At 40.0% G+C, this 72089-nt stretch overlaps 1 protein-coding gene across 1 annotated transcript; it reads right to left on the reverse strand.

Moving 5' to 3' along the window:
- Nucleotides 1-29787: 29787 nt before the first annotated feature.
- Nucleotides 29788-41237, reverse strand: LOC147376485 (uncharacterized). Its single transcript, XM_086394068.1, has 6 exons — nt 41084-41237; nt 39797-40125; nt 38504-39505; nt 38305-38452; nt 34710-36570; nt 29788-29795 (listed from the first exon to the last, which is right to left on the reverse strand). Exons 1-6 carry the CDS (start codon nt 41219-41221, stop codon nt 29788-29790), a joined length of 3486 nt encoding a protein of 1161 aa, XP_086250194.1. The 5' UTR covers nt 41222-41237.
- Between the last annotated feature and the right edge of the window lie 30852 nt (nt 41238-72089).

Genomic DNA, 72089 nt, shown 5'->3' on the forward strand with positions numbered 1-72089 from the left:
GAAGAGCTAAGGAGCCTGTTGATGAAAGTGAAAGAGGAGAGTGAAAAAGTTGGCTTAAAATTCAACATTCAGAAAACAATGATCATGGCATCTGGTCCCATCACTTCATAGCAAATAGATGGGGAAACAGTGGAAACAGTTACAGACTTTATTTTTGGGGCTCCAAAATCATTGTAGATGGTGACTGCAGCCATGAAATTAAAAGACGCTTACTCCTTGGAAGAAAAGTTATGACCAACCTAGACAGCATATTAAAAAGAAGAAATATTAGTTGCCAACAAAGGTCCATCTAGTCAAAGTTATGGTTTTTCAGTAGTTATGTATGGATGTGAGAGATGGACTATAAAGAAAGCCGAGCACTGAAGAATTGATGCTTTTGAACTGTGGTGTTGGGGAAGACTCTTGAGAGTCCCTTGAACTGCAAGGAGATCCAACCAGTCCATCCTAAAGGAAATCAGTGCTGAATATTCATTGGAAGGACTGATGTTGAAGCTGAAACTTCAATATTTTGGCCACCTGATGCAAAGAACTGATTGATTTGAAAAGACCCTGATGCTGGGAAAGATTGAAGGCGGGAGGAGAAGGGGATGACAGAGGATGAGATGGTTGGATGGCATCACCGACTCAATGGACATGAGTTTGGGTAAACTCTGGGAGTTGGTGATGGACAGGGAGGCTTGGTGTGCTGCAGTCCATTGGGTCACAAAGAGTCCGACATGACAGTTCTCATAAACTGAACTGAACGTAATAATTCCTAGGTACTCACTGACAGTTTTATTTAGGTATGGGGAAAAGTTGAAATGGCCTCAGTGTTGGAAATTGAGAATAGAATTGAAAGAACATGGGACAGACATGTGGTTTTGAGGGTGTGTGTGTGTGTATGTGTAACATGTTATTTCAGCTACTGCAGATGCAAGAGTCACACACACACACACACTCCAGATGAGAATGAAAGAGAGATTCAGAGAAAACAAAAATTAAAAGACATGTCTTTTGAACAGTGGGGAAGTATTTCCAGAAGTATTTTTACCAATTCAGTTCAGTTCAGTTCAGTCGCTCAGTCATGTCCGACTCTTTGCGACTCCATGAACCACAGCACTCCAGGCCTCCTTGTCCATCACCAACTCCCAAAGATTACCCAAACTCATGTCCATTGGGTTGGTGATGCCATCCAACCATCTCATCCTCTGTCATCCCCTTCTCCTCCTGCCCCCAATCTTTCCTAGCATCAGGGTCTTTTCAAATGAGTCAGCTCTTCACATCAGGTGGCCAAAGTATTGCTGTTTCAGCTTCAACATCAGTCCCTCCAATGAACACCCAGGACTGATCTCCTTTAGGATGGACTGATTGGATCTCCTTGCAGTCCAAGGGACTCTCAAGAGTCTTCTCCAACACCACAGTTCAAAAGCATCAATTCTTTGGCGCTCAGATTTCCTTATGGTCCAACTCTCACATCCATACATGACCACTGGAAAAACCATAGCCTTGACTAGATGGACCTTTGTTGGCAAAGTAATGTCTCTGCTTTTTTAATCTGCGGTCTAGGTTGGTCGTAACTTTCCTTCCAAGGAGTAAGCGTCTTTTAATTTCATGGCTGCAATCACTATCTGCAGTGATTTTGGAACCCCCAAAAATAAAGTCTGTCACTGTTTCCATTGTTTCCCCATTTTTTTGCCATGAAGTGATGGGACCGGATGCCATGATCTTCGTTTTCTGGATGTTGAGTTTTAAGCCAACTTTTTCACTCTCCTCTTTCACTTTCATCAAGAGGCTCTTTAGTTCTTCTTCACTTTCTTTCATAAGAGTGATGTCATTTGTATATCTGAGGTTATTGATATTTCTCCCAGCAATCTTGATTCCAGCTTGTGCTTCCTCCAGCCCAAAGGTGTTATTTTTCTAAAAACCATGGTGGTTTATTAAACCCCTCAAGCACAACTGAAAAGATGGCCAGAGGCTTTCTAGGATGAGAAGGGAATGGCATCTATGCAGTACTGTGTTTTTTGAAAGTTTTTTCTAACAATTAGAAACAAAAGTAAGAAGAGAAAAAATAATAGAAGGGATGATAGAAATGTAACTGATCACCTCATTGTAGTTAAGGGAAAGCCTTCATGACTTAACTTTCAAATGGTTATGAACAGAGGGATTATGAGATCTTTAAAGTGGCCACATTGGCAATGACCAGTACCAGCACTAAAGTATTAACCAGTCTCCATTTTGTGTTCCACGGAAACAGTGAGTTTTGGTGACAGAGTGGTGCAGCATTAGGAAACTGGAAAAGAAGGATCTAGGAGCAAGCTAGGACAGAGACTTTATAGCCATTATGACCAGACTGCACCAGTGTCACTTATTCAGACAGGGACTAGCATACGCCATTGATTACAGGAGACTGTGGAAGATTAGGAAGGGCTAGAACTTGGAATAAACTCCTACTTCCTTTCCTACCTGCTCCATTTGTATGTAAGGATATTATAGACAGAAGATAGAATGTATTCTGGAGGGACTTTTTTGCAGGTGTCAGAGTGAGGTTCAGATGAAGAACAGGTCACAGTATTCAGGGATCATTCATTCATTCAACAAACATCAGTTACTAGCTGACTACTCATCACTCATCATGCCTACCATAGGGCCATCAATGAAGAAGTTATGCTCCCTGTCCTCAAAGCGTTCATAATATAATGAAGAAAACAGACATATAAACAATGTGATATATGTTAGTATGCTGCTGCTGCTAAGTCGCTTCAGTCATGTCCGACTCTGTGTGACCCCATAGACGGCAGCTTACCAGGCTCCCCTGTCCCTGGGATTCTCCAGGCAAGAACACTGGAGTGGGTTGCCATTTCCTTCTCCAATGCATGAGAGTGAAAAGTGAAATTGAAGTCGCTCAGTTGTGTCTGACTCTTAGTGACCCCATGGACTGCAGCCCACCAGGCCCCTCCATCCATGGGATTTTCCAGGCAAGAGTACTGGAGTGGGGTGCCATTGCCTTCTCTGATATGTTAGTATAGATATTTATAAATCATTATGAAAAGACAGATGAAGGAGTAACTTATTTTCTTCCACTTACTAACTTTCCCCAAACTTTATTGAGGAATAATTGGTAAATATACTTGTATATATTCAGTATGCAATGTGTTGATCTGATGTAAATATGTACTGTGGAATGAATACCAAGATCAAGATAATCAACTCATGTATCCCTTAACATTGCTGGGAGAAATATCAATAACCTCAGATATGCAGATGACACCACCATTGTGGCAGAAAGCAAAGAAGAACTAAAGAGCCTCTTGATGAAAGTGAAAGAGGAGAGTGAAAAAGTTGGTTTAAAACTCAACATTCAGAAAACTAACATCATGGCATCCAGTCCACTTCATGGCAAAAAATGGGGAAACAATAGAAACAGTGACAGACTTTATTTTTTTGGGTTCCAAAATCACTGCAGATGGTGACTGCAGCCATGAAATTAAAAGACGCTTGCTCCTTGGAAGAAAAGTTATGACTAACCTAGGAAGCATATTAAAAAGCAGAAACTACTTTGCCAACAAAGGTCCATCAGTCAAAGGTATGGTTTTTCCAGTAGTCATGCATGGATGTGAGAGTTGGACCATAAATAAAGCCGAGCACTGAAGAATTGATGCTTTTGAACTGTGGTGTTGGAGAAAACTCTTGAGAGTCCCTTGGACTGCAAGGAGATCCAACCAGTCCATCCTAAAGGAAATCAGTCCTGAATATTCATTGGAAGGACTGATGCTGAAACTGAAACTCCAATCCTTTGGCCACCTGATGTGAAGAGCTGGCTTATTAGAAAAGACACTGATGCTGGGAAAGATTGAAGGTGGGAGGAGAAGGGGACAACAGAGGATGAGATGGTTGGATGGCATCACCGACTCGATGGACATGAGTTTGAGCTAGCTCCAGGAGTTGGTGAAGGACAGGGAGGCCTGGCGTACTGCACTCCATGGGGTTGCAAAGAGTCGAACACGAGTGTGCAACTGAGCCAGCTAATTAATATGTAATATGTAAGACATAAAGTTTTCTTTATCCATTCACATGTTGAAGAAAATTTAAATTATTTTTATATCTTGATATTGTGAATTATCCTGCAATGAATACGGGACTATCTTTTTGAGATACTGATACTTTAACTAAATACTCAGGAGTGGGATTGCTGGATTATATGGTAGTTGATAGTTCTATTTTCAGTCTTTTGAGGAACTTCCGTACTGTTTTTCACAATGGCGCCATCAGTTTTTAATCCCTAGCAACTGGTGTATAAGGGTTTCCTTTTCTACATTCTCGAAATTTATCTCTTGTTTTTTTCATAGCAGCCATCCTAACCGGTGTGAGGTGGTATCTTATCATGGTTTTGCTTTGCATTTCTCTGATTAGCTTTCATTTCTCTGAGTAGTTCTGATTAGAGTCTCTGTTTAGTGATGCTGAGTACCTTTTCGTATACCTATTGGATATTTGTATGTCTTTGGGGGAAAATATCTATTCAGATCTTTTGATCATTTTTATAATAACTTGGATTATTTGCTTTTTGGCTATTGAGTTTTATGAGTTCTTTATATATTTTTATCTTCACCCATTATCAGATATTTGGTTTATAAATATTTTCTCCCTACTTGTAGGTTGCCTTTCCAATGTTTTATTTGAAGCTCTAGTTTAATATAGTCCCTCTTGTTTATTTTAGCTTATTCTCTTTTAGAGAGTTGAAAAGATTATATTTGAGCTGAACTTTAAAGAATGCATTAATTGCATTTCATGGGACAGAACATGCAAAGATTGACCTGAAAGGGTATATTGAAAGTTTTCAAAAACCATGCTAAGTCATATAATGTTATCTTATTTACATTGGAGACCAACTGAAGAATTTTTAAGTGGAAAAGTGACAGGATCAGATTTTTATTTAGTAAAAATACCTCTACTAAGAGTATGGATGGTAAATTGAGTTTGATACAGGCAAGGATGCAGGCAATTTGGGAAAAGGGAGGCAATAATGAGGTTTCAAAATAAGATGTTGCACTAGGATCGAAGGGAAGAGACATTTCAGAGCTAGAGCTTAACAATGCATTGGAAATGGTGGTTGAGGGAGGAAAAACAACAAGAGGCAATAGGTTAGAGTTTTGGCAATAGCTGGTGTAGGCAGACAGGTTAGGGAGGGGCAGTCTCAGTAGTGTCTGAGAGGTGGACAGAACTCAGTGATAGAGAAACCAGGAATAGGAGATTTACTAGGTGATGGGGAGTTAGTATCAGCAACATCATTAGCGGGTAGCAGGATTGGGGGGGCTCATCTTTCAGGCTAGAATTTTAATTTTGGAAGCAGGAAAGGCAGAAAGACAAAGAAGAGCTCCTAACATGGGACATTCAAAGACCAGGAACAAGGCAGAGATCTAGTTATCACCACTGAGAGGATCAAAACTGGACCAGCAGAACAGGTGACCTGATGCTGATTCCTGAACTTTGGGGACCTTCTGTTCTTAAATTTCTCCTGCTGAAGGTCAATACTTGTTCTGGGTGATAAAGGGTCTCACTGAACTTCCAGTATGTGAAGACCCCTTTATCTACTCTGTACCCACTTTTTACCAACTTGGACTTTAGACCCCCCTTGCAAATCTCCAAGACTTCCCTGGTGGCTCAGAGGGTAAAGCGTCTGTCTACAATGTGGGAGACCCAGGTTCGATCCCTGGGTTGGAAAGATCCACTAGAGAAGGAAATGCCAATCCACTCCAGTACTATTGCCGGGAAAATCCCATGGACAGAGGAGCCTGGTAGTTTACAGTCCATGAGGTCGCAAAGAGTCAGACATGACTGAGGGACTTCACTTGCAAATCTCCTAATTACTCATCCATCTTAATTCACCACCTACACCCTGTAGATAAGGCAGATGTTTGGCTGATAATCTCCATGATTATTACTGTCAAGTAGCTCCAGTACTGACTACACCACACCCCTCTCACCAGGTGTAGGTGGGGGAGGGTCCAGAATAGTGTATGTGGCTTACTATGGGGTCAGAAGCTTTGCATAGTCTAATAGTCTGGGGAGTGATGGGTTTAGAAGGTGAACCATTCTGGCATATTGTTTATAATTTCTGCTTATAGCAAAAACTAAAAACAGTTATTTAGGACTCTAAACTACCATAGGTCCAAAAGAATCACTGAGACAGAAGGCTGCAAAGTCCTTAAAGTGTGACTTCATTAGGTGAATAATGCATTTTTAACCTCATAGATTTCTTCATCAATGATGATCTTTTTTAAAAAAAATTTTATTATTATTTTTTTTACTTTACAATATTGTATTGGTTTTGCATCTTGTTGAAATTGAGGTAGATTCTTGGCTCAACAGCATTTCTACTTGTTTTACCAGTGTTGCCTAAAGTATTACCAGATTTTCTCAACTTCTAAAAGCATTCATTTCAAGGGATTTATCTTATTTTAGGATATCCCAACAACTTGGGGCAGAGTCCCCCAGGGCTGGATGAGACATCTTTTATTGACGTCCAGGCCATTAGTTACACTTGCAAAGTATATTCTGGCAGCATTGCATATCTATCTGTGCTTAAAGCAGTCTATAGACAACTATTTGCAGTTTTTTTTTATAGTATAGATTTAGTAATCCTCAACTAATTATTTCATTTCCTCATGAAATTCCTAATTATTAGAAATTTTCAGATGAGGCACATGAAACGATTGAATTGAAATTATACTGTGGTCACAATATTGGTGCCTAATCGGTGCCCAGATCCCAGAGTTCTTGGTTTAGGGTTGAGAGCCCAGTCTCGTAAGTCCTACTGATTGCCTTTGACCATTGGCTCCTCCAGTTACCAGCTCTCTTTGAGATTTCTTTACCTCTCTGACTGTTTCCTCATCTTTAAAGTAGGGATAATAATACATAATTTGCATGCTTGTTGAGGGTGCTAAATGAATTATACATCAATGGTCTGCACTTTGGCTGACGTTATAGCAGGTGTTCAATAAATGGCAGTTATTAGTATTATGTTTTCCTGGCGGCTCAGACAGTAAAGAACCTGCCTGCAGTGTGGGATACCTGGTTTCAATCCCTGAGTTGGGAAGATCCCCTGGAGAAGGGAACAGCTACCCACTCCGGTATTCTGGCCTGGAGAATTCCATGGACTGTATATATTCCATTGGGTCCTAGAGTCAGACATGACTGAGTGACCTTCACTTCACTTCAGTATTATGTTATTATGAAATCTTAACAGAATTGTTAACTAACTGTGACACATTCTTATTTTGATTCAATTTTATATGTGTTTTCATCAAGAGAAAAGAGCAAGATATATATATATATATATTTTTTTTCTTCAATATTTGATCCCCTTTCCCTGAGAATGTGGAGGTTATTGAAGGGTGTAGGGTGATATGTTGGATTCCTTTAGTAACTCTGGGAGATCAGAGAGAAGATTTTCACCTACTTTAGGAAAATAGTAAGTTTAAGAGAAAAGTGAATGATAAATGAAAATACTAAAAGAAAAAACAGTGAAAATTACTTTAGGTACATTCATTGTTTGTCTCCCTTCTGTATAGTCTACCTTTTGCAAGAGTCCCATGTGGGAATTCATCTATTCCCATTCTTATTCCATGTGATTAGGGGGGTGCGGTAAAAGGTCTAGCTTTGACTCTGAGGTGAAGAATGTCTCTGAATAGAGCTGTCAGCAAGAGGTGGGTATGTAACCTGGGCTGATTCAGGAAGAATCTCAGGACGCTTGTGGGAACCACCAGTAAAGAGACATCATTTCATGCTCCTCCGACTGCCACACCTTGAGATTTGAACTTGGAAGCATGTGTGCTGAGCTACTGCAGCCACTCTGAAACTGTATGTCAGCATACAGTTGAAAATGAAGCCTGCGGAGAGGAAAGCAGAGTTAGTAATTAAGAAACTCCCTCAATCCTGATTACACCCTTTGAGCCTTGGATTGAGTGCTGTCTGCAGGACCCATGCAGAACTTTTTGATTACATGAACCAATAAATTCCCCTTTTTATTTAATAAAGTTTGAGTTGAGTTTTTCTGTTACTTCAAGTAGAAATAGAACTAACTACTGTAATTGCTATTTGCTTTTTACTATGTTCTGCCTTTATAATAAATATAAAAACATAGCAAGTTAACCAGGGCATGTTAAGGAAGAATGATAGTAGAGGAAGGGAAAGAAGAGGAAAAACAAGTTCTCCCTGCAAATTCTTTCATGGCTTCCCTTTCCCTCCAAACCAAAGACTGAACCAACATTTGTCACATTATACATTTTTTGAAAGAATACATTCTTTTGTGAACAAGAGTAGAGGCTGGCCTGAAACCTCTACATAAAGAGGAGTGCATCTGTGGCTTCTGCCCTGTTCAACACTGGAAGCCACCTAGCAGTCTAAGCCTGGTTCCTATTTTAAAAATGATTTAATTTTCCCTTTTCTAACTTTCTTTTTATCTTCTGAAGTCAGAAATGCAGAAACCACTTTTTTCCTTAGGTCTTCTGTTCTTTCTTGTGCCTTCACTCTTCTCAAGATGTTTCCTGTTCTCATAGACAGTTTCGTGATCTTCTATTACTCTTCATAGACTTCTCCAGACTTTTTGCTGACTTGAGATTATCAACACCCAGGATACCAAGCATTATATTTTTTAAATTCCAATTGTAGAGAGCTGAGTTAATCATGTTCCTCACTTCATGGCATATTATCCTTATTGGTCTATGCACATTTTATTGGAATGGTTGATTGATTAACTTATATCCCCATTCTTCACTCCCATCTCTCTGTCCCTCACCCACTAGAAAATTGTTCGAATGAGTTTACACTGTATTTTTTAATTTGTATATGTTCTTTAAAATATGCATCATTATTTTTGTGTGCATGTAGTTTTCTTTTATGTAAGTGCTATTATGTGGTAGATCTCATTCTGTTTCTTACCTTTTTCACTTAGCATGCATCCTGCTTCATGTATTTAATATATCTAGCTCATTGCTTGCAACTGTGCCACTGTTGTGCACCCACTCTGTGTACCTATGTGCTTCCCCAGGAATGGACATTCAGATTGCTTGCAATTCTCCAGCATGAAAAACAATGACCATCCTTTTACATCCACTAGGGATGTATGAGAAGTGTTTTTTGGAGGGTCTAAACACAGAATTAGAGTTGCCTGGTGGTAGGGTATGTGTATGCTTGATTTGACAAAATACTGAGATTGCTCTTTGGAACAGCTGTACTACTATACTTCACTTTTCTACCTGAAGTATTTCCTAAACCCACATCCATCCCAACCAATGCCTAGCTATCTAGTCTATTTCACTGTTATTTCTGTTTGTGTTTCCCTAACTAATGAGTTTGAACATCTTTGTGTATGTTTCTAAGTTATATTGATTATCTCTTCCATAATTGCCTGTTCAAATACATTTCCCATTTTTCTGCTAATTTTTTGGAAATAGTTCCTTGTATATTCCTATATTAGTCCACTGATGGATATAGACCATGCAAATAATTTCTCCCAGTCTGTTATTTGTCAGTTAACTTTGTCATGACATCTTTCACTGAATAGAAACCTTTATGCTGTCATAAAAGAAAAATCACAATAAAAAATATGTATATAAAGTTCTATCAACAGTGTCCTTTCCTACTCTGAGATTACAAAATTATTTTCTTTTATTTATTTTATTATTTTATGTTTATCATTTAGATCATTATTGCAGTTGCAGTCTACCTTTGATGTAGTTTTAGGTAAAGATCCAATTTTATTTTAATCTATAGCATGAGCTAAGTTTGTAGCTTCATTTATTAAGTAGTTAGTCATTCTCTCCTTAATATGTGGTAACCATTTGTATATTAAATTCTCATATAAGCAAGGTTATATTTCTAAGCTCTCCATTATTTCACTAATTTATTTGTTGTTGCAGTAATATCACACTTTTTTGTTATTATGATGATATGGTGATATTTCTTAATACCTATTAGATATTCTTTCTTTTTCCTCTTTTTTTTTGAAATGTCAACTTACTTATACATGGGTCTTTATTCTTCCATGAAAATTTTAGATAAAGTTATCACTTTTCTCAAAAGAATTAAAAAAATATTTGAGGTATTTGTGATTGTATTAAATTTATAGATTAATATGGGATAAACTGATATATTTATAATATTATCATTGCAGCAAACTGCGGAAAATTCTTAAAGAGACTGGAATACCAGACCACCTTACCTTCCTCCTGAGAAATCTGTATGCAGGTTAAGAAGCAACAGGTTAGAACTGGACATGAAACAATTGGTTCAGAATCAGGAAAGGAGTTTGTCAAGGCTGTATATTGTCACCCTGCTTATTTAACTTTTATGCAGAGTACATCATGCAAAATGCCTGGCTGGATGAATCACAAGCTGGAATCAAGATTTCTGGGAGAAATACAAATCTAGACAGCATATTAAAATGCAGAGACATCATTTTGCCAACAAAGGTCTGTATAGTCAAAGCTATGGTTTTTCCAGTAGTCATTTATGGATGTGAGAGTTGGACCATAAAAATGGCTGATTGCCAAAGAATTGATACTTTCAAAACTGTAGTGCTGGAAAAGACTCCTGAGAGTCCCTTGGACTGCAAGGAGATCAAACCAGTCAATTCTAAAGGAAGTCAATGCTAAATATTCATTGGAAAGACTGATGCTGAAGCTGAAGCTCCTATACTTTGTCCTCCTGATGCAAAGAGCCAACTCTGGAAAATACCCTGATTCTGGGAAAGTTGAGTGCAAGATGAGAAGGTGGTGACAGAAGGTGAGATGATTGGATGGCATCACTGATTCAATAAACATGAGTTTGAGCAAGCTCTGGGAGATAGTGGAGGACAGGGAAGCCTGGCATGCTGCAGTCCATGGGGTTGCAAAGAGTCAGACACAACTTAGTGACTGAATAACAACAAAGGGCCAACACCAAACCACGACCAAAACAAAGCAAATAAAACTCTTAAGTTATTTGAATATGGAGAAGAATGAAAACTTTTGTTTTTAGGAAAAAGGATTTTCTTGACTATGTCCCCAAAAGCTGAATTCATAAAGAAAAATTTATATATGTTTGACTGCATAAAAATTCCAAATTTTTATTTGACAAAAGGCACTATATATTAAAAGAAAACTTTGAATTGGAAGAAAATACCAACAACATAGTTGACAAGCAATGTGTTTTCATTCAAACTACATTAAGAGATACCCTAGATAAGATAAAGTGAAAGTGAAGTCACTCAGTCTTGTCCAACTCTTTGCAACCCCATGGACTGTAGCCTATCAGGCTCTTCCTCCGTCCATGGGATTTTCCAGGCAAGAGTGCTGGAGTGGATTGCCATTTCCTTCTTCCTGACCCAGGAACTGAACCCGGGTCTCCCGCATTGCCGGCAGACGCTTTACCATCTGAGCCACCAGGGAAGCCCTTGAAGATGAGATAATATAATAGTAAAAGGATCAGTATTAAAATAAATATTTCATATAAAACCCTTTTGACATCTTTTTTATCTCGTGTGTCCTTTAGCTAATACTGTAATTATGGTTATTTTTACTACTTTTGTCTTTTAACTTTCATACTAGCCTTATAGATGGTTAATCAGCCATATTTACTATATATTTACCTTTTCAGTGAGGTTTATCTTTGTACATGTTTTATTATTAGTAATTGGTGCTCTTCTTTTCAGTTTAAAAAAATCTCTTTTAACATTTTTATAAGGCAGTTTAGTGGCAATGAGCTATTTTAATGTTTACTTGTCTGGAAAACTCTTTGTCTCTTCAGTTCAGTTCAGTTCAGTCGCTCAGTCGTGTCCAACTCTTTGCGACCCCATGAATTGCAGCATGCCAGGCCTCCCTGTCCATCACCATCTCCCGGAGTTCACTCAAACTCACATCCATCGAGTCGGTGATGCCATCCAGCCATCTCATCCTCTGTCGTCCCCTTCTCCTCCTGCCCCCAATCCCTCCCAGCATCAGAGTCTTTTCCAATGAGTCAACTCTTTGCATGAGGTGGCCAAAGTACTGGAGTTTCAGCTTTAGCATCATTCCTTCCAAAGAACACCCAGGGCTGATCTCCTTTAGAAAGGACTGGTTGGATCTCCTTGCAGTCCAAGGGACTCTCAAGAGTCTTCTCCAACACCACAGTTCAAAAGCATCAATTCTTCAGTGCTCAGCCTTCTTCACAGTCCAACTCTCACATCCATACATGACCACTGGAAAAACCATAGCCTTGACTCTTATATAGTTCTAAATGATCAGTTTGCTGCATAGACTATTCTTGGTTGAAAGTTTTTTTTTTCTTTCAGCATTTTGAATATATCATGCCAGTCCCTTCTGGCTTGCAAAGTTTCTGCTGAAAAAAAATCTTCTAATTGTTTTATGGAGATTCCCTTGTATATTAGAAGTTGTTTTTTCTGTTGACACTTTTATGATTCTCTCTTCATCTTTAACTTTCAACATTTTAATTATAATATGTGTGGATCTTTTTGGATTCCTCTTAGTGGAACTCTCTGGGATTACTGGATTGAGATGTTTGTTTCCTTCCCCAGGTTAGGAAAATTTTTAGCCATTATTTTTTCAAATAAAATTTCTTCCTCTTTAAAGATGTAAAGTGTGACATCAGAAACAAAATATGGGGGAAGGGAGAGTAAAAATGTTTAGCTTTAAGATAGGATGAAGAATAAGTTGTTATCAACTTAAAATAGACTGTTAGAGACACAGGTTGTCATGTGTAAGCCTCATGGTAAAAACAAAGCAAAAACCTATAGTAAATATACAAAAGATAAAGAAATATAAACATATCACCTAAGAAATAATCAAACCACAAAGGAAGAGAGCAAAGAAGAAGAAAGGAACAGAGAGGATGTACAAAAACATTCAGAAAACTATTAACAAAATGGAAATAAGTAAATACTTATCAATAATTAGTGGGCTTCCCTGGTGGCTCAGATGGTAAAGAGTCTGCTTGCAGTGTGGGAGACCCAAGTTTGACCCCTGGTTCAGGAAGATCCCCTGGAGAAGGAAATGGCAACCCATTCCAGTATTCTTGCCTGGAAAATCCCATGACTGGAGGAGCCTGGCAGGCTACAGTCCATTGGGTTGCAAAGAGTTGGACACGACTGAGCAACTTTACTATCAATAATTACTCATATGTAAATGGATTGTATTTTCTAATCAAAAGACATAGAGTAGTTTAATAGATAGAAACAGGACCCAAACAAAGAGACCATAGCAAAAATCAACAAAGCTAAAAGCTGGTTCTTTGAGAGGATGAATAAAATTGACAAACCATTAGCCAGACTCATCAAGAAACAAACGGAGAAGAATCAAATCAACAAAATTAGAAATGAAAATGGAGAAATCACAACAGATAACACAGAAATACAAAGGATCATAAGAGACTACTATCAGCAACTATAAGCCAATAAAATGGACAACTTGGAAGAAACGGACAAATTCTTAGAAAAGTATAACTTTCCAAAACTGAACCAGGAAGAAATAGAAGATCTTAACAGACCTATCACAAGCATGAAAATCAAAACTGTAATCAGAAATCTTCCAGCAAACAAAACCCCAGGACCAAATGGCTTCACAGCTGAATTCTATGAAAAATTTAGAGAAGAGTTAACACCTATCTTACTCAAACTCTTCCAGAAAATTGCAGAAGAAGGTAAACTTCCAAACTCATTCTATGAGGCCACCATCACCCTAATACCAAAATCAGGAAAAGATTCCACAAAAAAAAGAAAACTACAAGCCAATATCACTGATGAATATAGATGCAAAAATCCTTAACAAAATTCTAGCAAACAGAATCCAACAACATATTAAAAAGATCATACATCATGACCAAGTGGGCTTTATCCCAGGAATGCAAGGATTCTTTAATATCCATAAATCAATCAATGTAATACACCACATTAACAAATTGAAAGCTAAAAACAATATGATTATCTAAATAGATTGATAAAAAGCCTTTGACAAAGTTCAACATCCATTTATGATAAAAACTCTCTAGAAAGCAGGAATAGAAGGAACATGCCTCAACATAATAAAAGCTATATATGATAAACCCACAGCAAACATTATCCTCAATGGTGAAAAATTGAAAGCATTTCCCCTAAAGTCAGGAACAAGGCAAGGGTGCCCACTCTCACTACTACTATTCAACATAGTTTTGGAAGTTTTGACCACAGCAATCAGAGCATAAAAAGAAATAAAAGGAATCCAGATTGGAAAAGAAGAAGTAAAACTGTTTGCAGATGACATGATCCTCTACATAGAAAACCCTAAAGACTCTACCAGAAAATTACTAGAGCTAATCAATGAATATAGTAAAGTTACTGGATATAAAATTAACACACAGAAACCCCTTGCATTACTATACACTAATAATGAGAAAACAGAAAAAGAAATTAAGGAAACAAGTCCATTCACCATTGCAATGAAAGGAATAAAATACTTAGGAATATATCTACTTAAAGAAACAAAAGACCTATATATAGAAAACTATAAAACACTGATGAAATAAATCTAAGAGGACAGAAATAGATGGAGAAATATACCATGTTCATGGATTGGAAGAATCAATATAGTGAAAATGAGTATACTCCCCAAAGCAATCTATAGATTCAATGCAATCCTGATCAAGCTACCAATGGTATTTTTCACAGAACTAGAACAAATAATTTCACAATTTGTATGGAAATACAAAAAACCTTGAATAGCCAATGTAATCTTGAGAAAGAAGAATGGAACTGGAGGAATCAACCTGCCTGACTTCAGGCTCTACTACAAAGCTACAGTCATCAAGACAGTATGGTACTGGCACAAAGACAGAAATATAGATCAATGGAACAAAATAGAAAGTCCAGAGATAAATCCACATACCTATGGACACCTTGTCTTTGACAAAGGAGGCAAGAATATACAATGGAGAAAAGACAATCCCTTTAACAAGTGGTGCTGGGAAAAGTGGTAAACCACTTGTAAAACAATGAAACTGGAACACTTTCTAACACCATACACAAAAACAAACTCAAAATGGATTAAAGATCTAAACGTAAGACCAGAAACTATAAAACTCCTAGAGGAAAACATAGGCAAAACACTCTCCGACATAAATCACAGCAGGATCCTCTATGACCCACCTCCCAGAGCAATAGAAATAAAAGCAAAAATAAACAAATGTGACCTAATTAAACTTAAAAGCTTTTGCACAATGAAGGAAACTATAAGCAAGGTGAAAAGACAGCCTTCAGAATGGGAGAAAATAATAGCAAATGAAACAACTGACAAAGAATTAATCTCAAAAACATACAAGCAACTCCTGCAGCTCAATTCCAGAAAAATAAATGACCCAATCAAAAAATGGGACAAGGAACTAAACAGGTATTTCTCTAAAGAAGACATACAGATGGCTAACAAACACACGAGAAGATGCTCAACATCACTTATTATCAGAGAAATGCAAATCAAAACCACTATGAGGTACCATCTCATGCTGGACAGAATGGTTGCGATCCAAAAGTCTAGAAACAATAACTCCTGGAGCGGGTGTGGAGAAAAGGGAACCCTCTTACACTGTTGGTGGGAATGCAAACTGGTACAGCCACTATGGAGAACAGTATGAAGATTCCTTGAAAAACTGGAAATAGAACTTCCATATGACCCAGAAATCCCACTGCTGGGCATACACACTGAGGAAACCAGAATTGAAAGAGACACATGTACCCCAATGTTCATCACAGCACTGTTTATAATAGCCAGGACATGGAAGCAACCTAGATGTCCATCAGCATATGAATGGATAAGAAAGCTGTGGTACATATACACAATGGAATATTACTCAGCCACTGAAAAGAATACATTTGAATCCGTTCTAATGAGGTGGATGAAACTGGAGCTTATTACACAGAATGAAGTAAGTCAGAAAGAAAAACACCAATACAGTATACTAATGCATATATATAGAATTTAGAAAGATTGTAACGATGACCCTATATGTGAGATAGACAAAGAGACACAGATGTATAGAACAGTCTTTTGGACTTTGTGGGAGAAGGCGAGGGTGGGATGATTTGAGAGAAAAGCACTGAAACATGTATATTATCATATGTGAAACAGATCACCAGTCCAGGTTTGATGCATGCGACAGGGTGCTCAGGGCTGGTGCACTGGGATCACCCAGAGGGATGGGATGGGGAGGGAGGTGGGAGAGGTGTTCAGGATGGAGAACACATGTACACCCATGGCTGATTCATGCCAATATATGGCAAAAACCACTACAATATTGTAAAGTAATTAGCCTCCAACTAAAATAAGTAAAAAAAAAAAAAAAAAGAAAGAAAGAAACAGGACCCAACTGTATGCAGGCTATAAGAGACTCACTGTAGATGTAAGGAAACAACACAATCTGAAAGTGTAGGGAAGGAAAAATGTATTACATGCAAATGAAAATGAAAAGAAAGCTGGAGTAGCTATATTTATGTCAGAAAAAAGAGACTAAAACAAAGACTATAATAAGAGACAAAAAGGATGTTGCATAATGAAAAAAGGATCAATTCAGCAAGATGATATAACATTTATAAATATTTATGCAACCACCCTGCTGCTGCTGCTAAGTCGCTTCAGTCGTTTCCAACTCTGTGCGACCCCATAGACGGCAGCCCACCAGGCTCCCCCGTCCCTGGGATTCTCCAGGCAAGAACACTGGAGTGGGTTGCCATTTCCTCCTCCGATGCAGGAAAGTGAAAAGTGAGAGTGAAGTCACTCAGTCGTGTCTGACTCTTAGTGACCCCATGGACTGCTGCCTACGAGGCTCCTCCATCCATGGGATTTTCCAGTCAAGAGTACTGGAGTGGGTTGCCATTGCCTTCTCCATGCAACCAGCCCAGGAGTACTTAAATATATAAAACAAATATATAAAGACCTAAAAAGGGAAATGGACAGCAATACAATAACAATCACAGTTTAATACCCCACTTATACCAAACACTATATCATCCAGACAGAAAAATCAATGAAGAAACATTGACTTAAAACAGCACATTTGATCAGGTGAACCTAACTGATATTTACAGAGCATTGCATCCAAAAGCAACCGAATACACATTACTCAGTGGCACATGGAACATTCTCCAGGGTAGATCATACATTAAGCTGCCAAACTAGTCTAAAAAAATTTCAGAGGATTGCAATCATGTCAAGCATTTTTCTGACCACAATGGTATGAAAATAAATGAATTACTTGAGGAAAACTGAAAAATTCACGAGTATGTGGAGATTAAACAACATGCTAAGAGAAATTAAAAAAAATATCTGAGACAAACAGAAATGGAAACGTAACATACCAAAATGTATATGATGCAGTAAAAGCTGTTCTAAGAGGGAAGTTCACATGGTAAATACCTATCTCAAGAAATAAGAAAAGTCTCAAATTAACAACCTAAGGTTGTACCTCAAGAAACTAGAAAAAGAACAAATGAAGCCTAAAACTAGGAGAAGGAGGGAAATAACAAGATTTAAGAAGAATCAAATGAAATAGAAACTTTTAAAAAATGAATGAAACTAAGAAATGGTTCTTTGAAAAAATAAATAATACTGAAAAATCTTTAGTAAGACTCACTGAGGAAAACAAGACTCAAAATCAGAAATGAAAGATACGTTAAAACTGATACTACAGAAGTACCAAAGATTGTAATAGACTGCTTAGAACAGTTATATAGCAGCAAATTGCACAATGTAGAAGAAATGAATAAATTTATAGAAACATATAACCTACCAATATTGAATCATGATGAAACAGAAAAATTTGAACAGGTTGATTACTAGTAAAGATATTCAATCAGTAAAAAAAAAAAAAAAAAAAAATCCAAACACATACAAATCCAGGATCAGAGGGCTTCACTGGTGAATTCTACCAAACATTCAAATAAGAATTAATGCCAATCCCTCTCAAACTCTTCGGAAAAAGTAGAAGAGGAATGAAAATGTTCAAACTCATTTTATGAGGCCAGCAGTATCCTTACACTAAAACCAGACAAAGATGCTTCAAGAAAAGAAAATTACAGGTCAATATCCCTGATGCACATCAATGCAAAAATCCTCAATAAAATATTAGCAAACCAAATTCAACAGTATGTTAAAAGGATCATACACCATGATCAAATGGGTTTTTTTCCAGGTGTACAAGGATGGTTCAACATCCACAGATTAGACCACATGATAAAATAAAGGATAAAAATCACATGATCATCTCCATACATGCAGAAAGGGCATTCGAGAAAATTCAGCATGCTATTATGATTTAAAACAAAGTGAATGTAGAGAAAATGCCCCTCAATATAATAAAGGACACATATGACAAGCCCACATCTAACATCTCACTCAATGGTGGAAAGCTGGAAGCTTTTCCTCTAAGGTCAGAAAAAAATATATGGATGCCCACTCTTGCCAGTTTTATTCAATATAGTACTGGAAGTCCAAGCCAGAGAAATTAGGAAAGAAAAAAAAGTAAAAGGCATCCAAATTGGAATGGAGGAAGTAAAATCATCATTATTTGCAGATGACATGATATTAAACTGTTAGAATTAACAAACAAATTCAGTAACGTTCCAGTATACAATAAAGGACAGGAATGGTAGGGACCTAAGAGAAGCAAAGATATTAAGAAGAGGTGGCAAGAATACACAGAAGAACTGTACAAAAAAGATCTTCACGACCCAGATAATCATGATGGTGTTATCACTCACCTAGAGACAGACATCCTGGAATGTGAAGTCAAGTGGGCCTTAGGAAGCATCACTACGAACAAAGCTAGTGGAGGTGATGGAATTCCAGTTGAGCTATTTCAAATCCTGAAAGATGATGCTGTGAAAGTGCTGCACTCAATATGCCAGCAAGTATGGACAACTCAGCAGTGGCCACAGGACTGGAAAAGGTCAGTTTTCATTCCAATCCCTAAGAAAGGCAATGCCAAAGAATGCTCAAGCTACCGCACAATTGCACTCATCTCATGCTAGTAAGTGAAAGTGAAGTCGCTCAGTCGTGTCCAACTCTTTGCGACCCCATGGACTGTAGCCTACCAGGCTCCTCTGTCCATGGGATTTTCCAGGCAATAGTCCTGGAGAGGATTTCCATTTCCTTCTCCAGGGGATCTTCCCAACCCAGGGATCGAACCTGGGTCTCCCACACTGTCGACAGACACTTGCACTCATCTCACATGCTAGTAAAGTAATGCTCAAAATTCTCCAAGCCAAGCTTCAGCAATACGTGAACTGTGAACTTACAGATGTTCAAGCTAGTATTAGAAAAGGCAGAGGAACCAGAGATCAAATTGCCAACATCTGCTGGATCATGGAAAAAGCAAGAGAGTTCCAGAAAAACATCTATTTCTGCTTTCTTGACTATGCCAAAGCTTTGACTGTGTGGATCACAATAAACTGTGGAAAATTCTGAAAGAGATGGGCATACCAGACCACCTGACATGCCTCTTGAGAAACATATATGCAGGTCAGGAAGCAACAGTTAGAACTGGACATGGAACAACAGACTGGTTCCAAATAGGAAAAGGAGTACGTCAAGGCTGTATATTGTCACCCTGCTTATTTGAGTTATATGCAGAGTATCTCATGAGAAATGCTGGGCTGGAAGAAGCACAAGCTGGAATCAAGATTGCTGGGAGAAATATCAATAACCTCAGATATGCAGATGACACCACCCTTATGGAAGAAAGCGAAGAAGAACTAAAGAGCCTTTTGATAAAAGTGAAAGAGGAGAGTGAAAAAGTTGGCTTAAAGCTCAACATTCAGAAAACGAAGATCATGGCATCCAGACCCATCACTTCATGGCAGATAGATGGGAAAACGGTGAAAACAGTGTTAGACTTTATTTTTCTGGACTCCAAAATCACTGCAGATAGTGATTGCAGCCATGAAATTAAAAGATGCTTACTCCTTGGAAGGAAGGTAGTGACCAACCTAGACAGCATATTAAAAAGCAGAGACATTACTTTGCCAACAAAGATCCATCTAGTCAAGGCTATGGTTTTTCCAGTGGTCATGTATGGATGTGAGAGTTGGACTGTGAAGAAAGCTAAGCACTGAAGAATTGATGCTTTTGAACTGTGGTGTTGGAGCAGACTCTTAAGAGTCCCTTGGACTGCAAGGAGATCCAACCAGTCCATCCTAAAGGAGATCAGTCCTGGATGTTCATTGGAAGGATTGATGTTGAAGCTGAAACTCCAATACTTTGGCCACCTGATGCAAAGAGCTGACTCATTGGAAAGGACCCTGATGCTGGGAAAGACTGAAGGCAAGAGGAGAAGGGGATGACAGAGGATGAGATGGTTGGATGGCATCATCGACTCGATGGACATGGGTTTAGGTGGACTCTGATAGTTGGTGATGGACAGGGAGGCCTGACGTGCTGCAGTTCATGGGGTCACAAAGAGTCAGACACAACTGAGTGACTGAAGTGAACTGAATACAAAATCAATCCACAAAAGTCTCTTGTATTTCTATACATTAACAATGAACTATCAGAAGGAGAAATTAAGAAAATCCCATTTAAAATTGCATCAAAAAGAGTAAAATATCTAGGAATAAATTTAACCAAGAAAAACCTGTATATTGAAAAGTACAAGACATTATGAAAGAATTTAAAGAGACAAATAAATGGAAAGATAATCCATGCTCATGGATTGGAAGAATTAATATTGTTAAAATGTTCATACTACCCAAAACAATCTACAGATTCCGTGCAATCCCTATCAAAATTCCAATAGCATTTTTTCACAGAAACAAAACAAACAATCCTAATATGTGTATAGAACCACAAAGGACCCTGAATTAACCAAAACAATCTTAAGAAAGAAGAGCAAAGCTGGAGATAACCATGATTCAAACTATATTAGAAAGCTTTAGTAATTAAAACAGCCTCATATTGGCATAGAAACAGACATGTGAATCAATGAAACTGAATTGAAAGGTCAGAAATAACCCAGGCATATACAGTCAATTAATTTATGACAAAGGAGCCAAGAATATACAAGGGGGAAAAGACAGTTTATTCAGTGTTTTGGGGAAACTGAACAGTCCCATGCAGGCAGGATGATACCTGACCACTGTCTTACACAATACACAAAAATTAATTCAAAATGAATTAAAAACTTGAACAGAAAAACTGAAACCATAAAACTCCTAGAAGAAAACATAGGCAGTAAGATTATGGCAATGGTTTTTTTGACTCTTACATTAAAAGCAAAATAAACAAAAAATATATAAGTGGGACTACATCAAACTAAAAAATTCTTCACAGTGAAAGAAACCATCAACAAAATAAAAAGGCAACCTACTGAATGGTAGAAAATAATTGCAAATCATTTATCTGAGAAGGGGCTAATTTCCAAAATATATATAAAAACTCATACAACTCAATAGCAAAAAAAAAAAAGGAATCCAGTTAAAAGATGGGCAAAAGGTCTGAACATTTTTCCAGAACCTTTTCTGGAAATAATGTTGAGAATCTCTTCATGTACCAGATGGCCAACAGGTACATGAAGAGATTCTCAACATTATTAATGGTCAGGAAAATGCAAATGAAAACCATGACAAGATGTCACCTCACCTTTTAGAATGGCTATTTTCAAAAACACAAGGAATGACAATTGTTGTCAGGGATGTGAAGAAAAGGGAACCCTTGTCCATTGTTGCTGGGAATATAAATTGGTGCAGCTACTATGGAAAACAGTACGGAAGTTTCTTAAAAACTTAAGAATAGTACTACCATGTGATCCTGCAATTCCACTTCGGAGTAAACCAGAAGACAGAAACCAAAAACACTTAACTTGGAAAGATACATGTAATTGCAGCATTAATCACAATACTCAAGATATGGAAACAACCTTAGCAATACATGAATTAATGAATAAAGAAATTGTGATATATATATACATACATATGTGTATGTATGTATATATATATACACACACACACACCCAATGTAATATTTTCAGGGAAAAAAAAAAAAAGAAAATGACACTAACGACAACATGGATGGACTTCGAGGGCATTGTACCAAGTGAAATGTCAAATGTGTGCTCAGTCACGTCTGACTGTTTGTGACCCCACGATCTGTAGCCTCCCAGGCTCCTCTGTCCATGGGATTTTCTAGGCAAGAATACTGGAGTGGACAAATACAGTATGATTTCTTTTACATGTCATATCTAAACCATCATCATCATCAACAACAACAACACACACAGGCACAAAACAAGCTCACAGATTCAAAGAACAGATTGGTGTTTCCCAGAGGTAGAGGCAGTTGGGATGTGGGTGGGACAAATGGATGAAAGGGGTCAAAAATAAAAAAGTTAAAAAAAATTTTATCTGTGCTCAAATGAAGTGAATAGTAACTGTTCATTACTACCCTGTGTTTGGAATGACTTGCTTCCCTTATTTACACTCAAGATTGGATGGTAATGGCAAAAAATAAAAAAATAAAGAAAAATAAAAGAAAACCCAACAAAGAATACAATTTAGAGAAAACACTTAACTTGCTGGTATTCAGGAAGAGACATTAAAATGATGATAGATGCTATCATTTACCTGTAAAATTAACAAAACTTCTAAAGTTGGTAATACTAACTTTTGGCCCAGTGTTGGGGGAAGGGAACTTTCATATACTAATCATAGGAGAGTAATTTGATACAATTACTTTTGAGGATACTTTGGGAATATCTGTTAAATTAAAAATTGCACATAACCTATCTGCCAGTAATTCCATTCTAGGTATCTGCCCTAGAAAAACATATATGTGAACAAGAAGACAAGTGAAAGATACTAACCGCAGCATTGTTTACAATACTGAAAAACTGAAAGCAACCTAAATACCCACCAATAGATGGGTGGCTAAATAAAATTCAGTGTATCTATACCACAGAATTCTATAGCAAAAAGAATGAACTAGATTTATATAAATCAACATCTCCAAACATTATTCAGTGAAGAATGAGTAATGAGAAAAATAAGTGCAATATGACATCTTTTCAGTTCAGTTCAGTTCAGTCACTCAGTCGTGTCCAACTCTTTGTGACCCCATGAATCGCAGCAGGCCAGGCCTCACTGTCCATCACAAACTCCTGGAGATCACCCAGACTCATGTCCATTGAGTCAGTGATGCCATCCAGCCATCTCATCCTCTGCCGTCCCCTTCTCCTCCTGCCCCCAATCCCTCCCAGCATCAGAGTCTTTTCCAATGAGTCAACCCTTTGCATGAGGTGGCCAAAGTACTGGAGTTTCAGCTTTAGTATCATTCTTTCCAAAGAAATCCCAGGGCTGATCTCCTTCAGAATGGACTGGTTGGATCTCCTTGCAGTCCAAGGGACTCTCAAGAGTCTTCTCCAACACCACAGTTCAAAAGCATCAATTCTTCAGTGCTCAGCCTTCTTCACAGTCCAACACTCACATCCATACATGACCACAGGAAAAACCATAGCCTTGACTAGACGGACCTTTGTTGGCAAAGGAATGTCTCTGCTTTTCAATATGCTATCTACGTTGGTCATAACTTTCCTTCCAAGGAGTAAGCGTCTTTTAATTTCATGGCTGCAGTCACCATCTGTAGTGATTGTGGAGCCCAAAAAAATAAAGTCTGACACTGTTTCCACTGTTTCCACTCTTTCCCCATCTATTTCCCATGAAGTGATGGGACCGGATGCCATGATCATTGTTTTCTGAATGTTGAACTTTAAGCCAACTTTTTCACTCTCCACTTTCACTTTCATCAAGAGGCTTTTTAGTTCCTCTTCACTTTCTGCCATAAGGGTGGTGTCATCTGCATATCTGAGGTTATTGAGATTTCTCCCAGCAATCTTGATTCCAGCTGTGCTTCTTCCAGTCCAGCTTTTCTTATGATGTACTCTGCATAGAAGTTAAATAAGGAGGGTGACAATATACAGCCTTGACGTACTCCTTTTCCTATTTGGAATCAGTCTGTTGTTCCATGTCCAGTTCTAACTGTTGCTTCCTGACCTGCATATAGGTTTCTCAAGAGGCAGGTCAGGTGGTCTGGTATTCCCATCTCTTTCAGAATTTTCCACAGTTTATTGTGATCCACACAGTCCAAGGCTTTGGCATAGTCAATAAAGCAGAAATAGATATTTTTCTGGAACTCTCTTGCTTTTTCCACGATCCCGTGGATGTTGGCAATTTGATCTCTGGTTCCTCTGCCTTTTCTAAACCCAGCTTGAACCTCAGGAAGTTCATGGTTCATGTATTGCTGAAGCCTTGCTTGGAGAATTTTGAGCATTACTTTACTAGGGTGTGAGATGAGTGCAATTGTGTGGTAGTTTGAGCATTCTTTGGCATTGCGTTTCTTTGGGATTGGAATGAAAACTGACCTTTTCCAGTCCTGTGGCCACTGCTGAGTTGTCCAAATTTGCTGGCATATTGGGTGCAGCACTTTCACAGCATCATCTTTCAGGATTTGAAATAGCTCAACTGGAATTCCATCACCTCCACTAGCTTTGTTCGTAGTGATGCTTCCTAAGGCCCACTTGACTTCACATTCCAGGATGTTTGGCTCTAGGTCAGTGATCACACCATCGTGATTATCTGGGTCATGAAGATCTTTTTTGTACAGTTATTTTGTATATTCTTGCCACCTCTTCTTAATATCTTCTGCTTCTGTTAGGTCCATACCATTTCTGTCCTTTATTGAGCCCATCTTTGCATGAAATGTTCCCTTGGTATCTCTAATTTTCTTGAAGAGATCTCTAGTCTTTCTCATTCTGTTGTTTTCCTCTATTTCTTTGCATTGATCACTGAGGAAGGCTTTCTTATCTCTTCTTGTTATTCTTTGGAACTATGAATTCAGATGCTTATATCTTTCCTTTTCTCCTTTGCTTTTTGCTTCTCTTCTTTTCACAGCTATTTGTAAGGCCTCCCCAGACAGCCATTTTGCTTTTTTGCATTTCTTTTCCATGGGGATGGTCTTGATCCCTGTACAGGAGTACAATGTCACAAACCTCATTCCATAGTTCATCAGGCACTCTATCTATCAGATCTAGGCCCTTAAATCTATTTCTCACTTCCACTGTATAATCATAAGGGATTTGATTTAGGTCATACCTGAGTGGTCCAGTGGTTTTCCCTACTTTCGTCAATTTAAGTCTGAATTTGGCAATAAGTAGTTCATGGTCTGAGCCACAGTCAGCTCCTGTTCTTTTTTTTGCTGACTGTATAGAGCTTCTCCATCTTTGGCTGCAAAGAACATAATCAATCTGATTTCGGTGTTGACCATCTGGTGATGTCCACGTGTAGAGTCTTCTCTTGTGTTGTTGGAAGAGGGTGTTTGCTATGACCGAGGTCAGGGGTGGCAGCCAAGAGGAGCTACCCGGCATCCGAGGTTAGGGGCGACAGCCGAGAGGAGCTACCCCATGTCCGAGGTCAGGGGCGGCGGCCGGGAGGAGCTACCCCACACCAGAGGCCAGGGGTAGCGGCTGGGAGGAGCTACTTCACGCTCGAAGCCAGGGGTGGCAGCCGGGAGGGCCAACCCCACGTCCAAGGAGCCACAGCTGCGTGGGCACAGGAGGGCCTAGAGGAGCTATGCCACGTTGAAGGTCAGAAGGGCGGCGGTGAGGAGATACCCCTCGTCCAAGGTAAGGAGCAGTGGCTGCACTTTGCTGTAGCAGCTGTGAAGAGATACCCCATGCCCAAGGTAAGAAAAACCCAAGTAAGACGGTAAGTGTTGCAGAGGGCATCAGAGGGCAGACACACTGAAACCATACTCACAGGAAACTAGTCAATCTAATCACACTAGGACCACAGCCTTGTCTAACTCAGTGAAACTAAGCCATGCTTTTGGGGCAACCCAAGACGGGAGGGTCATGGTGGAGACATCTGACAGAATGTGGTCCACTGGCCAAGGGAATGGCAAACCACTTCAGTATTCTTGCCTTGAGAACCCCATGAATAGTATGAAAAGGCAAAATGATAGGATACTGAAAGAGAAACTCCCTGGGTCAGTAGGTGCCCAATACGCTACCGGAAATCAGTGGAGAACTAACTCCAGAAAGAATGAAGGGATGGAGCCAAAGCAAAAAGAATACCCAGCTGTGGATGTGACTGGTGATAGAAGCAAGGTCCAATGCTGTAAAGAGCAATATTGCATAGGAACCTGGAATGTCAGGTCCATGAATCAAGGCAAATTGGAAGTGGTCAAACAAGAGATGGCAAGAGTGAATGTTGACATTCTAGGAATCAGCAAACTCAAATGGACTGGAATGGGTGAATTTAACTCAGATGACCATTATATCTACTACTGCAGACAGAAAGCTCTCAGAAGAAATGGAGTAGCCATCATGGTCAACAAAAAAGTCCGTAATGCAGTACTTGGATGCAATCTCAAAAACGACAGAATGATCTGTGTTCGTTTCCAAGGCAAACCGTTCAATATCACAATAATCCAAGTCTATGCCCCAACCAGTAATGCTGAAGAAGCTGAAGTTGAACGGTTCTATGAAGACCTACAAGACCTTTAGAACTAACACCCCAAAAAGATGTCCTTTTCATTATAGGGGACTGGAATGCAAAAATAGGAAGTCAAGAAACACCTGGAGCTGGATCATTAGAGGGGGCTAATTTACCTATACTGGAATCTAAGTTGTTGAGTCCTTAAGTCTTGTCCCCCCAACCCCCTCAGCAGACCATCTCATTTGTATATTTCAAATTCTCTCTCTGTTTCCTCTTCTCTAGTAGCCTCACTATGGGAAACTGCTTCACTTACCCTTCATGTCTATGTTCTAATGAAGGATTGAAGACCAGTAAACCTTTGAAACTTTAATCCTAGAAAAAGTTGGTAAAGCCAGAAACACATCTAAGTGTTTGGAAACAGAGAGTGATTCTCCATTTCATCTTTTTTTCCAATTACTTTATTGTAGTCATTAGGAAATCATAAGATTTTCATCAGTGATCATCATGGAAAAATGAACAAAATAGGTAATATAAGAGAAAATTTAATGTATCTAAATAATTTTTAAAAAACGAACAAATGCCTTGCAAATTCTATACTTCCTTGTGTCAAATAGCTTCATAATACAAATAGAGTATTTATAAATGTCTACTGGTACCTTCTGAAAGAGATGGGAATACCAGACCACCTGATCTGCCTCTTGAGAAATCTGTATGCAGGTCAGGAAGCAATAGTTAGAACTGGACATGGAACAACAGACTGGTTCCAAATAGGAAAAGGAGTACGTCAAGGCTGTATATTGTCACCCTGCTTATTTAACTTCTATGCAGAGTACATCATGAGAAACGTTGGACTGGAAGAAATACAAGCTGGAATCAAGATTGCTGGGAGAAATATCAATAACCTCAGATATGCAGATGACACCACCCTTATGGCAGAAAGTGAAGAGGAACTAAAAAGCCTCTTGATGGAAGTGAAAGTGGAGAGTGAAAAAGTTGGCTTAAAGCTCAACATTCAGAAAACGAAGATCATGGCATCCGGTCCCAGCACTTCATGGGAAATAAATGGGGAAACAGAAGAAACAGTGTCAGACTTTATTTTTTGGGGCTCCAAAATCACTACAGATGGTGACTGCAGCCATGAAATTAAAAGACACTTACTCCTTGGAAGGAAAGTTATGACCAACCTAGACAGCATATTCAAAAGCAGAGACATGCCTTTGCCAACAAAGTTTTGTCTAGTCAAGGCTATGGTTTTTCCTGTGGTCACGTATGGATGTGAGTGTTGGACTGTGAAGAAGGCTGAGCGCCAAAGAATTTAATGCTTTTGATCTGTGGTGTTGGAGAAGACTCTTGAGAGTCCCTTGGACTGCAAGGAGATCCAACCAGTCCATTCTGAAGGAGATCAGCCCTGGGATTTCTTTGAAAGGAATGATGCTGAAGCTGAAACTCCAGTACTTTGGCCACCTCATGTGAAGAGTTGACTCATTGGAAAAGACTCTGATGCTGGGAGGGATTGGGGGCAAGAGGAGAAGGGGACGACAGAGGAGGAGATGGCTGGATGGCATCACTGACTCAATGGACGTGAGTGTGAGTGAACTCCGGGAGTTGGTGATGGACAGGGAGGCCTGGCGTGCTGCGATTCATGGGGTCGCAAAGAGTCAGACACGACTGAGCGACTGAACTGACCTGACTGGTACCTCTATGTATTTAGTAAGTAGAACTTGTCTCACTTTCACTTAATATACTCCCCAAAGCTGGTAAAATGTTGCTTAGAATAGGTGTAAGAGTCTGGGTTAGTGGCCTTTTAATTATGCCAAATGGTTTATTATTAGAGAAGAAGCTGACCTCTGTTTATTGGCTGGATTCATTTCCAGTCAAATCCAACATTGCCTCAGTCATGATCTTTTTCTTGTTCTACATCCTTTTTCTCATTGCTGCCATAGCTTGTATACTCACCTTTATTGCATGTAGCATTTTTATTTATTTTTATTTTATATTTGATTATAGTTGATTTACAAAGTTGCGTTTCAGGTATACAGCAAAGTGATTCAGTTATGCAGATACATATATACATTCTTTTTCAAATTATTTTCCCATTTTTGTTATTGTGGTATATTGAGTAGAGTTCCTTGTGCTATACAGTAGGTCTTTGTTGATCATCTATTTTAAATATAGTAGTTTGGGTAAGTAAATCCCAAACTCCCAGTTTTTCTCTCCCCCTACTTTTTCCTTTGGTAACCACAAGTTTGCTTTCTAAAATCTGTGAGTCTGTTTCTGTTTTGTAAACAATTTATCTGTATCTTTTTAGATTCTACATATAGGTAATATTGTATAATATTTTGTTTTTCTCTGTTTAGCTTATTTAACTTAATATGATAATCTCTAAGTCCATCCATGTTGCTGCAAATGCTATTATTCCATTTTTTTAAATGGCTGAGTAATAGTCCATTGTATATACCACACCTTCTCTATCCATCCATTCATTGGGCAATGGACATTTAAGTTGCTTCTACATCTTGGTTATTGTAAATAGCCCTGCAATGAACGTTGTGGTGCATGTGCCCTTTCAAATCATAGTTTTCTCTGGATATATGCCCAGGGATGGGATTGCTGGATCATATGGCGGTTCTATTTTTAGCTTCTTAAGTAACTTCTGTACTATTCTCCATAGTGGCTATATCAATTTACATTCCTGCCAGCAGTGTAGGAGGACCCCCTTTTCTCCACACCCTCTCCAGTATTTATTGTTTATAGACTTTTTAATAATGGTCATTCTGACTGGTGTGAGGTGATATCTCATTATAGTTTTGATTTGAGTTTCTCTAATAGTTACTGCTACTGAGCATCTTTTTGTGTCTCTCAGCCATCTGTATATGTTCTTTGGAAAAATGCCTATAAAGGCCTTCCACCCATTTTTTGATTGGATTTTTTTTTTTTGATATTGAGATGCATGAATTGTTTGTAAATTTTGGATATTAATCCCTTGTTAGTTGCATTGTTTGTAAATATTTTCTCCCATCCTGTGGGTTCTCTTTTTATTTTATTTATGATTTCCTTTGGTGTGCAAAAGCCTTTGAGTTTCATTAGGTCCCATTTGTTTATTTTTGGTTTTGTTTCCATTACTTTAGGAGATGGGTCAAAAAATATATTGCTATGATTTATGTGAAAGAATGTTCTTCCTATGTTTTCCTCTAAGAGTTTTACAATATTTGGTATTACATTTGGATGTTTAATCCATGTTCTTGGATTGGAAGACTCAATTTTGTCAAAATGATTATGCCACCCAAGGCAATCTACAGATTCAATGAAATTCCTGTCAAATCAACAGTTTTTCACAGAACTAGAACAAAAAAAAAAATTAAATTTGTGTGGAGGCCCAAAAGACCCTGAATGGCCAAAGCAATCTTGAGAAAGAGAAATGAAGCTGGAGGAATCAGGCTCCCTGACTTCAAACTATACTACAAGACTATAATCATCAAAACAGTATGGTACTAGCACGGAAAACAAATATAGATTAATGGGACAGGATAGAAAGCCCAGAAATAAACCCACACATGTATGATTGGTTAATCTATGACAAAGGTTGTTGCTGAGTTGCTCAGTCGTGTCTGATTCTTTGTGAACCCATGGACTGCAGCTCACTAGGCTCCTCTGTCCATGGTATTTCACAGGCAAAAATACTGGACTGGGTTACCATTTCCTACTCCAGGGGATCTTCCTGGCCCAGGAATCAATCTCACATCTCCTGCTAGTCTCCTGCGTTGCACACAGATTCTTTACCACTGAGCCACTGGGGATTTTGACAAAGGAGGCAAGACAATATAATGGAGATAAATGGTGCTGGGAAAACTGGACAGCTATGTGTAAAAGAATGAAATTAAAACATTCTTTAATGCCATACATAAAAATAAACTATGTGTGGTATTATTTTAAAAGGTCCTTTCTGGTTATCTCATAACTCAAAACACAGAAGTCTCTCATAACACAGGACTATGACTTAGCAGTAGTAGTAGTATTAGTCGCTCAGTCATGTCTGACTCTTTTTGACCCCATGGACTATAGCCTGCAAGGCTCCTCTGTCCATGGAATTCTCCAGGTAAGAATACTGGACTAGGTCGCCATTCCCTTCTCCAGGGGATTTTCCTGACCCAGGGATTGAATCCAGGCCTCCTGCATTGCAGGCAGATTCTTTACCATCTAAGCCACCAAGGAAACCCCAGACTATGACTTACACTCCAACAAAACAACCAATATGCATGCAGTATGTCCAGTTTAAACTGACCTTCAGTTTCCCATATCTAAATGTCATCTTTATCTAGAAAGTTTAAGGAAAGAAGAATTTTTTTTTCTTTGGTGCTCCTAATTTGGCCACTCAGAGTTTCTCCTCAATGCCATATGTGCCTCCCTGGCAGTATAGACATGCTTTGAAGAATGCTTTGACTTCACTTAGTATCCTTTGGCACAGAAATGTTTTATCCATAGAATACTGATACACAGGTCGTAGTAGAGGGAAAATCTCTGATTGTACACACCATATGACTCGTTTCTCAACAGAACTGCATCTAATTCAACTCTTCACAAGGGTTCCATATGTATGCACTCCAGTTTCTAACCTTTGACCTTGTAGAGCATACCTGCTGTCTCACTTTTACCTTTCATCTTAGAAGGGGAATATGTAATTCTTTTTGAATTATTTTAGAATACTTTTGGTATAATTTATAATGGGTAATTGCCTTCAATTTGACTAAAGCAAATCATTGATCGTCTTAACAGTCTGGAATATAATTTTTTTCATTATATTTGTACTTCAGATGAGTTTGGTCAAGGAATTATGGGTGTCACTGATAAATATACACTCACAGAGTAAAGGCAAACTAACATTGATTCAAGGAACTGGTAAAGTTTTATACACTTCTAAATTTCATATTTAGAGATTAAAGAGTGGGGAAATTACAAATGAATGGAGTGCAGAGTCCCTGGAAGAATGGAAAGTACTTTGGTTTAAGAATCAGAAACCTATACCCAGATCATAGCAGCACTTCTAATCATCTGCACAACAGGGGCAAGTTAATCCCTTTGAGTCTCATTTACTTAACCTACAATAGATTTTGTTTGGGTGAGATTAAACATGATATTTAAATTTCCAATGATTCTTTGGTAATTAGCATTTATTCAATGATGAAATATAATGGAATTATAATTATATATAAAGCATATATAATGATTGATATAAATTTGCATATATATGCATATAAAGCATATAAATGATGGATATATAGATATAAATTGGTTACCATTTAGAGTTAACTACCATATCAATTCAGTTCAGTTCAGTGTCTCAGTCGTGTCTGACTCTTTGCAACCCCATGGACCACAGGACGCCAGGCTTCCCTGTCCATTACCAACTCCCGGAGCTTGCTCAAACTCTCGTTCATTGAGTTGGTGATGCCATCCAACCATCTCATCCTCTGTTGTCCCCACCTCCTGCCTTCAATCTTTCCCAGCATCAGGGTCTTTTCCAAAAAGTCAGTTCTTCACATCAGGTGGCCAAAGCATTGGAGTTTCAGCTTCAGCATCAGTCTTTTCAATGAATATTCAGGACTGATTTCCTTTAGGATTGATTGGTTTGATCTCTTTGCTGTCCAAGAGAATTTCAAGGGTCTTCTCCAACACCACAGTTCAAAAGCATCAATTATTTGGTGCTCAGCTTTCTTTATGGTCCAACTCTCACATATACTCAGTTATTTGTATGTGTGTCACTACTAGTATAACAATAATTTTATTTTCTTCCACTAATAAAGTAATATGACTAGTGTTCTATTTCTCAAATAGCATGACTTAAAATTTGGATAGTTCTTAAAATAAAATGTTAAAAGCTGGATAGAACATGTTCTAAGTTTAATCAGAGGAATGAGACTATTCTTTTGGTCTTTCATATAATTTCTTTCTCTAATAGTGGCTTGCAATCTTGAACACCCATTGATGAACTGTACTTTAGTTTGAAATCCAAAGGTGAAGGTGGAAAAAAAGAAGCTCGAGTTTCTAGGGGGAGGAGAAGATGATGGAGCATCAGATTCTGATTTAAGGAATTATCACTCATTTTGGTTAGAGTAAATGTGCTTTGCTTTGATTTTTTTCTTTTAATCTGTAAATTATGGGAATGATCTTTAAAGTCTGTACTAGTTTTCACATTGTGAACTTTGCTTTTTGATTTTATATCAATAAACTTTCTACTGAGTTATTATTTTTTGTACCTATTTTTCTACTCCTTGTTATGTCTCTTTCTGTTTATAATAAACTCACATATTTTTCTTGCTAGGGAGGAGTATACTTTTAATTGTTTTTATTTGACTAGAAATTATAGGACCCCATTAGCCTCCATTGCTAAAGGATATTTCAATTAATATCTTTGACAGAGAAAGTCTGTGACTCATCAATATTATTTTCAGAGGTTGTGTGGTCTCAGGAAATAGCCACTTGGGGTCATGTTTAATAATGATTGCTCTGATAATCACAGTTGACTAGAGTATCTGAGATCAACTCCTCAATATAAAACATTTCTTCTTATAAATGCTTTGGACAGTGATTAGACTGAGGAAAAGATAAATGTGATTGAGTTTTGCCTTCTTTGGACTTTGAATAGTATCCAGATATTTTCCTGTCATCTAGGTGTCCAAAGGTAGAAAAGAGAAATATGCATCTGACCCCATAGCAGAAGGCTGTATTTGTTTTTGTGAGGATGAAAGATAAGACAAAATGTAACTTGATGAAACATTTATTGTCAGTTTTTATGCAATACAATTTTCTGGATCCTGTATCCAGGTGGTCATGACAATAAATTAAAAAACAGCAGTAGAGTGTTCCAGTGGTGGTACAAAAGATGCAAATATTCTAAATCTTAAACTACTACATTTTTTTGTTGTTTAGGACACAGAATATGTTACAATGTTATTAGAGAAATTTTGGCTCCTAGACCATGTCTCTGAGTTTCTTGGATAGGTTTATCAACAATCAATTAAATCAACCTGGAATATATAAAATTATTTTTAAATGCTCACTTTATTCCAGAGCATCCAATCACTTTGTCATATAGTTCTAAATATGTCCCAAATGCAATTTACTTCTTCTATCCACTATTTTCTAAGAGCTCAATGATTATGGAGCCTTACAAAAAAGCCTTGTACCAAACAAAAGAAATAGAATACAGTACCACAGTTAAATAGAAAATCAGATATATACCCCCACTACCAAAAGAAAGGATCATGTTAAATATCTTAATTCCATGTTGTGTGTCTCATTTCTCCTTTGGATTATTTCTTATCTTGAGTTAGTTTGTCTTCCTTTGGTTTCAAATTATTATTCAAAGTAATAGCACCTTTGTTCTTTGATATATTCATAGAGTGGGGTGTTGCAAGGAACCTGAATCTGTTCTCTCTCTTCCATGGTAACCTCTGACCTCAGAGTCTCCTGTCTGCTTATCATCAACATCCTGATTGTATTTTCTCATGGTCCCTGACGGACTTGATCCAGACTCTTGCTTTTGCCTTTCCCCACTCCATGTGGTTACACTGCTTGATAAATACCTAAAACTATTTTTCTTCAATTCCCAAAGGGACTTGGCTATCAAGTGAGTGACTGCCACTTGAATGCCCATAGCTGTCCCTTGACTGGCTATGACTATATACTTGTCTTTCGTTGGTGCTGAATCCAGACTGACCCTGGATATGTCCTGATTGTCCATCACTTGATCCCTGTGTTGCTAAATTTGTGCTGGATCTTACCAGATCATGAGAAGATGAATCTCCTAAGTGCTGCTGGTTGGATTCATGTACGTCTATTGTATTGAACTCTGATTGTCTATGCCTCAATTCTAATTGTTCATGAATATTTTCCCCCCAATACTCCTTACTATCACTATGGGATCTTTGACTTCTAGTTGAACTAGAATCTGAATGGCTGTGGGCTGATAAGGGTTTTCCATGGTTAGAGGCAGAGTGGTTACTAAGCTGACTGCTATGAGTAGACCCCAGCCTTCCAGACTGAACATGGATATCTCTTGACTGTGCCTGAGTTGCTACTGAATGTCTATGACTAGATCCCTGTCCTCCAGTTGTACAAAATCCAGAATGATTATGGGAATAAATTGACTTCCCATCACTTATCTCTGATTGTCCAGGACTTGAATCTTGTCTTCCTATTTTTTCAGTTGCTTTTGATCCCATGTAGTCAAAACTAGAAACTGATTGTCCATGACTAGATGCTCGCTTGGTTGCAGCTTGGTCTGTTGACCTAAAAGGACTAGAATTATGACTGCTTGTTCTGCTACCACTAGAAGGTCCATAACCAGACTGCCCATAGTCATATTCGGCACTCCCATAACTGCCATGTCTCCAGGCTTGATCTGATCTATGTCTTTGTCTGCCACTGATCTGTGACGTAGAATGACTTTTACCAAAATGGGCATGAGTGTGACTTGATTGTCTGTTTGACCATGTGGATTGTCCATGACCAGAGTGCACATGTCCGGTGGTGTTTCCTGACTGCCCATGAGCAGTTCTGTGTCTCCCTCTCACTGTAGTTCCTGACTCTCCATGTTGAGATCCAGCCTTCCCATGAGTGGATCCTGAGTGGCTCTGTGAGACTTCTGAATGCCTTTCACTGTCTCGAGTCTCACTGTGACTGGATCCCTGTCTTCCTTCCTGACTGGACCCTGACCATGTAGATTGTCCCTGCCTGGAGTGGCCATGTTGGCTGGTGTCTCCTGACTGCCCATGAGCAGTTCCATGTCTCCCTCTCACTGTAGTTCCTGACTCTCCATGTTGAGATCCAGCCTGCCCATGAGTGGATCCTGAGTGGCTCTCTGAGACATCTGAATGCCTTTCACTGTCGTGAGTCTCACTGTGACTGGATCCCCCTCTTCCTGCCTGACTGGACCCTGACTGTGTAGATTGTCCCTGCCTGGAGTGGCCATATCTGCTGGTGTCTCCTGACTGCCCATGAGCAGTTCGGTGTCTCCCTCTCACTGTAGTTCCTGACTCTCCATGTTGAGATCCAGCCTGCCCATGAGTGGACCCTGAGTGTCTCTCTGAGACCCCTGCATGCCTTTCACTGTCACTAGCCTCACTATGACTGGATCTCTGTCTTCCTGCCTGACTGGACCCTGACTGTGTAGATTGTCCCTGCCTGGAGTGGCCATATCTGCTGGTGTCTCCTGACTGCCCATGAGCAGTTCCATGTCTCCCTCTCACTGTAGTTCCTGACTCTCCATGTTGAGATCCAGCCTGCCCATGAGTGGATCCTGAGTGGCTCTCTGAGACATCTGAATGCCTTTCACTGTCGTGAGTCTCACTGTGACTGGATCCCCCTCTTCCTGCCTGACTGGACCCTGACTGTGTAGATTGTCCCTGCCTGGAGTGGCCATATCTGCTGGTGTCTCCTGACTGCCCATGAGCAGTTCGGTGTCTCCCTCTCACTGTAGTTCCTGACTCTCCATGTTGAGATCCAGCCTGCCCATGAGTGGACCCTGAGTGTCTCTCTGAGACCCCTGCATGCCTTTCACTGTCACTAGCCTCACTATGACTGGATCTCTGTCTTCCTGCCTGACTGGACCCTGACTGTGTAGATTGTCCCTGCCTGGAGTGGCCATATCTGCTGGTGTCTCCTGACTGCCCATGAGCAGTTCCATGTCTCCCTCTCACTGTAGTTCCTGACTCTCCATGTTGAGATCCAGCCTGCCCATGAGTGGATCCTGAGTGGCTCTCTGAGACATCTGAATGCCTTTCACTGTCGTGAGTCTCACTGTGACTGGATCCCTGTCTTCCTTCCTGACTGGACCCTGACCATGTAGATTGTCCCTGCCTGGAGTGGCCATATCTGCTGGTGTCTCCTGACTGCCCATGAGCAGTTCCATGTCTCCCTTTCACTGTAGTTCCTGACTCTCCATGTTGAGATTCAGCCTGCCCATGAGTGGATCCTGAGTGGCTCTCTGAGACATCTGAATGCCTTTCACTGTCGTGAGTCTCACTGTGACTGGATCCCCGTCTTCCCACCTGACTGGACCCTGACCATGTAGATTGTCCCTGCCTGGAGTGGCCATGTCTGCTGGTGTCTCCTGACTGCCCATGAGCAGTTCGGTGTCTCCCTCTCACTGTGGCTCCTGACTCTCCATGTTGAGATCCAGCCTGCCCATGAGTGGACCCTGAGTGTCTCTCTGAGACTCCTGCATGCCTTTCACTGTCGCTAGCCTCACTGTGACTGTACCCCCGTCTTCCTTCCTGACTGGACCCTGATCGTGTAGATTGTCCCTGCCTGGAGTGGCCATGTCTGGTGGTGTCTCCTGACTGCCCATGAGCAGTTCTGTGTCTCCCTCTCACTGTAGTTCCTGACTCTCCATGTTGAGATCCAGCCTGCCCATGAGTGGATCCTGAGTGTCTCTCTGAGACATCTGAATGCCTTTCACTGTCGTGAGTCTCACTGTGACTGGATCCCCGTCTTCCCACCTGACTGGACCCTGACCATGTAGATTGTCCCTGCCTGGAGTGGCCATGTCTGCTGGTGTCTCCTGACTGCCCATGAGCAGTTCGGTGTCTCCCTCTCACTGTGGCTCCTGACTCTCCATGTTGAGATCCAGCCTGCCCATGAGTGGACCCTGAGTGTCTCTCTGAGACTCCTGCATGCCTTTCACTGTTGCTAGCCTCACTGTGACTGTACCCCTGTCTTCCTTCCTGACTGGACCCTGATCGTGTAGATTGTCCCTGCCTGGAGTGGCCATGTCTGGTGGTGTCTCCTGACTGCCCATGAGCAGTTCTGTGTCTCCCTCTCACTGTAGTTCCTGACTCTCCATGTTGAGATTCAGCCTGCCCATGAGTGGATCCTGAGTGGCTCTCTGAGACATCTGAATGCCTTTCACTGTTGTGAGTCTCACTGTGACTGGATCCCCGTCTTCCCACCTGACTGGACCCTGACCATGTAGATTGTCCCTGCCTGGAGTGGCCATGTCTGCTGGTGTCTCCTGACTGCCCATGAGCAGTTCGGTGTCTCCCTCTCACTGTGGCTCCTGACTCTCCATGTTGAGATCCAGCCTGCCCATGAGTGGACCCTGAGTGTCTCTCTGAGACTCCTGCATGCCTTTCACTGTCGCTAGCCTCACTGTGACTGTACCCCTGTCTTCCTTCCTGACTGGACCCTGATCGTGTAGATTGTCCCTGCCTGGAGTGGCCATGTCTGGTGGTGTCTCCTGACTGCCCATGAGCAGTTCTGTGTCTCCCTCTCACTGTAGTTCCTGACTCTCCATGTTGAGATCCAGCCTGCCCATGAGTGGATCCTGAGTGGCTCTGTGAAACATGTGAATGCCTTCCACTGTCAGTGGCCTCACTGTGACTGGATCCCTGTCTTCTCTCCTGACTGGACCCTGACCATGTAGATTGTCCCTGACTGGAGTGGTCATGTCTGCTGGTGTCTCCTGACTGCCCATGAGCAGTTCTGTGTCTCCCTCTCACTGTAGTTCCTGACTCTCCATGTTGAGATCCAGCCTGCCCATGAGTGGATCCTGAGTGGCTCTCTGAGACATCTGAATGCCTTTCACTGTTGTGAGTCTCACTGTGACTGGATCCCCGTCTTCCCACCTGACTGGACCCTGACCGTGTAGATTGTCCCTGCCTGGAGTGGCCATGTCTGCTGGTGTCTCCTGACTGCCCATGAGCAGTTCGGTATCTCCCTCTCACTGTGGCTCCTGACTCTCCATGTTGAGATCCAGCCTGCCCATGAGTGGATCCTGAGTGTCTCTGTGAGACTTCTGAATGCCTTTCACTGTCACTAGCCTCACTGTTACTGGATCCCCGTCTCCCCACCTGTCTGGACCCTGACTGTGTAGATTGTCCCTGCCTGGAGTGGCCATGTTGGCTGGTGTCTCCTAATTGCCCATGACCAGTTCCGTGTCTGCCTCTCACTGTGGTTCCTGACTCTCCATGTTGAGATCCAGCCTGCCCATGAGCGGATCTTGAGTGTCTCTGTGAGACTTCTGAATGCCTTTCACTATCACTAGAGGACTGATCTGAGCCAATCTCATGATGTCCAAAGCCTGAAGACTGACATGAGCCTGATCTATGTTGTCCAAAGCCAGAAGACTGATTTGAAGTTGACCCATGTTGGCCAAAGCCAGATGATTGTCCTGAGCCCAATTCATGATGGCCATAGCCAGACTGCTGTGATCTACGCTCATGGTGTTCAAAGCCAGAAGACTGACCAGAGCTTGAACCAGGTTGGCCAAAGCTCGAGGATTGACCTGAACCAGATCCATGTTGGACACAGGTAGACTGTCCTGATATAGACTTCTGGTGTCCAAAGCCAGAGGACTGAGCTGAGCCTGATCCATATTGTCCTGCACCAGAGTACTGACATGAGCCTGACCCATGTTGACCATAGCAAGACTGTCCTGATGTAGACTCATGGTGTCCAAAGCCAGAGGACTGACCTGAGCCACACCCACAATGTCCAAAGCCAGAGTACTGACCTGAGCCTGACTCATGTTGGCCAAAGCCAGAAGATTGACCTGAGCTGGATCTACGTTGACCACATTTAGAAGTTTCATTTGAACCACACCTCTTTTGATGAGAGTTTGAAGAGTATCCACAGGAACCAGATCCATGTTGACCATAAGTAGAAGACTGACTTACTCCTGACCCATATTGTCCACAACAAGAGGACTGACATGAACCTGTTCCCTGTTGTCCTCCACAATTCTGTGGTTGACCACATGTTCTAGATCCATATCCTTTCTGCCTAGTAGACTGGCTATAGGAGCTAGGCTCATGTTGACCATATCCAGAGGCCCAACCTCCTGAGATACATCTATGACCTTCTCCACTACTTCCTGATTGATAACCTGATTGGGTATAGTTAGATTGGTTTCCTTGCTCTCCAAATCTACCTGCCTGACAAGAACTAGAAGTGTTTTTTTGTCTTCCACACCCACCTGAATTGCTGGAACCACATGCATGACTTTCCCTCCCACCATCTTCTGAACCTTTAGAGCTAGACCCATGTTTTTGTCTTGCATAACTTGCCTGAGTAGAGTTTGATTCATATTCGTATGACAGATGACCATGACCTCTCCCTCTACCACTCTTTGATCCAGAATTGTATTCATACCCAGATACCCTAGAGGGGCTAACATGTGACTTGTTTCTTTTTCCCTCCAGTTCTTCAGAGCTGGAACCATGTCTTTCTTTGCCATTACTCCATGAGTAACCAGAGCTGGACCCATGGTGCCTTTTTCCAGATCTCTTTTGGTTCTCTGAGCTAGATAAACCACCTTGCCTTCTCAGCCTTCTGGAGCCAGACTCGTGTCTGTGTTTTGGAGTTCCCCTAGAGCCCTCAGAACTATAACCATGCTCCTCTCCCTCACTCCAACTTGAATATCTGTAACCTGAGTTTTGTCCTGATGCGTCCTCTTCTTCACCTTCCGTTTCACTTTCTTCCTCCTGGTGTCGGTGACTATGCCTGTGCTTCTTTGACCCTGAAGCTTTGCAGTATTCTTTGCTGAGAACCTTGTTGCAGGCCATAGCCAGTTTGAATACCATCAGAAGAAACTCAGTAAAGTCCAGTCTTCGGTCATGATCTCGGTCCAGTATATGCATGATGACATCCACTGTGTCTGGATCATCCGGGTTCTGTGTACAAGCAGCACACCAAAGAAGACCTGGTCAGTCTAGTCCATATGCTCAGCTAAAATATCTGGGTAAAGCTGTAGAATTGTGGGAGGCTCCCCTTGTGGCTCAGTAAAGAATCCGCCTGCAATGTGGAGACCTGGGTTTGATCCCTGGGATGGAAGATCTCCTGGAGAAGGGAAAGACTACCCACTCAAGGATTCTGGCCTGGAGAATTCCATGGGTTGTATAATCCATGGGATTGCAAAGAGTCAGACACGACTGAGGGAATGTTTGATGTTAGGTATTTTAATCCAATCAAGAAATACTTTAGGCTAAAACAGCCTAACAACACCTAGCAGGTGTGAAGAGGTAATAAAAAAGAATAAAGGCCATTGGGATCCTCAGTGCATACAGTTCAAGGACCTAAGCTGGAGAAGTAGATACTCAGGTATGGTAAATAAGGGGGAGTTGAATAAACCAAATTCAGTACCTGGTGTGTTTAACATACATTTTAAGCCTTGCCTGCTAATATATTCTATGTTATGATCTATAATTTTGAAGCTAATAACTGAGTCCTTCCCAAGTAAATAGAAAAAAATATTCTTGTATTTTGTTTTCAGTTTTTAGTCACCTTGGTTACTTGATCAACACCCCTTATACATGTCCCTCTCTATATCTTTTCTTCCTCATTTGCTAGGGTAATTTATAAATTGATAGTGCAAATTTATCATTTGCTTTTTTAGAAGGAAAAACCTGGGGACATGAAAAAGTCTGATGGTCTATATGGTAGGAGGAAGAAAATGATCACCTCTTTAAAAATAAATGCTGCCTCAACAGACTTTCTGATGTCCCCCAAAAGTACCACTCATAGTGTGAGCTCAAAGACCATGGGGATTGCACACTTTTTAGCTATTCCTTGCTCATAAACAGAGAGTGTACAGGATGCTAGTAGTTTTCAGTCCTGGTACATGGTCCTCACCTTCAGAATTGGACGAAACTCTTTCTCCAGAAGTTCCTTTAGTTCATCCTTGCTCAGTGTACCACATTCCCCATCCTGCTTGGTGTATTTGTAGAAAGTATCAATTACGGTGACAACACTTCTCAAGAGATTGGTCATCTTTTTGCAGGTTTAAGTGAACCTGAAGGGAAAAAAAAAAAAAAAGATCCTATCATTCATTTTATTTTAATGCATAAACAGTTCTGATTTTAATAGTAATCATCCCAAGTTTTCAAATATCTTGTCTCTTTAAACCAAAATACCTTAACAAGTAAGAATAGGTCAGGGGTGATACAATACACATAAATACCGTGAAAGCTAATCTTGTTAACGTTGAGTTACTTTGCTAAGATCGAGCCATACGTGGCATGTTATTGACTGATCTAGGACTAGATTTCAGATCTCCATGCCCTGGATGAATATATTCTCTACACAGCATCTCTACACTTTGTGTACTTTGGTGTTCTGGGTGTTGTCTTGGGGCTTCCAAAATTTCTAGAATTACCGAGATATATTGCTCCAGTCTTTCTGGCTAGTTTCACTGTTTTTGTTTGTTTGTTTTTTAAATCAAACGTACCAGACCGTCTAACATGCATACCTGTCTCCCCTCTGGGTACCAGCAGCTAAATTGGACTGATAAGGGATTTAGCAAATTAACAATGGACAAAGTGGGCTAACTCTATCCTGTTGCTTTAGAAGCATGAGATAGCCCTCATCAAAGCTCTCAAGATATCCGAATCTCTGCTTTAACCAAACTCTGTTTTCTTTCAGTAATCAGGGGAAAAGATTCAGCAATGCAAACTGCAGTTTGACTAGAGGATGATTAAATCTTGGAGCTCTGAAAGTTGCCACTGAACAAGGATGGGTTTCTACAACAGTGCTGGTCTTTTCCCTATTTCAGCTGTACAACCCAGAAAATATAGCACAAAAAATGACTAGGAAGAGAATGTGGAACAGCCTATAAGAAACAAATTTCTACTTACATTATTTTCCATAACAAAGAAAAATTTATTCTAAAAAGACCCTGGAATAAACTAACTGACCAAACAAATAAGCAAACAAAAGAAGAAAAAAGAAAGAAACGAAAAGGAGGGAAGGCAAGAAAACCAAATATATATTAACTCTGTTTTAGCTCATACCCCTGTATTTATACCATGAACAATAGCCAACCAAACATCCACTGATGTAGCTGGATGAGTTTTCTCTCACCTGGTTCACCAAAGGAAAAAGTAGGATAAAGCCTGATGCAGCTTGCAGGGCGACAAAGGATTGAGCTAGTGGCCCTTATATAGCTAACATGTGGGTGCTGCCTTCTGTGGGTTGGACTGGTTCATTTTCAACAATCCTATCTCCTCCTCTGTGTTTATCTTCCTTTATCATCTCTGAGATGATTGCAGAAAGGCTGGTACCAGCCCACCCTCCAATATGAGAACATGTCGTACAACACTTTTCTCAGGGCCATACACTTGTGAAAAGCAGAGATTATGTTTTAGAGGACAAACGTAGTTCAATCCCTTTACTGTCCACCAAAAGTAGCAAAATGTAAGCTACTTGGCAGTGTGTAATCGATGCTTATGTAATTGGAATGAACCTGGGCCACCAGGCTACCTAATTAATGTCTTTTTTGCAATAATAATAGCTACTACTTATTGAGAATTTAGTATGTACTAGATACTGTGCTGAATTCTTTTCACATATCATCTCACTGAATCTCTACAACATTTCTATGAAGTTTGTACTGTATTCCATTTTACAGATGAAGAAACAGGTTCAGAGATCATAAGAGCCCTCTCTGAGGTAACTCAGCTTGTAAGTGGGGGAACTAGGGTTTGAACTGTATCTATCTTATCATAATGCCCTTTCTTTTAACCGTTATACTAGCTTACCTCTACTATATACACCTATTACACAAAAAAGCATGCAGTTTTAGGAAATGTATGAAAGTATATAAAAGGAGTATTATCAGCCAGGAAGAGAAGAAATGTACTCTCTGGAAGGCTTTTTTCTAGGCTATAAAATTATGTTAATGGGCTATACATGAAAGTCATTTTTTTCAGAAGTGTTCAAGGTGAATTTAGAGGGGGCTTTCTTCTAGCATTCTGCCGTTCATTGGTAGTCTGGCAGTTTTGGGCCTAGACCCTTGGGAAAATGTCATTTATGTACATGAAGTATGTACATACATGTACATGAAATGTAATACCTGAGGGAACTGCCTGACATGGCAGTTTTACATGCTTACATATTTATTCTTTGCAATAATCCTGTGAGGTCAGTATTATTGTCATTCTCATTTTACAAATAAGGAAATGAAAGCATAGAGAAATTTAATAATTTGTCCAACATCACATCTCGGAAGCAGCAACACTAGCATAGAAACCCATACTGTCTAATGCTAAAGCCTGCCTCTTAATCACATATATACCACATATTTGGGGTCAGTCAGTTCCTATTTGGGTGCTCCTTCAGGGAAGCCATTTATTTTATTTACCTCACCATCTTAGACAATGCCTAGTACTTAGTTAACAGTTAGAACGTCTGCTCACAAAATGTTAATGGATATACCACTGATACATCCATTGCTTTCCTAGTCAGGGATTCCCTGACCAAAATGACCACACGGAAAGTGATGTCATCCCATGGATATTATGGTCATTTTCAATTGTGTGTATCTTTTGGAATTGTGCTTGTTTTCACTGAGATGACTCTTGTGTCAGGAGGACTTTCAGACCCCCAGACTCCACACTGAAGTACATTTTTAAAGTCATCCTTGCCCTGCAACTTCAGGATTCTAGTTCCATTGTTTGCCCACTCTCAGAACTCTGCCACTCATGCTTGTATTTTTTGTGTTCAGGTCTCTTTTCTGAGTTGCAGATCACACTAGGTAAAAATATTGACTTAGGAGTCAGGAATATCTGAGTTTAAATTTCAGCTCTGTCTCTTATAGGTAGTGTTCCTTGGACAATTATCTGATCCTCTAAGCCTCAGTTTTCCAATTTCAATAATACCTACTTCACTATAGAGATAAGATAACATGTGAAATTGTTTAGTACTTACCTGGCATATAATAAATGCTTAGTAAACTGTAAAATTATTGCAAGATACTTTAAAATATTTTATAGCAACTATCACAGTGTTTTATCCATAGGAGGCACTCAATCATGTTTGATAAAAATAAATCAGGAGCTAACTGTAGGCCTTTAAAAGCAGAAATACTCCTTATCTGTCAAAAGCATTGCTCCAGAAGATGTCATAACTTTTTTAATAACAATTTTATTGAGATGTAATGAACATACCATAAAATTCAACCTTTTAAAGTATATAATTCAGTGGCTTTTAGCATACTCACAGAATTGTGCAGCTAGGTTTTAGTTAGTGTTCTTAAGTTTCTTCACTTATCAATGCTTCCGTTTTCCCTCTGTAATAACTGCAAGGTATTCTTAGTGTCAGGGGAATAAGTGGACACCTGTCAGATCATTTCAGCTACAATTTTGGAGAATAGTTATTATCCTACCAGAGACCTAAGCACTATCTGGAAAGAAAACAAAATAATGTAGGGATCCATTTGATGACACATGCAGAGAATTTTCCTGCCTGGCTTCTGAAAGATTGTTTAGTCCGGTGAAGCAGAGGCCTGGAGTCAGGGGTTAGGGCACAACTCACCTTACCATTTCTCTGTATCTGGACCTTCTTCTTGCAGTATTAACTCATCTCATCAGACTCTTTGATTTTAGGCCCATTTAGTGAAGTTGTGCACTGTTGGCAAAAGGATTGTCTTGAGAGGGAAGTAACACCTTAGAATATTAAAAACAACTTTCATTATACCTGTAAAAGTTCTAGCTTTGGGTTTTTTCACTGAATATCAGCTAAATTTTGTTTCCTATCTCACCATATTCAAGGGGGGCCCTCTTCAAGTTAAATTAGTCTCCGTTAGCTTCCTGTTAAGTTCAAAGGAAATTCTGTAAAGGACGTGCCTTAGGGCCTAAATGATCCTGTCCCTATCATTAAGAACCAAACATTTCCTCTGTGCTGGGACTCTTAGGAGTTTGGGGTTTCTGAACGAACTCGACTTAGAACTGATAACCTCAGAGTTGATCCAGGGACACTGATAGCTATTAAATGTCTTTTCTATAAAAGCAATTTAGGGAACTGTTCTTGGCTCATAATATGATGTAGTAGGAAGAATACTGACTTTGCAGTAAGACAGAGTGTTTTTATATTACAGCTCCAACATTTACTACCTATAATACCTTGGACAAATTTCTAAATCTGAGTCTCTTTCCATTTCTGTGAAATGAGAATAATGTCAGACATGTGAGACAAGATAATATTAGGGTAATGTTGACCACATAAATAAATTTTTAAAAAAGAATTTAATTTCTTTTCTTTCCTTCTTATGTTCAGATTTAATCTGACTGGTAGGGGGTTATCAGTAGATTTTGTTAGTGATGTTTCTTGGAGATGGTTCTTAACTGTTCCCTCCTGGTAATCTCTCTCCCTAAGTGAAATCAGAGGCCAATTGGGTTGAACTGTTGGAATCTAGCCTTCAAAGGAGCTTATATTTTCTGTTATGAGAAGTTTGTTTATGAGAAGTTTGTGGTGAAGATGGAACCATTAGCCACACCATCTGAGAATGTCCCCACACCTAGATCCGTTTCTTGTTTTCTTACATCACTGTTGATATCTCAAGATTCATATACTGGAGCAACAGTCTCACAAAGAGATGTCTACTGACACATCCAGGCTTTTAGTCATAATGGGAGGCTTCAGTGACTCGTTCTGTGCAGATGGAAGTGAGATGCGCCAGCTGGGGCCTCCAGATGCTTGTTAAAATCTACTCAGGGCCATTTCTGAAGGCTGAGTCTCAGAAACTCAAGTGGTTTTTGCAGTCACAGTATCCATCACCTGTGATAACAATATGACAAAGAGGCTGCTCCCTGATGGATATGGAAACTTACTGACTAGATAAACCTGACCAAAGAAGAAGGAACTTGGATTAGCAGTGGAGTTTAGGATTCTCTAGATCATCTAGAATTAGTATTTTGACAATTTGCAACATATGGTTATTAAGTAAGGCAGGGGATTTTTTCCCTTACAACACATATAATCTGTACAATAAAAGGAATTTACCGGAAAGGCTGTATATATATATGCTCAAAATGTTAACAGGAGCTCTTCCTTCAAAGCATTCAGAGCATCACATTCTTTTAAATATCACTTGGTAGGTGAAAATATTGGCTGTTTAAGCATGAATTTGATTTTTTGAATCATTTATAAGCATTTGGAACCACGTTTCATTACAAAGAGAATAACTCATAAGATTTTTTAAAAGGAGGGAGAGTCCATTTTTAAGTATGAATTTAAAGTAACCAAATTAATTTCTTCAGTACAGTGGCTCTGAGCAATTCCTGTTACTTCAGCAAGCATATTTTTGAGGACTTGCTGTGCTCCTATGACCATTTTCTTTGTGTGAATGCACTTCCAGTGGTGAGGCAGTCCAAGATTGTATGAAATAGTATAATGAAGCTAGATTAGGACTGAATATTGGCCTGGAGTTTGGCATCAGAAAAGACTGTTGTTATTCATTTGCTCAGTTGTGTCTGACTCTACGTGACCCCATGGACTGCAGCACGCCAGGCTTCCCTGTCCTTCACCAACTCCCGGAGTTTGCTCAAACTCATGTCCATTGAGTCAGTGATGCCATCCAACCATCTCATCCTCTGTCTTCCCTTCTCCTCCTGTCTTCAATCTTTCCCAGCATCAGGGTCTTTTCCAATGAGTCGACTCTTCACATCAGGTTGCCAAAGTATTAGAGCTTCAGCCTCAGTCCTTCCAATGAATATTCAGGGTTGATTTCCTTTAGGATTGACTGGTTTGATCTCCTTGCTATCCAAGGGGCTCTCAAGAGTCTTCTCCAGCACCACAGTTTGAAAGCATCAGTTCCTCGAGATATAAGCAGAGAGTAACATGGAAATTTACAATACCATATGTAAAATATATATAGCCAATGGGAATTTGCTGTATAACTCAGAAAACTCAAACAGGGGCTCTGTGACAATCTAGAAGGGTGAGATGGGGAGGGAGATGGGCGGGAGGTTTGGGAGGGAGGGGTGTACCTATGTCTGATTCTTATTAATATATGACAGAAAACCACAAAATTCTGTAAATCAATAATCTTTCAATTAAAAAAATAAAAATAATTCTTCAGCATTGAGCCTTCTTTATGGTCCAACTCTCACATCCATACATGACTACTGAAAAAACCATAGCTTTGACTATATGGACCTTTGTCGGCAAAGTATGTCTTTGCTCTTTAACATGCTGTCTAGGTTTGTCATAGCTTTTCTTCTGAGGAGCAAGAGTCTTTATATCAGAAAAAAAATTGGCAACAGTTTAAGATTTATATGTACATGGTACACACACTCATACACATTCACTCCTCTCTACACATATTCCCACACACATTTAATATACATTATTGAAAAGTTATAATATGCAAAGGCCAGTGCTAAGCATGGTCTCTTCTATGAAGGTATATTAGTTTGGGATTATTTATGAGCCTCAGGTTTTCCATCACATCCTTTCAACAATCTTGGCACTCTCCTGTTTGAAAGCATATTGAGGATTTGCGATTTTGGATTGCCCAGGATACACTATGTGCACACAATTACACAAATATATAGATATGTATATACATTTATTCATCCCCACACCATTAAATTTTAACAAGGGACAGACTTGCTGTACAGTACCAAAATAAGGCTGATTTTTCATGCCTTATGGATGAGGACAAAATTGACAAAAAATATCTTAGACTGCTTAGGATGACATCTTTGTATACTTTAAAAAAATTTTATTGAAGTGTAGTTGATTTTCAGCGTAGTGTTAATTTCTACTGTACAGTAACGTGACTAAGTTATACATATTTGTATTCTTTTTCATATTCTTTTCCATTATGATTTATCACGGGATATTGAATATAGTTTCCTGTGCTATATAGTATGACCTTGTTCTTTATCCCTCCTATATATAGTAGTTTGCATCTACTAATGGGGTTACGTCTTTGAATAGGACTAGGGAAAAATAAATATAGCACCTCTATGAGTTACAGCTATCAGGCTTAGGTTTTATTAATTTTGGATTAATTAGTTTTATTGATTGTTTCCATTATCTCTGATAATTTTGTTTGTTTTCCCTTTAAAATTAATTATGTTTATTTTGTGTGTTAGTCACTCCATCTATGTGCTAATTTCTTGCCTCTGGGCACTAATGATGCATCAGAGTTTTAGTCTTCTGGAATTATCTAGTTTAAATCACTTCTGAGCATTTGGACTCTTAGAGGAAGGATAATAAAGTGGGATCTGTGGAAAAGCACATCTGCAGTGTCTTACTTTTTCTTCAGTGGGAGGTTTTCTCCCTGGGGACTGGTAACTTGATTTACGGATACTATGTCACCTCTCTAGCAAGATAATTGTAAAAGGCAGACAGAGTATTTCATGTAATTATTATGGGTTGACTAAAGTCTCAGGATCGACCATGTTCTCCAACCCAATTGCCCCACCTCCTGCTCCTAGTATTGTTCAGGTCAAAGATACTTGGAGCAGAATCTGTTCCCTGAGGGTCCAGGGCCCCTGGCATAGGGAGACCAATATTAACTTTTTGAGATGTTCAGAGATGTCATCCCACTCATTTCTGAGATGAATATGGCTAGAGAGGCAGATATACTCATGCAGAGTGGGGCTTGGGACCTTTGCTACAAGAGGAGCAGTTATTAGCCCAGACTTCTTTCTCATATTCATTCCCTAAGTCTGATCCACACAGAAGAATTTGGGGCAAAGTCAGAGTAGGACTCTTAAAGAAATATGTTTCTTGACTTCTCCCTAAAAATGAACACAAAATCTATAGCCAAGTTGTTGAGCCCAGTGATTAAGAGCATAAAACTTGGAATCTGACAGATCTAGGTTGGAATCCTGTCTCTGCCACTCACTAGTTATGTGACTTAATATCCCTTTAAATGTGAGGCATTTTCTTCATAGGTGTTGTTATAAAGCCTCAAAGAATTAAGTCAAGTGCCTGGAACAAAACACTCATTCAACAAGAGGTAGAAATTGCTGGGTTTTTGCTTAAAAAAGGCTATCTTTTTTTTTTTTAATCTGATTAAAATACTGTATTTTTATGCCTATTGTGTATGTTGCTCCTAACAGTTTTGTTTTGAGAGCTAAAATCATAAGTCAGATGTGCTCAGGATTAATTAGTATCTCTGGGCATCAAATACTGTACAAAGTGGCCTATGATTGGTCGGCTTAGGAGAGGGTCTTGGTTCTAACTCAGTTGTTTGGTGGATCACATTGATTAAAGGTAATTATGAAGCCAATAATCAAGATGGCATTTATAGTGATGATGATGACACAAACTCTGTTCATGATAGATATAGAATCTTCAGATGAGAATCATTTACTTTTACATCAGCAATTCAAAGCATAGGCCCTAGATTTGCTTTCAAGGGCACATCAGTTGTTTCCTTCTTTATTTTCCATTCATTCTATAATTGATCTGCTGCCAGGAAGGGGGTCTATGGCCTATTTATCTTGCTTTAACGATCTGTACCCTTTCTTCCTCTAGTTACATTCTAGCCTCTGGAAGCTCCTTCCTGGTTGTATATACTTCCTAGCTACCTCATCCTCAGTAGGAACACTTACTCTTCCCAAACTTTGAAACCATGGATTCTTTAGGAGTTTTATAGATAGAAAAATCCTTCTGTCCCTTTTCTTTCATAAAGAAGCCAGAGTCCTAGCAGTCTTTAATGGCTTATGGATTTATGGGCTTCTCTACTGCCTCTTACCCTCCTACCACATAGAATTCTGATGAACAGATAGTTCTAAGTGTTTCGAATTGGCCTAAATGTCAGGGAGACATCAGCTGACTGAGGTGTATTTTGCAGTTTTGACTTCTTCTACCTACAAGTAAAGCTAAGCTACCAAGTTCAGCTGCTTCTTTCTCCTGCAAGCTGCTCAAGGCTGTTAGTGGCTGAAATAGCAAAACTCAACCCATTTCAGGGCTTTATGTAAAGCCAGAGGCAAGTTGAGTCAGGTGCATACTAGCCCAGTTCAGATCCTGCCAGCCGTAGGACTGGTTCCCTCCCCTGTTGGTTTCACGACCCAACAATCTGGGGCCTCGGCTAAGCTATTTGTCAAGCAGCAACGTGAGTGATAAGACAGGCTGGATCTCTATTTTGAGAATGATTGTGAAGGGAGGGACCTTTATATTAATTTAAATATAGATTCTGTGGCCCCCACCCTAAGAAACTCTGAGGCTGGCTGCTCTAACCCACCTCTGCATCAACCCTATAGCAGAGGACTGTACTTCAGCTCTTAGTCAGTTTGAAAAGAGAGTCCCATATGCCTTAATTCTTATAACCAATAAATATTCACAGGAGCTGATATGTACTGGGCCATTAGAAAAGAAATGGGAAAAAAAAGTATGAGGTAGAAAGTCAGTGCCCATTCTCTAGACACAACTTCAACCATAGGAGAACTAACCTTTAAACCTTTTGTGAAAATATAAAAGATAAATACAATACAGTATATTACAGAGAACACTGGTTTGTTATTAACTTCTTTCTTTCTCTCATACCTCAAAGGCAAACTGTCAGCAAATCCTATTGATTCTTCTTCCAGATGGTAACCAGAATCTATGCAATGCTCACCATCTTCACTTTTGCCATACTAATCCAACTGCTATTGTTTCTTGCTGGCTCATTCATCTCCTAACTGATGTGCCGGCTTCTACTCTCAACTCTCTACAGTATATTGTCAAGATTGTAGACTGACTTGATGTTTTAACACAGAAGGCTGAGCATGTCACTCCCTGCTTTAGAGTAGGCAGAAGCCCAATAAAGACTAGAAGGTCTCTGACCTCATCTCTTGCTGCTCTCCTCACTCTCTCTTCTTTAGCCATACTAGCCTCCCTGGTGTTCCATGAATTTGCCAGGCACACTCCCATCTGAGTTTCCTCTCTCTAGAGTACTCTTCTGCAGCTAGTGTACTCTCATCTCCTTTGAGTCTCTGCTTGATTATTGCCTTCAGGACCCTCCCACTTCCATCAACTAAAATCTAGTAAACAAAAAAGGAAACAAATGTTTTCACCCATTGGACAACAAACAACACAGGAAAAATAAATAAAGTGAGCAAATAATAATGTCTCCAGCTTAAAGCCTAGAGATGCTCTATGAACTTTACAGGGAGAGAACATTTATAGGCTGCAGCACAAGAGAGGAAATCTAAGCAGGGTCAAGTCATCAAAAGAACATCATAATTCTAAGCGTTTAATGAACCAAAACTGAATAGAACTGCAAAAAGAAAGAGTCATTTATAGTCAGAGATTTCAAAAATCCCTCCAAGTTATTGATAAAACCAGTAGATAGAAAATCAATAGGATATGGAAGAGCTTCTCTGGTGGCTCAGACGGTAAAGAATCTGCCTGCAATGTGGGAAACCTGAGTTCGATCCCTGGAGAAGGAAATGGCAACCCACTCCAGTACTCTTGCCTGGAGAATCCCATGGATAGAGGAGCCTGACAGGCTACAGTTCATGGAGTCACAAAGAGTCGGACACAACTGACTTTCAGGTTATGGAAGTCTTGAAGAATACTATTAACCAATGTGACCTAAGTGACAGTTACAGAACACCCAACACCAGAATACACATTCTTTCTAAGTGCGCATGGAACATTTATCAAGATAGACTGTGTTCTGGGCCATAAAACAAGTCTCGGTGAATTAAAATGATTTAACTTCTACAGAGTTGATCACAATGGAATTAAATTAGAAACTAACAAAGTTATCTACAAATTCAAATATTCAGAAACCAAAACACACTTCAGGATAATCTGGGATTGAAGAACAAATCAAAGGAGAGATTAGAATGTATTTAACTTAATAGAAATGAAAAAATATATGTCAAAATTTGTGAGTTGAAGCTAAGTAGTGTTTAAAGGAAAATTTGTAGCACAAAGTGTCTACAGAGTTTTACAGATTTGCTGGCATATTGAGTGCAGCACTTTCACAGAGTCGTCTTCCAGGATTTGAAATATGTCAATTGGAATTCCATCACCTCCACTAACTTTGTTTGTAGATGATTCTGAAGGCCCACTTGATTTTGGACTTCAGGATATCTGGCTCTAGGTGAGTGATCACACCATTGTGGTTATCTGGGTCATTAAGATCTTTTTTGTGTAGTTCTTCTGTGTATTCTTGCCACCTTTTCTTAATATCTTCTGCTTTTGTTCAGTCCATACCGTTTTTGTCCTTTATTGTACCCATCTATGCAAGTCAGGAAGCAACAGTTAGAGCTGGACATGGAACAATGGACTGTTTCCAAATAGGAAAAGGAGTCCGTCAAGGCTGTATATTGTCACCCTGCTTATTTAACTTATATGCAGAGTACATCATGAGAAATGCTGGGCTGGAGGAAACACAAGCTGGAATCAAGGCTGCCGGGAGAAATATCAATAACCTCATATATGAACATGATACCACCCTTATGGCAGAAAGTGAAGAAGAACTAAAGAGCCTCTTGATGAAAGTGAAAGAGGAGAGTGAAAAAGTTGGCTTAAAGCTGAACATTGAGAAAACTAAGATCATGGCATCTGGTCCCATTACTTCATGGGAAATAGATGGGGAAACAGTGTCAGACTTTATTTTTTTGGGCTCCAAAATCACTGCAGATGGTGACTGTAGCCGTGAAATTAAAAGATGCTTACTCCTTGGAAGAAAAGTTATGACCAACCTAGATAGCATATTCAAAAGCAGAGACATTCCTTTGTCAACAAAGGTCTGTCTAGTCAAGGCTATGGTTTTTCCAGTGGTCATGTATGGATGTGAGAGTTGGACTGTGAAGAAAGCTGAGCGCCGAAGAATTGATGCTATCAAACTGTGGTGTTGGAGAAGACTCTTGAGAGTCCCTTGGACTGCAAGGAGATCCAACCAGTCCATTCTAAAGGAGATCAGCCCTGGGTGTTCTTTGGAAGGAATGATGCTAAAGCTGAAACTCCAGGACTTTGGCCACCTCATGCGAAGAGTTGATTCATTGGAAAAGACCCTGATGCTGGGAGGCATTGGGGGCAGGAGGAGAAGGGGACAACAGAGGATGAGGTGGCTGGATGGCATCCCTGACTAGATGGACATGAGTTTGAGCAATCTCCAGAAGTTGATGATGGACAGGGAGGCCTGGTGTGCTGCAATTCATGGGGTCACAAAGAGTGCACACGACTTAGCGGCTGAACTGAACTGAACTGAACTGAATGACTAGTGAATGCATATATGTTAAATCTAGAAAAGTGGTACCTATGAACCTATTTGCAAGCCATAAACAGACACACAGACAGAGAGCAAACCTATGGACACCAAGAGGGGACATGATGGGGGGTGGGATGCATTAGGAGACTGGGATTAACAAATACATGATTCTATATATAAAATGGTTGGATGGCATCACTGATTAGATGGACATGAGTTTGAGCAAGCTCCAGGAGTTGGTGATAGACAGGGAAGCCTGGTGTGCTGTAGTTCATGGGGTTTGACACTACTGAACAACTGGACTGAACTGAATATATAAAATAGAAAACGAATGAGAAGCTACTGTGTGGCATGGGGAACTCTACTCAATACATAGTGGTAACCTAAATGGGAGGGAATTCCAAAAAGAGGAGGAATATACATATGCGTGCATGCTAAGTTGCTTCAGTCCTGACTCTTTGCGACACTACAGACTGCAGCTCACCAGGCTCCTCTGTCCATGGGATTCGCCAGGCAAGAATACTGGAGTGGGTTGCCATACTCCCCTCCAGGGGATCTTCCTGTTTCAGGCATTGAACCCATGTCTCTAACATCTCCTGCACTGGCAAGCAGGTTCTTTACCACTAGCACAACCCATACATGTGGTTGAGTCACTTTGCTGTACAGCAGAAAGTAACACTGTAAAACAACTATACTCCAATAAAAAAAATTTTTAAATATATACACTAATGGTAAATGAGCATGTGGAAAGATGTTCAATATCATTAGTCATTGCATGTGTGCCTGCTCAGTCGTGTCTGACTCTTTGCAACCCCATGAACCCCATGGATCCCATGGACCCTGCTAGTCTCCTTGTCCATGGGATTTTCCTGGCAAGGATACTGGAGTGGGCTGCTGTTTCCTCCTCAGGGGATCTTCCCAACCCAGGGATCAAACCTACGTCTCCTGTATTGGCAGAAGGATTCTTTACCACTGAGCCACCTGGGAATCCCCACTATTAGTCATTAGTGAAATGCAAATTATTAATAAAACTACAATGAGATACCACTAACACCTAGTAGAATAGTCTCTTTTAAATCTAGTAATACCAAGTACTATCTAGGATACAGAGCAACTAGAACTCTTGCAATGAAAAAATGGTACAGCTGCTTTGGAAAACTAACAATTTCCCTGGTGGCTCAGACAGTAAAGCATCTGTCTACAATGCAGGAGACCTGGGTTCCATCCCTGGGTCGGGAAGATCTTCTGGAGAAGGAAATGGCAATCCACTCCAGTACTATTGCCTGGAAAATCCCATGGACAGAGGGGCCTGGTAGGCTACAGTCCATGGGGTCGCAAAGAGTCAGACACGACTGAGCGAATTCACTTCACTTCACTATGAATGTAAACGTACATTCACTGTCTGACTTCACAGTCTCAATCCCGGCTATTTACCCAAGTGAAGTGAAAATTTATATGCACATAGAAGCCTGTATGCAAATATTTATAGTAGCTTCACTTGTGATGTCATGACTTCCCTGGTGGCTCAGATGGTAAAGTGTCTGCCTACAATATGGGAGGCCTGGGTTCAATCCCTGGGTCAGGAAGATCCTCTGGAGAAGGGAATTACAACCCACTCCAGTACTCTTGCCTGGAAAATCCCATGGACGAAGGAGCCTGGTAGGCTATAGTCCATGGGGTCACAAAGAGTCGGACACGACTCAGCGACTAAAACACTTGTGATAACCAAAGACTGAAAAAAACTGAAACGTCCTTCATATGATGAATTAGCCCTTCAAACAAAAATGGATTCACAGTTATATACAACAAAATTGATGAATCTTAAATCCATTTGCTTAGTGAAAAAAGCCAGGCTCAGAAGGCCAAATTCTCTGTGACTCTATTTACATGACATTCTGGAAAAAGACAAAGCTATAGGGATGGAGAATTGATGCTTTTGAACTGTGGTGTTGGAGAAGACTCTTGAGAGTCCCTTGGACTGCAAGGAGATCCAACCAGTCCATTCTGAAAGAGATCAGCCCTGGGATTTCTTTGGAAGGAATGATGCTAAAGCTGAAACTCCAGTACTTTGGCCACCTTATGCGAAGAGTTGACTCATTGGAAAAGACTCTGATGCTGGGAGGGATTGGGGGCAGGAGGAGATGGGGACGACAGAGGATGAGATGGCTGGATGGCAACACTGACTCAATGGACGTGAGTCTGAGTGAACTCTGGGAGTTGGTGATGGACAGGGAGGCCTGGCGTGCTGCGATTCATGGGGTCGCAAAGAGTTGGACACGACTGAGTGACTGAATTGAACTGAACTGAACTGATAGGGACGGAAATCACTTGCGCCAGATCTTGGAGCTGGAGGGAGAGGTTGACTACAAAGGTACATGAGGGTTATTTTTTTGGATAACGACACTGTTCTATGTCTTGATTCTGATGGTGGTTAAACAGACATTTGCATTTGTCATCTCACACGCTAGTAAAGCAATGCTCAAAATTCTCCAAGCCAGGCTTCAGCAATACGTGAACCGTGAACTTCCAGATGTTCAAGCTGGGTTTAGAAAAGGCAGAGGAACCAGAGATCAAATTGTCAACATCTGCTGGATCATCAAAAAAGCAAGAGAGTTCCAAAAAAAACATCTATTTCTGTTTTATTGACTATGCCAAAGCCTTTGACTGTGTGGATCACAATAAACTGTGGAAAATTCTGAAAGAGATGTGAATACCAGACCACCTGACCTGCCTCTTGAGAAACCTATATGCAGGTCAGGAAGCAACAGTTAGAACTGGACATGGAACAACAGACTGATTCCAAATAGGAAAAGGAGTACGTCAAGGCTGTATATTGTCACCCTGCTTATTTAACCTATATGCAGAGTACATCATGAGAAACGCTGAGCTGGAAGAAACACAAGCTGGAATAAAGGTTGCCGAGAGAAATATCAATAACCTCAGATATGCAGATGACACCACCCTTATGGCAGAAAGTGAAGAGGAACTAAAAAGCCTCTTGATGAAGGTGAAAGAGGAGAGTGAAAAAGTTGGCTTAAAACTCAACATTCAGAAAACGAAGATCATGGCATCTGGTCTCAACACTTCATGGGAAATCAATGGGGAAACAGTGGAAGCAGTGTCAGACTTTATTTTTTTGGGCTCCAAAATCACTGCAGATGGTGACTGCAGCCATGAAATTAAAAGACGCTTACTCCTTGGAAGGGAAGTTATGACCAACCTAGACAGCATATTCAAAAGCAGAGACATTGCTTTGCCAACAAAGGTTCGTCTAGTCAAGGCTATGGTTTTTCCAGTGGTCATGTATGGATGTGAGAGTTGGACTGTGAAGAAGGCTGAGTGCCGAAGAATTGATGCTATTGAACTGTGGTGTTGGAGAAGACTCTTGAGAGTCCCTTGGACTGCAAGGAGATCCAACCAGTCCATTCTGAAGGAGATCAGCCCTGGGATTTCTTTGAAAGGAATGATGCTAAAGCTGAAACTCCAGTACTTTGGCCACCTCATGCAAAGAGTTGACTCATTGGAAAAGACCCTGATGCTGGGAGGGATTGGGGGCAGGAGGAGAAGGGGACGACAGAGGATGAGATGGCTGGATGGCATCACTGACTCGATAGACATGAGTCTGGTGAACTCCGGGAGTTGATGATGGACAGTGAGGCCTGGCGTGCTGTGATTCATGGGGTCGCAGAGTCGGACACGACTGAGTGACTGAACTGAACTGAACTGAAGCTTGCAGGACTGTATATTAAAAAGATTACACTTCTCTGATAATGAGTGATGTTGAGCATCTTTTCATGTGTTTGTTAGCCATCTGTATGTCTTCTTTGGAGAAAAGTCTATTTAGTTCTTTGGCCCATTTTTTGATTGGGTCGTTTATTTTTCTGGAGTTGAGCTGTAGGAGTTGCTTGTATATTTTTGAGATTAGTTGTTTGTCGGTTGCTTCATTTGCTATTATTTTCTCCCATTCTGAAGGCTGTCTTTTCACCTTGCTAATAGTTTCCTTTGATGTGCAGAAGCTTTTAAGGTTAATTAGGTCCCATTTGTTTATTTTTGCTTTTATTTCCAATATTCTGGGAGGTGGGTCATAGAGGATCCTGCTGTGATGTATGTCGGAGAGTGTTTTGCCTATGTTCTCCTCTAAGAGTTTTATAGTTTCTGGTCTTACATTTAGATCTTTAATCCATTTTGAGTTTATTTTTGTGTATGGTGTTAGAAAGTGTTCTAGTTTCATTCTTTTACAAGTGGTTGACCAGATTTCCCAGCACCACTTGTTAAAGAGATTGTCTTTAATCCATTGTATATTCTTGCCTCCTTTGTCAAAGATAAGGTGTCCATATGTGCGTGGATTTATCTCTGGGCTTTCTATTTTATTCCATTGATCAATATTTCTGTCTTTGTGCCAGTACCATACTGTCTTGATAACTGTGGCTTTGTAGTAGAGCCTGAAGTCAGGTAGGTTGATTCCTCCAGTTTCATTCTTCTTTCTCAAGATCGCTTTGGCTATTCGAGGTTTTTTGTATTTCCATACAAATTGTGAAATTATTTGTTCTAGCTCTGTGAAGAATACTGTTGGTAGCTTGATAGGGATTGCATTGAATCTATAAATTGCTTTGGGTAGTATACTCATTTTCACTATATTGATTCTTCCAATCCATGAACATGGTATATTTCTCCATCTATTAGTGTCCTCTTTGATTTCTTTCACCAGTGTTTTATAGTTTTCTATATATAGGTCTTTAGTTTCTTTAGGTAGATATATTCCTAAGTATTTTATTCTTTCTGTTGCAATGGTGAATGGAATTGTTTCCTTAATTTCTCTTTCTGTTTTCTCATTATTAGTGTATAGGAATGCAAGGGATTTCTGTGTGTTGATTTTATATCCTGCAACTTTGCTATAGTCATTGAACATGAAACACATGAAAAGATGCTCAACATCACTCATTATCAGAGAAATGCAAATCAAAACCACTATAAGGTACCATTTCACACCAGTCAGAATGGCTGCGATCCAAAAGTCTACAAATAATAAATGCTGGAGAGGGTGTGGAGAAAAGGGAACCCTCTTACACTGCTGGTGGGAATGCAAACTAGTACAGCCACTATGGAGAACAGTGTGGAGATTCCTTAAAAAACTGGAAATAGAACTGCCTTATGATCCAGCAACCCCACTGCTGGGCATACACACTGAGGAAACCAGAAGGGAAAGAGACACGTGTACCCCAATGTTCATCGCAGCACTGTTTATAATAGCCAAGACATGGAAGCAACCTAGATGTCCATCAGCAGATGAATGGATAAGAAAGCTGTGGTACATATACACAATGGAGTATTACTCAGCCATTAAAAAGAATACATTTGAATCAGTTCTAATGAGGTGGATGAAACTGGAGCCTATTATACAGAGTGAAGTAAGCCAGAAGGAAAAACATAAATACAGTATACTAATGCATATATATGGAATTTAGAAAGATGGTAACAATAACCCGGTGTACGAGACAGCAAAAGAGACACTGATGTATAGAACAGTCTTATGGACTCTGTGGGAGAGGGAGAGGGTGGGAAGATTTGGGAGAATGGCAAGAAAACATGTAAAATATCATGTAGAAAACGAGTTGCCAGTCCAGGTTCGATGCACGATGCTGGATGCTTGGGGCTGGTGCACTGGGACGGCCCAGAGGGATGGTATGGGGAAGGAGGAGGGAGGAGGGTTCGGGATGGGGAACACATGTATACCTGTGGCAGATTCATTTTGATATTTGGCAAAACTAATACAATTATGTAAAGTTTAAAAATAAAATAAAATTAGAAAAAAAATAATAAAAGAAAATAAAAAAATAAAAATAAAAAAAATAAAATAAAAAGATTACACTTTAGCCTATGTAAATTACATCTTAATAAAAATTTTTAATACATTTAAAACATATTACCTTTATGATAACTTCTGTTGCTGGTCTATTTTTTTCCTTTTTTAAAATTAATTTTTATTGGAATACAGTTGCTTTACAGTACTGTGTTAGTTTCTACTGTACAGCAAAGTGAATGAGCTATGTATACACTTATATCCCCTCTTTTTTGAATTTCCTTCCCGTCTAGGTCACCACAGAGCAGGGCTCCAGTGCTATGGCACCCCACTCCAGTACTTTTGCTGGAAACTCCCATGGACAGAGGAGCCTGGTGGGCTGCAGTCCATGGGGTCGCTAGGAGTCAGACACAACTGAGCGACTTCACTTTCACTTTTCACTTTTCACTTTCATGCATTGGAGAAGGAAACGGCAACCCACTCCAGTGTTCTTGCCTGGAGAATCCCAGGGACGGCGGAGCCTGGTGGGCTGTCGTCTATGGGGTCGCACAGAGTCTGACATGACTGAAGTGACTTAGCAGCTATATAGTAGGTTCTCATTAGTTCTCTATTTTATACATAGTATCAGTCATGTAAATATGTCAATCCCAATCTCCCAATTCATCCCACCACCTCTTTCTGTCCTTAGTGTCCATATGTTTGTTCTCTACATCTGTGTCTATTTCTGTTTTGTAAGTAAGATAATCTATGCCATTTTTTAAGATTTCACATATATGCATTGGTATACAATATTTGTTTTTATGACTTACTTCAGTCTGTATGGCAGTCTCTAGATCCATTCACATCTCTACCAATGACTCAGTTTCATTCCTTTTTACTCCTTGGAAGGAAAGTTATGACCAACCTAGATAGCATATCGAAAAGCAGAGACATTACTTTGCCAACAAAGGTTCGTCTAGTCAAGGCTATGTGGTCATGTATGGATGTGAGAGTTGGACTGTGAAGAAGGCTGAGCGCCGAAGAATTGATGCTTTTGAACTGTGGTGTTGAAGACTCTTGAGAGTCCCTTGTACTGCAAGGAGATCCAACCAGTCCATTCTGAAGGAGATCAGCCCTGGGATTTCTTTGGAAGGAATGATGCTGAAGCTGAAACTCTAGTACTTTGGCCACCTCATGCGAAGAGTTGATTCATTGGAAAAGACCCTGATGCTGGGAGGGGTTGGGGGCAGGAGGAGAAGGGGACAACAGAGGATGAGATGGCTGGATGGCATCACTGACTCAATGGACGTGAGTGGGTGAACTACGGGAGTTGGTGATGGACAGGGAGGCCTGGCGTGCTTCGATTCATGGGGTCGCAGAGTCGGACACGACTGAGCAACTGATCTGATCTGATCTGAACATTAAATTATAGTTTTGTCTGGGTATATGTCCAAGAGTGGGATTGCTGGGTCGTATGGTAGTTCTATTTTTAATTTTTTAAGGAAACTTCATACTCTTCTCCATAGTGGATTATCAGTTTACATTTCCACCAACTGTGCAAAAAGGTTCCCTTTCATGCACACTCTCTCTAGCATTTATTTTTCATAGATTTTTTGATGATGACCGTTCTGACAGATGTGAGGCAATACTTTAAAATAGTTTTGATTTGCCTTTCTCTAATAATTAGTGATGCTGAGCATCTTTTCATGTGTCTCTTGGCCATATGAATGTTCTCTTTGGTGAAATGTCTATTTAAGTTTTCTGCCCATTTTTTGATTGGGTTATTTTTTTTTTTTATTGAGCTGCATGAGCTGTTTAGATATTTTGGAGAGTTATCCTTTGTCAGTTGCTTAATTTGCAAACATTTTCTTCAATTCCAAGTACTGTCTTTTTATCTTGTTTATGGTTTCCTTTGCTATGCAAAAGATTTTAAATTTAATTAGGTCCCATTTGTTAAAATTTGTTTTTATTTTCATTACTCTAGGAAGTGGGTCAGAAAAGACCCTGTTGCCATTTATGTCAAAGAGTGTTCTATGCGGCCACTCTATTTAATATCCCCTTTCCAGCACTCCCACTTCTGTTTCTCTTTGCTTTATTTTTTCCATAGTGATTATCATTAACCAACATACTGTGTAATTTACTTATGTGTTATGACACTATCTGTTATGGTATGTGTCTCTCTGGTATGTAAGTTCTGTAAGGGTAGCACTTTATCAGTTTTATTTATGGCTGTATTCCAAATATCTGGAACAATGCCTGACACTTTATAGGATACACAAAATGTTTATTGAATAAAATACTCTTGTTTCTCTCAGATTGTATAAATCTTTTTCCTTTTGTTTATTGAATAGTGAATAAATAAATGAATAATATAGCATCAGGAGATCTCCTGTTTTCTTCTATTTCTTCCTAGTTTTATTCTCTGGATAAACTATATAGACTCTTTCTTTACTCAGCTATCTCTTTTATAAAATGGGGTGATAACATACGCTTTACTTCAAAGGGCTTCATGAAGATAAAATGGAAAAAAATGTATAAAAGCTTATTATAAACTCAATAGTATATGAAATATTATCATCATTATTATTGCTTCTTAAAATTCATGTAATCTTTAATTTTTTGTTTGTGCCTTTCTTTTCTTTTTCCCATTATGCAACAAGAACAGTCTCAGATCTGCAACTTAGCACCTTGTCATCTCTTGATCTAATTATTTAAAATGTGAAGTGTTTTGTCAACCCAACTAGATTTTAAGTTCAGACAGTAGAAACCATAGTGCTATATCATATGCTTTAAATTCTTCCTGATAAAATGATTTTGTTCTTTTTATTCAACCAAGAAATCAACCAATGCAAAGGCCTCAAGGTGGAATGTACCCAGCAAGTTCAGGGAGCAACCAGGAGGCCAGTGTGACTGGAGCAGAGTGAATGAAGAGGAGAGAAATCAGAATGTGTGGTCCACAACTTTAGGCCTTAGATTTGGCTTTTACTTTAAGTGAGATGGGGAATTATTGTCAGGTTTAGAACAGAAGGGTGATCCAATTTCCTTTTTCAGGGCTTCTTTCTACCCACTTAAGTTGAAAGTAGGTTGTGAAGGAGCAAGGGTAGAATTGAGGAGACAAGTTATGAAGCTATTGCAATAATTCAGGCAAGACATGGTTTGTTAAATATATAATTATTTTTGATCAAATTTGTCCTTGTTCAGTCACTAAGTTGTGTCCAACTCTTTGTGACCCCATGAACTGCAGCACACCAGGCTTCTCTGTCCTGCAATATCTCCTAGAGTTTGCTCAAACTCATGTCCATAGAGTCGATGATGCCATCCAACCATCTAATCCTCTGTCACCCTCTTCTCCTGCCCTCAAAAGTGTTTCCTTATTTATGTAAATAAGCAACAAAGGAAATTTTTGTCAATTTTTTCACATGTCATCAGGCTTAGAAAATATGATCATTTTACTCTATTTCCTAAACACTTGACATAGTAAACATAATACATGCTGAAAAGTTGCTTATTAGTTGGTGGATTTGAATTCTTGTTAACAGGGTTGAAAGTTGTGCAGTCTTCTTAAAGAATCTAAAACCATCTTGTCTTGCTCTTTGAGCCTGGGGGTAGAGATGTACCTGGGACCTTTTCCAGCTGGAGGTGTTGGTTGTGAGATGGGCCAAGTTGTGTGACAAAGCCACCTAGAACTGATGTACTTGGATATCCTCCCTGTCTTCCGCTGTTGCTATTCTGGGTCACTAGCACCAGTCAGGAGTACTTGACACACGGAGACTCCTGTGAACAGGCCAGTGTGCATCCCAGCACAGGCCAGGTCCTGTCCAGCAATCCTGCCTGCTCATTGGGATACAGCTGGAGTCACCACTGTTGATTATTATTATTTTTTAGTATCTGGAAAGTTATTTACCAAGGAAGTTATGACTTCCAGGGCATCAATGAGGGCCTCAAAAAGTGAGTTTTCTTCAGTTAAGAGCACAACATCTGAAGTAGAATGGGTTTGGGTTTGATTCTTCTTTCTGTTTCTTGGCTGGGTCACCCTGGTAAGTGATTGAATTTCTGTGATCTTGCATTTCCTCAAATGTAAAATTGATATTCATTCATTTAATTGCTCATTTAATAAGCATGAGCTAGACATTGTGCTAGATGCTGGGAATACAGTGGTGAATGAATAGATGTGGTCTTTGCCTTCAAGGCAATTACATTATAAAGGATAGTAATAATAAATATCTCATTGTTCTAATGATAAATAAGAAAATATGTGGATAGTGAATACTATGGGTCAGCTTCCCCACTGTTACCTTTCCTAAGCCCTCTCCATGGTCATTGTGTCCAGGTCATCCGCCCAGTCAAGACAGGCCAATGAATACCTCTTCTCGGGACTCAGTGCTAGCACTATGTGGCTTCATCCTTAGTCTCTACACAGTGTCTTAAATGGAGGTGGAATTGACTCCAGAAGTTTGAACAGCAGTTTCGTTTGAGAAGCAGGAAAAACCACTCTCTAGGAAGAGTGAATAATGAAGCAGGGAGCAGAGGCACAAAGAAGACTTGGAGACACGAGATGACAGAAGTCCTGATGGCACGGTCCTCGCTGACTCCAGGGCGTTGCTAGGACCCACTGTGTCCTTGCCCTTAGGTCTAGGGACACCTCTTTGTATCTTTATCTATGCAGTAATTTGGTTTAAATAAGCTCAAACTAGTCTTTATTACTCCCAACCAGTCACAACACACTGAAGGCATTGAAAAAGTGAAAGCTTGGGACTTCCCTGGTGGTCCAGTGGCTGGGACTCCATGCTCCCAATGCAGGAGCCCTGGGTTCAATCTCTGGTCAGGGAACTAAATTACACTTGCTACAGCTATTAATAAGAGTTTGTATGCTGCAACTAAGACCCAATGCAGTCAAATAAATATTTTTTAAAAGTGAAATCTTATAATCATTATTTAGAAACATGCAACATCCTATATTTCTTCTATCCCTCCCTTCACTCCCCAAACACACCCTCTACCACCACCACACACATCTTTGGGCAGAACATCACTGTCTCTCCAATTCTGTCTGCCCCAAGTTCTGAACAGTGCCCTGGAGAGCTCCATCTGGATGTCTTACAGAAACATCAAACCCAAACCTAACAAGTCCCAAACTGAAATTCCTTATCCCAATCAATTCACTTAGCTTCATATACTTCTGTGTGCCAGCATTAAAATCACTCATCCAGTTGCTCAAAATCCTGAGAGTTATCCTAGATTTCTCCTGCTCATGCATTTCCCAGACCCATTCAGTCAGCAAGCTGTATGGCGGTGATGGTTTAGTCGTGTCTGACTCTTGCGACCCCATGGACTGTAGCCTGCCAGGCTCCTCTATCCATAGGATTCTCCAGGCAAGAATACTGGAGTGGGTTGCCATTTCCTTCTCCCGGGGATCTTCCCAACCCAGGAATCGAACCCAGGTTTCCTGCATTGCAGGCAGATTCTTTACCGACTGAGCTACAAGGGAAACCCCAACAAGCTGTATAGATTTTGCTTTCTAAGCACCCCATGAATTCTTCCTCTCTACTTTATCCCACAGTCACTGCAGCTGTTTCGGTCACATCATTGCTCTTCTAGACTAATTCTGGCTTCCTGTCAGTCTCTTTTCTTCCATCCTGCTGTTTTCTAGCTCAACTTTATCATTTCAGCCAGAGAAAACGGTGTGGGAAGTAAGTTGATCAAATCATGCCTCTCACAGAGTAACCGACCATCCTAGTTTGGCCAGAACTGAGGGGTTTCCTGGGTCTCAGGAGTGCCATCCTACAGCCAGGATGATCCTCACTTGAAAGCGGTAGTTCATCTCCTCCCTGCTTAAAAGATTTAAATGACTTCTCATTACATGTAGAACTGATCACAACAGAAGGAAGTAGAAGGAAGCATTTCTTCATCTCACCTTTCTTCTCTGACCTTGTTTTATGCACCTCCCCATAGTGGATGAATGATACATTAATATCCAACTCCTTTGTAGTTCTCTAAACGCACAGTGCAGTTTCACACCTCTGTGCTTTTGCATGGGCTGCTTTTCTACCCAAAATAAACTCCATCTTCTATCTGTCTGCAAACTCATCTGTCCTGCAAAACCTTGTTCAAATTGCTACTTGGTCTGTGAAGTCTTCCTGGACACCTTCTCTCTCTTTCTTAAAGAAACCATTCATTCCTTGAGTTTTTTTGATCTCCTTATACATACTCATATTGTTGCTCTAATTCCACTGAATTGCAATATTTTTGGTTACCCGTTTTCTAGACTACTCTTTGTTGGTAGGGACTTGTCTTATTTTTTCATGGTATTTCAGCATCTATACCTGCCAGGCACACAGCATGGGGTTGGGAAAGTTTGTTGAACAGAACCAAATTAAACTTTAATGAATTATGACTGACAAAGTATTCATATATAATTAATTCATTTGATCCTCACAATAGCCATTAGAAGTATCATTATCTCCATTTTAAGAAATGGGCTCAAACAGACCACTTGAGTTGCTTCAATCACACAGATGGAGGACAGGAGACAAGCTCAAACCTAGACTTTCTGACCTGAAATCCATTGTTTTATTCATTAGAACCATGTGGTTATTTACATAAAGGTCACTGTGGCAGACAGAGCAGTAATCCTCCAGAGATGGCTGCATCCTGGAACCTGTGAATTGTGTTACCTTATGTGGCTAAAGGGATTTGCAAATTTGTTAAATCAAAGTTCTTGAGATGGGGAGTGTGTTCTGACGAGAGAGAGGAGAGAGAGGAGGTATGATAATGGGAGCAGAGGTCAGAGTGTTGCACTTTAAAGATGGTGGAGGTGTCCATGAGCCAAAGAATGCAGTCAGCCACTAGATGCTGGAAAAGCAAAGAAATGGATTCTCTCCTAGAGCCTCCAGATTGAATGCGGTATTTGTGTTGCATACTTTTAGATACTCCTAGATGGCATGGCTCCAGCATTTCACTTCCTAGACCCCATGTCTCAAATCATCAATTTTAGGGTAATAATGGTGTAGTTTGAGAACTACCTATTGATTGATTTCAGTAGCATTCATGTAGACACTTGGTAAATACCCATTGATTTCTGTTTTGGAATCTATAAATGTGAATTTCCAAAATCAGATACAGAAACCAATCTCATGATCTTTGTTTGATCCTCTCTAAACTCTGGGAGAAGATTTATTGTTTTCCATCATAGAGGTTAACTCAATATGAAATGATCGCCAGTGGATCTAATTAGGAATGGACAAAATCATTAAGATAGGATTTCTAAGGGGCCAACACAATGTCTTTCTGCAACCCTACGCAGTATGTTACCTTTTTCAATTTGCACATAAATGAACTTGTGCAGCATCTTAACTCTAGATATCTGCTTATCAATATTTCTTATTCCTATAATTTTATACACACAAACAAATATATAGCTTTTTTGTTTGTTTTCCACAATGTTTATCACTTGCTTCCTCTGTATTCCTCCAGCTTCTTGTTTAACTCTTGGCCAAAGATAAGAGCATGACCGTAACCAGATAATATATTCATAAGACAGTAGATGTTGTCTTGCCTTATTTTGGAAGACTGAACTATTCTATAAAAGTTATATTTGATTTTAAAAAGGAGGATTTAAGCCAGGACATGGAAGCAACTTAGATGTCCATCGGCAGACAAATGGATAAGAAAGCTGTGATACATATACACAATGGAGTATTACTCAGCCATTAAAAAGAATGCATTTGAATCAGTTCTAATGAGGTGGATGAAACTGGAGCTTATTATACAGAGTGAAGTAAGTCAGAAAGAAAAACATCAATACAGTACACTAATGCATATATGTGAAATTTATAAAGATGGTAATGATGACCCTATATAAGAGACAGCAAAAGAGACACAGATATAAAGAACAGTTTTTTGGACTCTGTGGGAGAAGGCGAGGGTGGGATGATTTGAGAGGGTAGTGTTGAAACATGAATATTATCATATGTGAAGTGGATCACCAGTCCGGGTTCGATGCATGAGACAGGGTGCTCAGGGCTGGTGCACTGGGATGACCCAGAGGGATGGGATGGGGAGGGATGTGGGAGGGAGGTTCTGGATGGGGAACACATGTGTGCACATGGCTGATTCATGTCAATATTTGGCAAAAAACCACTACAATATTATAAAGTAATTAGCCTCCAATTAAAATAAATAAATTAATTTAAAAAAGAAAATACTAAAAAAAATAAAATAAAAAGGAGGATTTAGAGGAGTCTAGAAAGAAATACCGAGTCCTATTCTAATATGCTAGTAGTGCATGGGACAAAATGTCTTTCAGTTCAGTTCAGTTCAGTTCATTCACTCAGTCGTGTCTGACTCTTTGCAACCCCATGAATCGCAGCACGCCAGGCCTCCCTGTTCATCACCAACTCCCGGAGTTCACATCCATCGAGTCAGTGATGCCATCCAGCCATCTCATCCTCTGTCATCCCCTTCTCCTCCTGCCCACAATCCCTCCCAGCATCAGCATCTTTTCCAATGAGTCAACTCTTCGCATGAGGTGGTCAAAGTACTGAAGTTTCAGCTTTAGCATCATTCCTTCCAAAGAAATACCAGGGCTGATCTCTTTCAGAATGGACTGGTTGGATCTCCTTGCAGTCCAAGGGACTCTCAAGAGTCTTCTCCAACACCACAGTTCGATAGCATCAATTCTTCGGCGCTCAGCTTTCTTCACAGTCCAACTCTCACATCCATACATGACCACAGGAAAAACCATAGCCTTGACTACATGGGCCTTCTTTATCCCCAGTGATATATGTAGGCAGAGAAAGTTGATTAGAAATGGAAGTGGGGAGATACAGACAATTAATAAATGAATAAATATATGACAGATGGTGATAAGTACTGTGGAGAAGATAAAGGAGGATTGGGAGTTGAGGGTGTGGGGTGCATTTTATATATGGTGTTGAGAGAAGGCCAAACTGAAAAGTGACATTTGTACAAAGGCGAGAAGGTAGTGAGGTCTCAAGGTCCCTGTGCTCCCAGGGAAAAAGTTTTCTAGGGAGAAATATAAGGGTAAACGTCCTGTAGTAGGAGCTGTTTGGTGCATTTAAGGGAGAGCAAGAAAGTGTGGCTGGAGTAAAGTGAGCAAGGGAGAGAGGGATAGATGAGATTAGAAATGTGGTGGAGGCAAGATCTTATGCCATGAAACAGTTGCTGAATAGGAAAGTTTGGGTGTAAGCTAGGCCAAGCTGTAAGCGTGACCAGGCACAAATAAAAAAGCTATTTGGTGGTTGTCAGAGGGGAGTAGAGTGGGATTGGGTAAAATGGGCGAAGGAGATCAAGAGGTATAAACTTCCGGTTATCAAATAAGTAAGTCATGGGGTATATGGTAGAGCATGGTGGCTATAGTCAATACGATTGTATTCAAACTTGAAAGATGCTAAGAAAGTAAATCTTAATAATTCTCATCTCAAGAAATAATAAATTTTGTAATGTGGTATAGTGTCAGATGGTAACTAGACTTATCATTTCATGATATATACAAATCATTATGTTGTACACCTGAAGCTAGTATAATGTGTTAATTACACTTCAGAAATACATATATTTCATAGTATGTATTGTATATCAGGTGGAAGGAAAATAGAGAGTATGCCTGGCAAACTTAGGTGAACATATCTTTATTTGCCCTGTATTTATGGTAAAATAGATGGAATGGTACCAAGAGAACAACTAGGAATAGGAATCAGATTTTAGTGCAGAGCCAGTAAATATATTGTTCAGTTCAGTTTAGTCGCTCAGTCATGTACGACTCTTTGCGACCCCATGAATCGCAGCACTCCAGGCCTCCCTGTCCATCACCAACTCCCGGAGTTCACTCAGGCTCACGTCCATCGAGTCAGTGATGCCATCCAGCCATCTCATCCTCTGTCGTCCCCTTCTCCTCCTGCCCCCAATCCCTCCCAGTATCAGTCTTTTCCAATGAGTCAACTCTTCGCATGAGGTGGCCAAAGTACTGGAGTTTCAGCTTTAGCATCATTCCTTCCAAAGAAATCCCAGGGCTGATCTCCTTCAGAATGGACTGGTTGGATCTCCTTGCAGTCCAAGATATTGTTACCATATGCTTATTATGTGCCAGGAATATATTGAGCACTTTAACTGCAGTATTTCTTTAATCCTTACTATTATTAGCCCTGTTTTATAGGTGAGTTATGGAGAGCTTAAGCAACTTTCTCAAAGTTAAACCAGGATTTAACTCAGGCAGTCTGGCTTCCTAGGTGGCACAGTGGTGAAGAATCCTCCTGCCAATGTAGGAGACACAAGAGACGCAGGTTTGATCCCTGGGTCAGGATAATCCCCCTGGAGGAGGAAATGGTAACCTGATCCAGTATTCTTGCAGGGAAAATCCCATGGACAGATGAATCTGGCTGGCTGTTGTCCACGGGGCAGCAAAGAGTTGGACACACCTGAGGGTGAGCATAAATGAATGAACAAAGTCTACACTATGGATTACAAAAGCAGGCAGCCTCTGTATTTGAAATAAGAGAAAGACAACTGGCTGTCAAAGAGGATTAAAAAACCAAGCTTCCTCATGCCTTGAATAAATTAGGCCCTCATTGTGTTTAAACTCTGTTACATCCTAGTAATTAGCTAAACCCTATATATTCAGTTGGCTTTGGAGCCTGCACTACCTGAGGCATGATATTTCCAAGAACCATCTTGTTCTCTAAACAACTAGCTGGGTATAATCATGATGAATCACTACTTAGGAAGATGTTGAAGAGGATCCAGTGTCAGCCCCACAATGTGCGCAAATCCCATACCCATGGCCTGGTTCTTTATTGATGAGACGGCCAAGAACGCATGGCTTTTTTCTAAGATGACAGCATCCAATTATGCAAGAGTATTGTGGAAGTAATGGCACCCAAGAAGAAGTCTACTGTCAAAAATGCAGGAAGCATGTTAGGTTGACAGGTGCCAAGAATCCACAGGAATTGTGTCGGCAGTGTGCCCAGCTTTTTCCAGATGATATTGCCAAGGCAGAGTTGAGTGGTAGTAGCAGTGTTAGTCGCTCAGTCGTGTCTGACTCTTTGCGACCCCAAGGACTGTAGCCTGCCAGGCTCCTCTGTCTATGGGATTCTCCAGGCAAGAACACTGGAGTGGGTTGCCATTCCCTTCTCCAGAGGATCTTCCTAACCCAGAAATTGAACCTGGGTCTCCTTCTTTAACATCTAAGCTACAGGAAAGTCCCTTGAGCTGAGTGGAGGTTGGAATAATTAGATTTGGGTTCTTTTTTCCTTTCAAATAAAGGTCAGGACACTTGTGTCAGTATTAGACCTGGTATACCCATCTTGTTTTGATTAGGAAAAGGGAGCCAATATGAGTAATATGGGAATAAGAGGTTTAATGTAGGAATCAGAGATTATGCGAATGTGGGAGGAACTGAGAAAGTGAAGGTCTCCAGAGGACTCGAGAAAAAGACATGTGTGGGGAAGTTCTAGAAACTGGCCACCTTTACCTCCTTGGAATAACGGCTTCCTCTTTGCTCCTACCATCCATATTTCACACACGTTTCTTTCCTTGAAAATGAAAGTGAAGTCGCTCAGTCATGTCCGACTCTTTGAGACCCCATGGACTGTAGCCTACCACGCTCCTCTGTCCATGGGATTTTCCAGGCAAGAGTACTGGAGTGGTGTGCCATTTCCTTCTCCAGAGGATCTTCCCAACCCAGAGATCGAACCTGGGTCTCCTGACTTGTACCAGATGCTTTATCGTCTGAGCCACGAGCAAATTCTTTCATTGACAAACTGTAATTTCAAATTATATAGGAAGGAGTTCTGGGAAATGTAGTTCTCAGACTTGAAAAGGCATGGTGTTGGAGATGGTGTGAAGTTTGTAGCAGACAATGTGGCGAACCTGGGATAAAATCTCTAAGAATGCATGAATCAAGTGATGGAGAGAGGAAACATACGAACTGCTTTCACCAAAATCCTCTACTTTTGGCCTTCATCCTTATACTACACATCCTGCTCAGAATCCTTATTTTGGACCAACAAACACATGATTGTCCCAGCATTCACAGTCTTAACAAAGGGTGAGAAACTTGCAGGATCAAGCTAATTAAGGAAGCTTCTCACCAATGCTAAGATTTCAGTGTCTTCACAGTGTTACCACATTTTGTTGTGATCCACACAGTCAAAGGCTTTGGCATAGTCATTAAAGCAGAAGTAGATGTTTTTCTGGAACTCTCTTGCTTTTTTGATGATTCAGAAAATGCTGGCAATTTGATCTCTGGCTCCTCTGCCTTTTCTAAATCCAGCTTGAACATCTGGAATTTCACAGTTCATGTACTGTTAAAGCCTGGCTTGGAAAATGTTGAGCATTACTTTGCTAGTGTGTGGGATGAGTACAATTGTGTGGTTGTTTGAATATTCTTTGGCATTGCCTTTCTTTGGAATTGGAATGAAAACTGACCTTTTCCAGTCCTGTGGCCACTGCTGAGTTTTCCAGATTTGCTGGCATGTTGAGTGCAGCACTTTCACAGCATCATCTTTTAAGATTTGAAATATCTCAACTGAAATTCCATCACCTCCACTAGCTTTGTTTGTAGTGATGCTTCCTAAGGCCCACTTGACTTCACATTCCAGGATGTCTGGCTCTAGGTGAGTGATCACACCATTGTGATTATCTGGGTCATGAAGATCATTTCTGTATAGTTCTTTTGTGTATTCTTGCCACCTCTTCTTAGTATCTTCTACTTCTTTTAGGTCCATACCATTTATATCCTTTATTGTGCCCATCTTTGAATTAAATGTTCCCTTGGTATCTCTAATTTTCTTGAAGAGATTGCTAGTCTTTCCCATTCTGTTGTTTTCCTCTATTTCTTTGCATTGATCTCTGAGGAAGGCTTTCTTATCTCTCCTTGCTATTCTTTGGAACTCTGCATT

Source organism: Bos grunniens, chromosome 3, assembly GCF_055505025.1.
Source record: "Bos grunniens cultivar Pamir isolate PY7600 chromosome 3, Bosgru_T2T1.0, whole genome shotgun sequence".
Taxonomy (NCBI): Eukaryota; Metazoa; Chordata; class Mammalia; order Artiodactyla; family Bovidae; genus Bos; species Bos grunniens.

What these genes read in the sequence shown, in the direction of transcription:
- LOC147376485 (XM_086394068.1), bottom strand. Translation starts at nt 41,221, where the DNA reads ATGACCAATCTCTTGAGAAGTGTTGTCACCGTAATTGATACTTTCTAC. An exon ending in AGTTTCGTCCAATTCTGAAG is followed by an intron (nt 40,126 to 41,083) that starts GTGAGGACCATG and finishes GCTTGTACACAG; the next exon opens with AACCCGGATGATCCAGACAC. An exon ending in CATGAGATTGGCTCAGATCA is followed by an intron (nt 38,453 to 38,503) that starts GTCCTCTAGTGA and finishes GAGACACTCAAG; the next exon opens with ATCCGCTCATGGGCAGGCTG.